The 71,104-nt window shown below is 44.7% G+C and overlaps 2 protein-coding genes and 2 non-coding genes across 5 annotated transcripts in view; 1 reads left to right on the top strand and 3 right to left on the bottom strand.

Moving 5' to 3' along the window:
• The window catches only part of B3GNT7 (UDP-GlcNAc:betaGal beta-1,3-N-acetylglucosaminyltransferase 7), a 21,471-nt gene extending 16,758 nt beyond the window's left edge, over positions 1-4,713 (top strand). The window contains exon 2 of the mRNA XM_070753802.1: positions 1-4,713. This exon is cut by the window's left edge and continues 144 nt beyond it. Coding sequence (XP_070609903.1) covers positions 1-1,045 — 1,045 coding nt within the window. The 3' untranslated portion in view covers positions 1,046-4,713.
• A 17,511-nt stretch (positions 4,714-22,224) lies between these two features.
• On the bottom strand, positions 22,225-43,035 carry NCL (nucleolin). Of its 2 annotated transcripts, none has more exons than XM_070753801.1 (15): positions 42,759-43,035; positions 39,078-39,191; positions 37,553-37,799; positions 36,807-36,944; positions 35,246-35,437; positions 34,933-35,010; positions 33,545-33,674; positions 31,615-31,751; positions 30,325-30,448; positions 29,102-29,253; positions 27,194-27,320; positions 26,947-27,098; positions 26,116-26,242; positions 24,460-24,680; positions 22,225-22,718 (listed from the first exon to the last, which is right to left on the bottom strand). In XM_070753801.1, the coding sequence occupies exons 1-15, from the start codon at positions 42,774-42,776 to the stop codon at positions 22,636-22,638; spliced, it is 2,040 nt and encodes a 679-aa protein (XP_070609902.1). In that variant the 5' UTR covers positions 42,777-43,035; the 3' UTR covers positions 22,225-22,635. The 2 variants fall into 2 exon arrangements, with proteins under 2 accessions (XP_070609902.1, XP_070609901.1); XM_070753800.1 differs by having other exon boundaries at positions 34,927-35,010; positions 42,759-42,993.
• Positions 35,099-35,182, bottom strand: LOC139168654 (small nucleolar RNA SNORD20). Its single transcript, XR_011559325.1, has one exon. It is a non-coding gene; the product is annotated as a small nucleolar RNA SNORD20 (small nucleolar RNA).
• LOC139168653 (small nucleolar RNA SNORD82) lies at positions 36,576-36,640 on the bottom strand. The gene has a single exon (XR_011559323.1). It is a non-coding gene; the product is annotated as a small nucleolar RNA SNORD82 (small nucleolar RNA).
• Positions 43,036-71,104: the final 28,069 nt, after the last annotated feature.

The following is a 71,104-nucleotide window of genomic DNA, read 5'->3' as shown; positions in this document are numbered from 1 at the left end:
GAAGAGGAATGAAGTCGCGAATCTCAACAACTTCTGGAAAAAAGAGAACGAGGTCGCGCCGCCCGTCAAACCAACCGAGAAAGAGGTGACGTCCTGGGACGTCGAGGCCTCCAACTGCACGGCCAACCTGAACTTCACCAAAGAGGACTGGTTCCGGAACCTGGAGCCCCACTTCCAACAGTTTCTCTTTTACCGACACTGCCGCTACTTCCCCATCCTCATCAACCACCCGGAGAAATGCAGCGGCGAAATCGACCTGCTGATCGTGGTGAAGTCGGTCATCACGCAGCACGATCGGCGGGAGGCCATCCGTCGGACGTGGGGTCGAGAGCGAGTGTTGGACGGGAAGAAAATCAAGACGCTCTTCCTCTTGGGCATCGCCTCCAAAGAAGAAGAGAGGCCCAACTACCAGAAGCTTCTGGAGTACGAGGACCGGATCTATGGTGACATCCTGCAGTGGGACTTCTTAGATACTTTTTTCAACCTCACCTTGAAGGAAGTCCATTTCCTCAAGTGGTTCAACATCTACTGTGACCACGTCCAGTACATCTTCAAGGGGGACGACGACGTCTTTGTGAGTCCCGAAAACATTTTGGAGTTTCTCAAGGATCAGAAAGGAGGGGACCTCTTCGTGGGTGACGTGATGGTCAAAGCGAAGCCCATTCGCAAGAAGGAAAATAAATACTACATCCCCAACTCGTTGTACATCCAGACCTATTATCCGGCCTATGCTGGCGGAGGGGGCTTCGTGATGGATGGGCCCTTGGCCAAGCGTCTCCACAAAGCGTCCGAAAACCGGGAGCTGTATCCCATCGATGACGTCTACTTGGGGATGTGTTTGGAGGACCTCAAGGTGACACCGGTGGCTCATATTGGCTTCAAAACGTTCGGCTTGGTGAAAAACAAGAAAAGCAAACTGAACCGCGAACCCTGTTTTTACAAAAGCATGTTGGTGGTCCATAAACTTCAGCCGGCCGACTTGATCAACATGTGGGATTTGGTCCATAAACATTTGTCCTGCTCCCAGAAAGCCAACATCCTTTAGCTCGCCCGATTTCGGCCAACAAAAAAGATTGCTGGGAGCCCCAAAGATCTCAAAAACCTCCCCTTGCTACCAAAGTTGAAAGAATGCAGGACGACAATGACCAATGGCATTGGGAGGGGAGGGGTGTGTTGACGTAATTTGAAAAGCGGGGGTGGGGAGGTCTTTTTATATATATATATATATATTATTTTAGTCCCCACATGGGACTTTTGAAGGATGTAGAAAAACACTTGAAGAGATGGGCAGTCGATAGCCAGGACGGGAATTGACTATTCTGGGAGAGATGAAGGATGACTACCCCATGTTAGGCAGTCGGGCAACACACCTTTATGGGTGCCCTTTTTTTGTGGTGTGCTTTACAGCTAGAGGCTGGTCCTAAAGCTAAGACATTTATTTCTAGCTCTCTGTGTGTTTGTGTGTGTGTGAGTGTGTGTGAGAGAGAGAAAACATGAATGTATGGGTGTGTTTTCCAAAGCTGAAATTAAAAAAAAAATCTGTTTAGGAAAGAAGGAAATAACCCAAATTGTAACGTTCATTTTTGAGGTCACCCATCAGATATGTGTGTTGTGTAGATTTGCTGGGTTAAGACAACATTTTCATCGGGGGATTAACCACCCTGCCAGCTACATCCCCCACCCCATTTGTGCAAATGGCGAGTGCCGTGCACACCTCTTGCACAAATGGAGTTGTGTGAGGAGAAACATACTGACCCACCACTTGCAGAGCCTGGTTCCATACAGGTTGCGGCCTAGTAGCGGGCTGCGGCTTAGGGGTTGGGGATCCCTACTCTCTAGGGTTTGCTATATTTATTTTGTTGGGGGGGGGAAATAAGGTACAGTAGCTAAATCTATTGGTAAAATTTCTCAATGCTCTTCTGCCATAGGCCCATATTTTCCCCTAACTCTAGTCTGGTAACAGTGAACCTTTTCGGCACCGAGTGCTCAAACCGGAACGCGTGTGACGGAGCACCAGGAACCAGAAGACCAGCTGGCTGATGCGTCCACGCCTGGTTTTGGGGCAGGTTTTTGGCTGGTTTTCAGGCAGAAAAAAGGCCCGAAACAGCTGATAGAAGGCCTGGAAACGGACAGAATAACAGCCCGGCTTTTGTCCATTTTCAGTCTGTTTCCAGCACTCCGGCACTTGTGAAGACCAGTTAACCGGTGCGCGCATGCCTGTTTCGGGGGACATTTTCCAGCTGTTTTCAGGCCCAAAAAATAGCCTGAAAACTGCCTTTAAAACAGCCCAAAAAACTGCCTGAAAACGGCTCACAAAGGCCTGAAAACAGTTGGATAACAGATCACCAGCTTTTACACATTCACCCGGCCCCAAAAACGTGCCTTAAATAGGACGAAATAGAGCCGGGCCAGGTGGGTGGTGTTGCTACCATTATGGTAGAGGACGGCGTACCAGTAGGGGCTGCCAAATTGTAGCAATTTGCGTGTGGCCGCTATGGCGAAAGTCCTATGGGTACCGCCATCTTTTTTCTTTTCTTTTTTTCGTATTTTTGCTTCGCACGCACATGCAGAAGCGAAATCTCACAAGGAGACGCGCGCACAAGAGGTTTTGGTGATTTTTTTGCTTGTGTGCATGCACGGAAGGGAAAAAATTGCCGGAATCTCTCACGCGCGTCCCCTCGTGAGATTTCAGTGCGTTTTTGCTCCCTACTCCCGGTTTCTGCTATCTTTTCCGACGAAGCGGCTGAATCCCACTTCTGATTTGAAACCCTGGGTTCTGCGACTGACTGCTTCTCGGAGGGCCCCCCCTTGTCCCTGTTTGCTGCAGAACGGCGCGGTTCAAACGAGCTTGGGCCACTTCAGGGTGAAAGCGTTTGGATCGTCCTGTCCCCTTCTCCACCACCACGGCTCCTGCAAATAAACCTTGGCTCCTGAAAGGCAGCCGCCTAGCGATAGGCAGGAGCTGATAAATGCTTCCTCTTCCCAAACGGAGCGGGGCCAGGCTGGCTGACGGAGAAAGTCCCTCGGGACACAAAGAAGGACTTTATTGACCGAGTTACAAAGCCGAGGTTCATGGCTGAGGTGTGTCCGAAAGGCTAGGCGTCTCCCGATCTTGCAACAGGGCGCTTCTGAACGGAGCAGATCAGACAGCTGCTGGCCAGGGGCTGGATGGACAGTGTGTGTTTGTGTGTGTGTTTCTCAGAGGAGTGACCTGGCAGGCATTGCCAAAACGGGTGGGGAACGGGCTTCACTTTTTGGAATTTCAACATTGGGTGGGAGGGCAGGGACAGATTCTTCTCTTCTCCATGTGCAGAAGCAAAAAATTCGCTGAACTTTTATGCATGCGCATCCCCTCGCGAGATTTAGTTCCCCGCGCTTGCGCAGAAGCCAAAACACGCTGGGATGAGCATGCATGCACAGTGCAAGGGAATAGAGGCAGCGTGCGCAGTGCAGCTTTCGCTACCGATGTTCCCTCTACTAGTAGCAACCCAATACTGGTGGAGGGGCGGCCTGCAAGGACCAAGTGACCGTCCTCCCTTCTTTCCAAAAAATTATTGGGAGTTATACTGCTGGGGAAAACTGGCTGCAAAGTGCCCGAGGTCCAGTTGTGGGATTTGGGGATGGGTGGGTTCAAGGCTGAAAATGAGGAAGGGGGTAACCCTTGGCAACCTCTGGTGCTCTTTATGGTCACCCACCCTGCGCCGGGCCATTAAGGAGTCCCCAAGAAGACCAGCCTTTCTGTTGATGTTGATTGTCGCGGGCTGAAGGTGTGTGGACTTTGACTCCCAGAATTCCGCAGCCGGCATTGAATTCTGGGAGTGAAAGTCCACCTACCCTCAGGGTGGAGAAATGCTGTTGTAAACCAAAAATTTGCCAAAGGCTGGATGAAAATTTAAGCAAAACCTTTCTTTTCTTCCTTTTTCTTTCTTTCTTTCCTTTTTCTTTCTCTCTTCCTCCCTCCTTTCTACTTTCTTTCCTTCCTCCCTCCCTCTCCTTTTTTTTCTTTCTCTTTCCTTTCTTTCTTCCTTCCTTTGTTTCCATCCTTCCTCCTTCCTCCTTTCTTCCCTCCCTCTCTCTGTTCCTTCCTTCCTTTCTTTCCTTCCCCCTTCTTTCCTTTTTTCTTTCCTTCCTCCCTCAATTGCTTTCCCCTCCCACCCTTTCCCTTCCTTCCTTCCTTCCTTCCTTTTTTCTGAAAAGTTGCGCATCTTTTATTTTTCCAAAATGTGTCTTAGGTGGGAATAGAAGCAGAAAGACTTTGCACATTCCCCCTCCCCAAAATTTTTTTGAAAGTATTTCTTGGTATAAATATCCCTCACCCTCTTAAGCCCTCCCCCCAAAAATGTAAATAAGACTGAGACTAATTGAGTTGGTCCAATGATTGATTTTCTCTCCTGACTCTATATGGCATGTGACACATACTTATTTCAGGCCCGTTTGTTGGTCTTTTGAAGTGCCCAATTTTGTTTGAGGGTCTAATTTAACTCGGCCAGAAATCTCTGTGAGAAAATCCACACCGTTGCTTTGTTCTTTCATCATCATCATCATTATTATTATTATTTTGAAATTGACAGGGACCTGCAATATACGAGAATGTTATTTATAGCAGGTGTGACACCTGTCCTGTTTTGATGGGGTGAAAATGCATATATGGTGAAAAAACCCAGATTTAATAATATTTTGATTTCTTAATAAAAAATTATGTTTTAAAAAAAAGGTCTTCATCTCATAATGTCAATGACTGACGAACCCAATTCGGTGAGAATTGATGAGACTGTTCTGTCCATCTGAATCAATTATTAGACAGCAAAACCACACATGCTGGAAACATTGATCAAGACGAGCGATACCTCGTCTTACGAACTTAATTGATTCCAGGACGAGGTTCGTAAGGTCAAATTCATAAGATGAAACAATGTTTCCCATAGGAATCAATGGAAAAGTGAATAATGCGTGCAAGCCCAAAACTCACCCCTTTTGCCTTACTCCGCTGGGAATCCCTGCCTCCGGACTTCCGTTGCCAGCGAAGCGCCCGCTTTTGCGCTGCTGGGATTCCCCTGAGGATCCCCTCCCTGGGAAACCCCACCTCTGGACTGCCGTGTTTTTGCGCTGCGATTTCCCTGAGGCTCCCCTCACTGGGATTCAAAGCAGCACCGGCAAAAATGAAGGGAATCGCAGCATCGCAAAAACACGGAAGTCCGGAGGTGGGGTTTCCCAGGGAGGGGACCCTTCGGCTGCCAACGGAAGTCCAGAGGCGGGGCATCCCAGCGGCGGCGGCTTGGATTCATAGAAACATAGAAACATAGAAGATTGACGGCAGAAAAAGACCTCATGGTCCATCTAGTCTGCCCTTATACTATTTCCTGTATTTCATCTTACAATGGATATATGTTTATCCCAGGCATGTTTAAATTCAGTTACTGTGGATTTACCAACCACGTCTGCTGGAAGTTTGTTCCAAGGATCTACCACTCTTTCAGTGAAATAATATTTTGCTTTTGATCTTTCCCCCAACTAACTTCAGATTGTGTCCCCTTGTTCTTGTGTTCACTTTCCTATTAAAAACACTTCCCTCCTGAACCTTATTTAACCCTTTAACATATTTAAATGTTTCGATCATGTCCCCCCTTTTCCTTCTGTCCTCCAGACATAAAGTGAAAATAGTTTGGAAGAAGAGGGGGGGAAATCTTAAACCCCAGGTTTGTATCTCAAAAAGTTCATATGAAGAAGGGTTCGTAAGACGAGGTATCACTGTATTATTATTTACACGATGTCCAGCAAGAAATAAGTGAATTCTAAGGCATTTCAGGCTGACAGTGTTCCCGTCTAAGGAGCATAGATAACAGTCCGGGATGCAGGTCAGCTAGAGTCATAAATCTTCCCTAATGTGGCATTTTTTTTACTTTTCTCACTGTTCAGGGCTTAACCAGCTTCTGTAAAAGCAGGAATTGAAACCCATGCAGTCAGGAGCAGCCTCTTGATTCAATGTTCATGATGAACATTGCTTGTCACACCTCTTCTCCCATCAGTCCTGGTGTGTGGATTTCAACCCCCAGAATTCCCCAGACAGCATTGAATTCTGGGAGTTGAAGTCCACCTGTCTCCAAGCCACCAAAGTTGAGAAAGGCTATTATAAACCAACATTTGCCAATGTAAATGTGACTTTGTATAAGAAATACCAGTTGGAGGAAAATTTAAGCAAAGCCTTCTTTTTCCTTTCTTTCTTTCTTTCTTTCTTTCTTTCTTTCTCTCTTTCTTTCTCTCTTTCTTTCCTCCCTTCCCTTCCTTTCTTCTTTCCTTCCTTCAGTCTTTCTTCCTCTCTCCTTTCTTCCTCTCCTTCCTTCCCCTCCTTTCTTCCTCTCCATCCCTCCTTCTTCACTCCCTGCTTCCTTTCTTCCTCCTTTTTCCTCCTTCCTTCCTTTCTTCCTTTTTTCCATCCTCCCTCCCTTCTTTCCCTCCTTCTTTCCTTCCTTCCATCCTCTAAATAGGAAAGAAATGTAGACTCATAAAACTGCTAGAGTTGAGAAAGGCCTCACCTTATCTGCAGAAAAGTCGAAATGCCTACAATTTGTTAACTCCACAAACAAAACAACAAACGACAAACCAATATGACGTCAATGCCAGGGAAGAGGGCAAAGTCGATCATAGAGAGCAGGACAAGGTGTGTGTAAAAGTTTTCAAAATGACATGAATGACCAGATGCTATTACGGATTTGTCAAGAACGAGTCTTTCGAGATTAACTTCCTCCAGTGTTCTGAACAATTCCCTTAGTAGATTGGGAGAATCGCAGAGAAGTGACACATCTTGATTTCAGCGAAGCATTTGACAACTCCAGATAGTTTGCATAGCAAGCTAACAGAAAAAGACATCCTGGTCCATCTAGTCTGCCCTTATACTATTTCCTGTATTTTATCCTAGGATGGATCTATGTTTATCCCAGGCATGTTTCAATTCAGTTACTGTAGATTTATCTACCACGTCTGCTGGGAGTTTGTTCCAAGCATCTACTACTCTTTCAGTCAAATAATATTTTCTCACGTTGCTTCTGGTCTTTCCCACACCTAACCTCAGATTGTGCCCCCTTGTTCTAGTGTTCACTTTCCTATTAAAAACATTTCCCTCCTGTTCTGCCGGGCTCTCTGATAGGAACCTCCCGAAAATTCAAGGATACAAATTTCAGACACGCACACATTTGAAAATTCAAAACAATGTCCTTTATCACAAAAGTCAAAATAAACTAAGCACTCTTTTTGTATTGCAAAGATCACTCTTCCCAAAACAACCAGGTAGTCTGTACAATTTTCCTTAAGCAGTCAGTAAGTACTTAGCCAGCAGCTGTGGAGAAACTTCACACCCCTTCTTCCAACGAAGGGAGACACACACACACACTGCTCTGCTTTGGTTTCAAAGGCATGAAAAAGCAACAAAGTCCAGCACGCAAGATTCCTGACGAAACTGCAACAGATATTCTTCCACAATGGCCAAACCCACATGCTGCTATTTATAGCAGCAGCCCTAATTACTAGAGCCCCACCCAAACACAGGTGGCCTCCCTTATTTCCTGTAATATGTTCTTACTTGGTCTCTTCTGCGCATAATTCTGCGCTTGTGTGGGTCCAAAATGTCATCATGTGAAGCTATAGAAGATAAGGGAGATTGACTGCCTTGGCTGTGTGCCAAGCCCTCCTCTGCCGAATCACTCCCACCTTCTTCTTCGTCAGAGGAAACTAAATTCTGATCTGATTCTGTCGGCAATAACACAGGCCTGTGACATGTTGAGGTTTCCCCTGCATCCACCTCCCCATTCCCTGGGGCAGGAACTGGGCTAGAGCCAACCACAACACCTCCTGAACCTTATTTAACTCTGTAACCTATTTAAATGTCTCGATCGTGTCCCTCCCCCCTTTTCCTTCTGTCCTCCAGACTAGACAGATGGAGTTCATTAAGTCTTTCTTGATAAGTTTTATGCTTAAGACCTCCCACCATTTTTGTAGCCCGTCTTTGGACCCGTTCAATTTGATCAATATCTTTTTGCAGGTGAGGTCTCCCGAACTGAACACAGTATTCCAAATGTGGTCTCACCAGTGCTCTATACAGCAGCTATTTTATTTTACTTTAAAGGAAAAAGAGGTGCTTTCAGCCCACCTTCCAAAGAGGAGGAGAATACTAAAATTATCATGGCTGGAGAATGTTCTGTCTAAGTGAGGAAACCCCAGAAAATAAATTCGCACACACGAACGGCTGGAAAGATATGAGATGGCAATAGATTGGTAAAACATGTTCATAGCATAAAATGGTTAAAAGTGTTCTGTCGAGCTCTCTGGTAGAATCCTCCCGAAAATTCACAGGTACAAATTCCAGACACACACACGTTTGAAAATTCAAAACAATGTTCTTTATAATGAAAATTCACTTAAACCAAGCCCTCTTTTGGCATAGCCAAGAGCACTGGTCTCCAAACAAACTGGTAATGTGTACAAGTCCCTTATCAGCTCTGTGATACTTAGCTTGCAGCTGTGAGGCAATTCACAGTCCTTCTTCTTTCACAAACTGAAACACACTTTGCTCTGGTTTAGTTTCAAAGCGGGGAAAAATCAGCACACAAAAGGTCAAAGTCAGCAAAGCAGTCACGAAACAACGATCAGATAATCCTCCACAATGGCCAAATCCACAGGCTGCTATTTATAGCAGCCTCACTAATGACCACAGCCCCACCCAACCACAGGTGGCCTCATTTTCTTTGATAATAATCTCTCAGTTGTTGCTGCCTATGCATCGGTCTCTGCATGCGTGGCTGTATCATTAACTCTTGTTCTGAATCCAAGGAAGAGCTAGATAATTGATTTCCTTCTGAGCTGTCTGCCACACTCTCCTCCTCCCTTTCACTCATGTCTTCTTGGTCAGAGGAGCCTTCATCATCAGATTCCACTGGGAGCAAAACAGGCCTGCAGCATGTGGATGTCTCCCCCACATCCACAGTCCTTGGGGCAGGAGCTGGGCCAGAGCTAACCACAACAAAAAGTAAAAGGAATGGTATCAGTAACTGGGCAGTGGTCCATAGCTAATGACTTTTTCAGGCCAGTCATTAAAAGTCTCTTTGATGGGTCTATTTGTTCTGTCTGGGTTCCCCCAGACGTCACCACCAACTAAAAAGAGTATCCAGACACGCTGGTAAAAAGCAAAGTCATTTTATATCTTTCAAAACAAACACAGATAACAAAAACTGTTCTTACAAACTGGAATGCTATGAAGCTTCACAGAAGAGTCACGACGGCCAGACAATACAACAGGCTTCTTGCTGGCACACACACCACTGTAGATAATAAAACCCACGCCTCCCCCAAGTTTTCAGCCTTCGAGGCCACAAGCCAGAATCAGAGATGCCAAGGATCGAAGCAAGGTCACAGGACTCCCAAAAAATAACTCTCCACAATACAGGAAGGGCGGGCCTGCCTTTTTAACCTTTCTGAGGAGAACCACACTCAAACCCAGCTGTTGCCTATTAGGGATGGAAATACCTGGCTAATTGTCCCCTTCGTTGTGCTGCCCTTCTCTGCCTCATATCTATGATGGCTTGTGCGTTCTCATCTAATGACTCCAGGCTACTCGCTGAGGAGAGCTCCCCCCCGGGGGTCTCAGGCTGTTCTCCCTCCTCCTCGTCCTGACATCCCTCTTCCCCGTCTGCCTGGTCCTCCTCCTCCTCCTGTTCCTCGTCCTCCCCCTCTGATCATGGAGCCGGCAGAGTTCCAGCCATTCCCTGAGGAGCCTCAGGCTGAATCACAACACCATTAGTCACTCAAACTCACAGCATTTTGACAGAAGTCACGTTTGAGCAGATTGTAGATATTTAAAGTTGTCTCAAAGCAAACATGATCTCTAAATCACGGAGTCCACACCCTGCCATTGCTGGTACGTTGTTGTTCGCACTGATTCCTTGTGAGACCTCCCCTTATATAGCCACAAGCCATGGCCAAGTGTTCTATAGAGCTATTCACACCCAAACCTCTTCCTCCTTAAATAATCCTGCCTGCTCACAGTTCTGCGCACCCTTGTGTCTATAAGTGGCTCTGAGTCAATCAATAACATCTCTGGTGGGGCCACAGTCGCCGGTTGGCTTTCAGACTCTAACTCCACATCCTCTTCACTCTCAGGCTCGGGTGCCATGGGTACCAAAATGCGCCCATCTCTCAATCCTCAAAATCCGTGATCAGCTGAGCAGGACGTGGATGGGCCACAACAGAGAATTCCTGCATAATGTACCATTTTCGGAGTATAAGACGCAGTGGAGTATAAGACACATTTTAATTTTGGGGGAGGAAAATAAGGAAAAGAAGCTGCTTACCAGATATTCATCTGGCCAGCGTCCTTAGTCTGGTCAGTTTCAGCACATTATTTTATCCCCTGGCTAGGGCTTTTAAAAAACCTTATTTGGAGAGAGGAACAATGAAAGAGCTTGCAAGCCAATAAGAGCTGGGAACATTGCTAGAACCTGGTTAGGGTTGGAAAGAAATATTTGGAGCAAGTTAGAGCAATGAAAAAAACTCTGCAACTTTTTTCAAAGATTTTTCCCCCCAGCCCTAACTAGGTGCTAACGATATTCCCGGCTCTTACTTTGCTGGTTCTTTCATTGTTACTCTCCGTGAAGAATGTTTTCCCAGCCCTAAATCTTTGCAGGTTCTTTCATTGTTACTCTCCGTGAAGAATGTTTTCCCAGCCCTAAATCTTTGCAGGTTCTTTCATTGTTACTCTCTGTGAAGAATGTTTTCCCAGCCCCAAATCTTTGCAGGTTCTTTCATTGTTACTCTCTGTGAAGAATGTTTTCCCAGCCCTAAATCTTTCCAGGTTCTTTCATTGTTACTCTCTGTGAAGAATGTTTTCCCAGCCCCAAATCTTTGCAGGTTCTTTCATTGTTACTCTCTGTGAAGAATGTTTTCCCAGCCCTAAATCTTTGCAGGTTCTTTCATTGTTACTCTCCATGAAGAATGTTTTCCCAGCCCTAAATCTTTGCAGGTTCTTTCATTGTTACTCTCCGTGAAGAATGTTTTCCCAGCCCTAAATCTTTGCAGGTTCTTTCATTGTTACTCTCCGTGAAGAATGTTTTCCCAGCCCCAAATCTTTGCAGGTTCTTTCATTGTTACTCTCTGTGAAGAATGTTTTCCCAGCCCTAAATCTTTGCAGGTTCTTTCATTGTTACTCTCCGTGAAGAATGTTTTCCCAGCCCTAAATCTTTGCAGAGAGTAACAATGAAAGAACCTGCAAAGTAAGAACTGGGAATATTGTTAGCACCTAGTTAGGGCTGGGGGGGGGGGAAGCTGCATTCAGAATATAAGACGCACCTGACTTTTCAGGCTCCTTTAGGGAGGGAAAAAGTGCGTCTTATACTCCAAGAAATATGATAGTTGTATTTCCACACATGCTTGAATATACTACTTTCCCAGCCAGTATTGGCATCTGCTGCCAAAAAGAAGAAGGGGGTCAAATTATTCTCCAAAGCACCAGAAGGCAGGACAAGAAACAATGGATGGAAACTAATTCAGGGGAGACACAACCGGGAATTGAGAAGAAACTTCCTAACAGGACAATTAACCAGTGGAACAGCTTGCCACAAGAAGTTGTGGGTGCTTTGTCACTGGAGGTTTTTAAGAAGAATCTAGACCAGGGGTCCCCAAACTTTTTACACAGGGGGCCAGTTCACTGTCCCTCAGACTGTTGGAGGGCCGGACTATACAAAAAACCTATGAACAAATCCCTATGCACACTACACATACCTTATTTAAAGTAAAAAACAAAATGGGAACAAATACAATATTTAAAATAAAGAAATAATAAGTAATTAAGTAATTAATAATTAAGTAATTTATACTTCTTTATTAACAAGTAAATTTAAACTTAAATCAACAAACTCCATTTCTCCTTCCTTCCTTCCTTCCCTCCCTCCTTCCTCTCCACTTCTCTCTTCCCTCTTCCTTTTCTCTCATTTGTTTCATTTTCCTCTCCCTCGTTCCTTCCCTCCATCATTTTCTCATTTTTCTCTTTTTCTCTCTCTCTCTCTTTCTATCTCTCCCTCTTCCTTTCTCTCTCCCTCTCTATCTCTCCCTCTTTCTCTTTCTTTCTCTCTCTCTTCTCTCTTTCTCTCACTCACTCTCTTTCTAACTCCCTCTTTGTATCTCTCACACTTTCTCTCTCTCCCCCCTCTCTATTTCTCCCTTTCTCTCTCTCCCTTTCTATCTCTCCTCTTCATTTCTCTCTCCCTCTCTATTTCTCCCTCTTATTATATCGATCGGTAAAATCTCGTGTGCTGCCGCGGGCTGGTTAAAAGACCTCCGCGGGCCGCATCCGGCCCGCCGGCCGTAGTTTGGGGACCACTGGTCTAGACAGTCACTTTTCTGCCTAGGCCCTGCCTAAGGAGGGGGTTGAACTAGAAGACCTCCAAGTTCTCTTCCAAATCTGTTTCCTATTCTATTCCATTCCACATTTTCTATTCTATTCGATATTCTACAGTATTCAATAGTCTATTCTATTCTATTCTATTCCATCGCATTCCATTCCATTAATCTGAAATTTAATTTAACTTAATTTATTTAACTTCTAAACCGCCCAATTCCTAGTAGACTCTGGGTGGCGTACAGTCATGGGCAACATAAAACAATAAAATATATAACATTAAATAACACTAAAAGTATAAACCAGTAAAAACCCCAAACAAACATTCATTCAGTAATATTCCTCTCTCTGGAGCCATGTTCTACAGCCCCCAAGCCTGCCCACAGAGCCATGTTTTCACAGCCTGCGGCCCCCAACCAATTACCCCCAGAGACTCTAGGGACAGTTGGTTCCATAGAACTGGAGCCACCACATAGAAGGCCTTCCCACATGGCCCCGCCAGTTGGCATTGTCTGGCCGACAGGCCCTGGAAAAGGCCAACTCTGTGAGTTCTGGTTGGTTGCTGGGAGTGTTGTGGCAGAAGACTGTCCCATAGATAGTCTGGTCCAATGCCATCTGGGGCAACATCTTAAATTGCGTCCGGAGACCAACAGCTAGCCAGTGCAGCTCACAGAGTGATGGAGTTAGGTAGGTGTACCTAGGTACATAAGAACATAAGAAGAACCATGCTGAATCAGGCCAAAGCCCATTGAGTCCAGCATTCTGTGTCACACAGTGGCCCACCAGTTGTCCATGGAGATCTTGAGCAGAAGGAGAAGGCAAGACCCTCCCTTTCCCTTAACCCCCAACAAATGGGACCCAAGGGACCCCTGCCTGCCTCAACCGACATAGAGGCGGCACTTGGACATCTGTTTCAATAACCACCATGGATACACTTGGCATCCATGAATCTGTCTAATCCTGCCTTGAAGCTGTTGTGGGCCAGATCCTGTAGCTGCTGATTTTGACGCAGAGGAGTGGGAACCGTCTGTTTACAGAAGATCAGTCTGGTGGGAGGAGGAATCAGACAGTGAACCAGAAGCAGAGACAGGGAGAGAAATGGAGCAGGAAGGGACTGGAGAGACAGAGAGGGGAACGGAGTCAGACAGATCTCCAGCCAGAGGTTCATCGGACTCAGAAGGGGAAAAGTTAATGAACAACCCTATTCGGAATGCTTGGGTGCGGAGAATGCTGGGAAGACAAGAGCAGATGCGCAGATGCAGAAACAAATTATAGGTCACAGGATATAAGAATTAACGACGCTGCTGCAACTGTGAAAAAGGGGATTTGTGTGGGAGTCTATCATTCAGTGTTGAAGAAAGTTTGATGAATTGTGGTTTGGTGTTTGCTGTGGATTTCAGGTCATTCTGACATTCCAATTGTGAGTTATTTCTGGATGACATAAGCCCGAAAGGCTCCTTCACTGACTGGAATAATTAACTCTGACCTATTGACTTCTTAAACTAACATTGCACTGAAATTCCGTGGTTTGCAGTTTTCTGAATATAAAAAACAACCCTTGTTTGATTTTTAAAAAATCTCTCTGTGTGTGTTTATTTTGTTCCTGGGTGGCTCAAGGCCAGGCAGAACAGAAGCTCTCCAGGCTGACAGGTGTCATGACCTCTTCTGGCAGGGAATTCCATCAACCAAGGAACCTCTGGGTGAAGAAATATCTCCCTTTATTTGTCCTCACTTTCTTACCTATGAGCTTTAGGGTGTGACCCCTTGTCCTAGTATTGTGTGATAGAGAAAAGAACTTTTCTCTATCCACCTTTTCTATCCCATGCATGATTTTATACACTTTGATCAAGTCATCCCTTAAATGCTGCCTTTCAAGGCTAAAGAGACCAACCTGGTTTCATAAGGGAGGGGCTCCATTTCCTTGATCATTCTTGTTGCCCTTTTTTGCACCTTTTCCAGTTCCATTCTATCCTTCTTGAGGTGAAGTGACCAGAACTGTACACAGGACTCCAAGTGTGGTCTCACCATCAATTTGTACAGAGGCAATACAACACTTACCGAACTATTTTCAATTCTCTTCCTAATCATGCCAAGGTACATCCACAATAGCTCGCACGGCTGTAGTTTGCACTTACAGTCTCCTGAACGATTTTTAAGGGGAGCCCCATGTAGAGCTAATTGCGGAAGGTCTTAAGCATAAAACGTATCAGGAAAGACTTCATGGACTCAATCTGTCTAGTCTGGAGGACAGAAGGGAAAGGGGGGGACATGATCGAAACATTTAAATATGTTAAAGGGTTAAATAAGGTTCAGGAAGGAAGTGTTTTTAATAGGAAAGTGAACACAAGAACAAGGGGGCACAATCTGAGGTTAGTTGGGGGAAAGATCAGAAGCTACGTGAGAAAATATTATTTGACTGAAAGAGTAGTAGATGCTTGGAACAAACGTCTAGCAGATGTGGTTGGTAAATCCACCGTAACTGAATTTAAACATGCCTGGGATAAACATAGATCCATCCTAAGATAAAATACAGGAAATAGTATAAGGGCAGACTAGATGGACCATGAGGTCTTTTTCTGCCGTCAGACTTCTATGTTTCTATAATTGTTGATAATAAATGGTATAGGTTCTCCTGCTTGAGCATGGGGCTGGACTAGAAGATCTCCAAGGTCCCTTCTAGCTCATTCATCCTTGAAAATGTTGGATTTTAGCAAAACCGATTATAAATCGCAGTCCGATGATGGGGAAGTGGGCCAGGGCTCCCCAGAGGAGCTGCCCTACGGGGACTGTGAAACCAGGTTTTGCAATCAGGTGGCTCTTGGCTGGGGTCCCTTGTAACTTTGAATGGCTGACAGGTGACCCGTCATTAGTTTGACTACCCGTAAAACCCATTTGTTGTGTTTGTCACCAGTGAAACAACATTGTTCCCTTCCAATCTTGTAAATCATACCAAGCAGTTTATTTCAAATCTGGCAGCCCAGAACGTTTGGCAAATAAAACTCACGGTTGCCATAAATTTTGAAATCCTATGGAACAGGAGGATGGACTGCCCTGAAAAGGAAGCGCTCATTGGAGTTTACTACAGTTTAAACTTCCATCTCTTTTCTTCTTCTTCTTCTTCTTCTTCTTCTTCTTCTTCTTCTTCTTCTTCTTCTTCTTCTTCTTCTTCTTCTTCTTCTTCCACCTCCTCCTCCTCTCCTCCTCCTCCTCCTCCTCCTCTTCTCCTCCTCCTCCTCCTCCTTCTCTCCTCCTCCTTCTCTCCTCTTCCTCCTCCTCCTCTTCTCTTTCTCCTCTTCTCCTTCTCCTCCTCCTTTTTTCCTCCTCCTCTTCTCCTTCTCCTCCTCCTCCTCCTCTTCTCCTACTCCTCTTATTTATTTATTGTTAGAGTTGAAAGGGACCATGCAGGTCATCAAGTCCAACCCCCTGCCTGAGCAGGAATCCTAAAGCACCCCAGCCAAAGGGCAGTCCAATCTCCTCTTGAAAGTGTCCAGAGTTGGGGAGTTCACAACCTCCGCAGGCAGGTTGTTCCACTGGTTGATCGCTCTGACCGTCAGGAAGTTCTTCCTTACTTCTAGGTTGAATCTCTCCTTGGTCAGCTTCCAGCCATTGTTCCTCATCCGGCCCTCTGGTGCTCTGGAGAATAGAGTGGCCCCCTCCTCTCTGTGGCAACCCCTCATATACCTGTAGACTGCTATCATGTCCGCTCTGGCCCTCCTTTTCTCTAGGCTATCCATGCCCAGTTCACGCAGTCTCTCTTCGTAAGTCTTGGTTTCAAGTCCCCTAATCATTTTGGTTGCTATTTTCTGCACCTTCTCCAGAGTTTTTTTGTCTCTTTTGAAGTGTGGTGACCAGAACTCTTCTTCTTCTCCTCCTCTTCTCCTTTTCCTCTTCCTCCTTTGCCTTCTCTCCTCCTTCTCCTCCTTTTCTCCTTCTCATCTTCCTCCTCCTCCTCCTTCTTTCCAATTTTTCTTATTTTTCTCCATCTTCTCACATACAAATTTAACATGCACATACCTTCCAATATTACATACACCATACGTAATTCATAATTATACATTTTTATCCTTTGTTCATAAGCCAATATCTTATCTCATATACCTTTCCCAGCGCGTCTTCCAACCTAGTAAATTAAAATAATACATGCTTACATTAACAGACTAGTGCTGTATAACTTTGAAAACAAAACCAATAATTCTTTAATCTCCAAGATTAAAGGTTTAGATCACCAAATTCCACTTCTGCCAGTAAGAAACAAAGCTAATTGTGTCATCCGGATTCTCCATCCAATTAATCCCAACTTTTAACAACTATCATCTTTACTTTTGTTCTGTCTGGGTTCCCCCAGACCTCAACACCAACTGGAAAAAACAGCCAGACACTCTGGTAAAAGCCAAAAGTATTTTATAACTGGAAAAAATAAGCACAGAGGAAAACCTGTTCTTCCCAACAGACAGGGTATAATACGTTACAGCAGGGTCCTGATGTCCAGACAATACAGCAAGCTTCTTGCTGGCACCCCCCCCCCCCCAAGGTTTCAATAGTCAAAGGCACAAACCAGGATTCCAAGACGCCAAAGTTCACAGCCAGGTCCCACGACTCTCAAAGATAAAACTCCACAAGCCAGGAAGGGTGGGTCTGCCTTTTAGCCTTTCCCAAGAGCACCACACCCAAACCCAGCTGTTGCCACTTTAATGCTGAAAGTACTTAGCCAATTGATTCCGTCTCTGGGTAGCTCTTCTTTGTCGCAGATCAATTATGGCTTGTGCATTTTCCTCTAAGGAATCCAGGCTGCTTGCTGGGGAGAGCTCCCCCTGGTGGGACTCTGGCTGTCCTCCCTCTTCTTCAGCCTGGGATTCCTCCTCCTCGTCTGTCTGCACCTCCTGTTCCTCAGCCTCTCCCTCTGAGCTGGAAACCGACAGAAGATCAGCCGTTCCCGGAGGGGCCTCAGACGGAACCACAACAACTTTCAAACATACTTATTGTTTCTTATTCCTTTTCATTTCTAGGCCTGTTGCTCCCTCCCCTTTCTTAATCTCTTTTCTCAATATTTGTTTCTTATATCATAAACTAAATGCCTCTATAGCAGTGTTTCCCAACCAGTGTGCCGCGGGACATGGTCAGGTGTGCCGCGAGCCCGGCCTGGCTGGAGCTTCCATGGCAGTGACGGCAAGTGAGCTTTTGGGGCCCGGTGGGAGGGCACCGGCCACTGTTGCTTCTAAGCTGCGTGGGCGTGCGCTTGCACAGTCATTAGGAACACACACCCCCCGCAGAATTTTTTGAAGTGGCGCAAAGCCACGCAGTCTTGAATCGCTCCCTTCTCCGGCCAGCAAGCCGGCTGCCCAGGAAAGTGCCGCGTTTGAAAAGCGCGTGTTTAAAAAGCGTGCCGCTTTCCCAGGCAGCGGCTTGCTGGCCGGAGAAGGGAGCAATCCAGGACTGCGTGGCTTTGCGCCGTGATGAAAATCACGGCGCCATGGTGGCCTTCAAGCGCTGCCCTTCGTAGCGCCCCACCACCCGTTCCTGCAAGTAGAAGTCGGGCGGGGTACCGGGAGGCAGAGGCGGCGTGTGGCCGGGCTCTGAGCGCCAGGGACACCTGGGAGGGCGAAGGGGTGAATGTGGCTGCTGCCTCTTAGGCGGAGGCGACGGCGGAGTCCACGCTGGGGCCATGCAGGGCCGCTGATCCAGGGGGCAGCTGACCGGCAAGCCGCCCTCCACTCTCTGTCCGCTCTCTCTCTCTTTCTCTCTCTGTTGCTGGCATAGTGCACGAGAGAGAAAGAGAGAGAGGAAAAAAGGAGATGAGAGAGAAAGCAAGAGAGAAAGAGAGAGAAGGAAAGCAAGAAAGAAATCAAGAGAGAGAGAGAAAACAAGGGAGAGAGAGAGAAAGAGTGTGTGTGAGAGAAAGCAAGAGAGAGAAAGCAAGAAAGAGAGAAAGGAAGAGAGAGAGAGAAAGAAAGAGAAAGAAAGAAAGAGAGAGAGAGAAAGCAGAGAGAAAGAGAGGAAGAGAGAGAGAAAGAAAGAGAAAGAAAGCAAGAAAGAGAGAAAAAGAAAGAAAGAAAGAAAGAGAGAAGGAAAGCAAGAGAGAGAGAAAGAGAGAGAAAGCAAGAGAGAGAGAGAGAGAAAGCAAGGGAGAGAGAGAAAGCAAAGAGAGGAAGAGAGAAAGCATGAGAGAGAAAGAAAGCAAGAAATAGAGAAAGAGAGAGAGAAAGAGAGAAGGAAAGAAAGAGAGAAGGAAAGAAAGAGAGGGAGAAAGCAAGGGAGAGAGAAAGAAAGAGAGAGAATAAAAGAGAGATAGCAAGAGACAGAGAAAGAGAGAGAGAGAAAGAATGCAAGAGAGAGAGAGAAAGCAAGAAAGAGAGAAAGAGGGAGGGAAGGAGAGAGAAAGAGCAAAAAAGAGAGGAAGGAAGGAAGGAAGGAAGAAATAAAGAGGGATGGAGAGAGAGGGAAAGAAAGAGGGAGGGAGAGAGAAATAGGGCAAAACGGAGGAAGAGAGGGGTTTTTTGTCCAAACTTTTTTAACTCCCCCCCACCCCCCCGCTCAATGTTCCCCAGGATTTTGTAAATGTGAATAATGTGCCGCGGCTCAAAAAAGGTTGGGAAACACTGCTCTATAGTACTTTTAATATACTGCTCAAAAAAAAAAAGGAATACTTTGTACAGAACAAAGTATTCAATGAGAATATTTCATTCATTCAGATCTAGGATGTGTTCTTTGAGATAGATAGATAGATGATAGATAGATAGATAGATAGATAGATAGATAGATAGATAGATAGATAGATAGATGATAGAGATAGATAGGTAGATAGGTAGGTAGATAGACAGACAGACAGGCAGACAGACAGAGACAGACAGACAGACAGATGAGAGATAGAGATACAGTAGATAGATAGATAGATAGATAGATAGATAGATAGATAGATAGATAGATAGATAAAATAGATAGATGGATGGATAGATAGATAGATGATAGATAGATAGATAGATAGATAGATAGATGATAGATAGATATAGATAAAATTATTCTGTTATCCTGAGCAGACACAGGTGGTGCTGCAGCTCAGGGCTGTTGGTTCCTCAGTGCTCTGCTGCCACCTTGTGAGGAAATAGGGCATTTTTCTCCAGCCTCCACACAAGGCTGCCTTTTTCTGCTTAAACCCTTTCTTTCACTCTCCAGAATTCAACTACAACCACCATGATTCCCAGCAAATTGCTGCGGGAATGGAGACACCAACTTCTGGAGACAAGAACTGAAGGAGAAAACACTACGTGCATTTCTCATCTTCTTTCACAGCCGGCTTTTTATATTGGTTGATTTCACCAGATAGAATCCAGAATTGGTCTGGATTAATTCCCCCAACTGCCCACCGTCCAGTTTAGTATGTTAAAATAATGTCTGCAAGGAAAAGACAAAGCTCAGAAAGCACCAAGGACCGTACAGTTCTCCTCCTTCTCTTCTCTTTCCTCCTCTCCACACACCCCACTCCCTTCTAACACTGATGATGTTATGTAGTTGGGCAATGAAACATTTGTAAGAAAACCACTAAGCTCAGAGGACGCCTAATTTCAACCTTGAGCTGCAGATTTTCTCCTCCAAACCATCGGAAAGCAGGACAAGAAGCAATGGAGGGAAACTAACTGTTCTGTCGAGCTCTCTGGCAGAATCCTCCTGAAAATTCAGATACAAATTTCAGACACACACACGTTTGAAAATTCCAAACAATGTTCTTTATAATGAAACTTCACTTAAACTAAGCCCTCTTTTGGTATAGCAAAGAGCCCTCGTCTCCAAACAAACTGGTAATTGGTACAAGTCCCTGTTCAGTTCTGAGATACTTAGATTGCAGCTGTGAGGCAATTCACAGTCCTTCTTCTTCCACAAAATGAAACACACTTTGCTCTGGTTTAGTTTCAAAGTGGGGGGAAATCAGCACACAAAAGGTCAAAGTCAGTAAAGCAGGCACGAAACACAATGATCAGATAATCCTCCACAATGGCCAAACCCACAGACTGCTCTTTATAGCAGCCTCACTAATGACCACAGCCCCACCCAATCACAGGTGGCCTCATTTTCTTTGATAATAATCTCTCAGTTGTTGTTGCCTATGCATCGCTCTCCGCATGCGTGGCTGTATCATTAACTCTTGTTCCGAATCCAAGGAGGAGATACTTGATCTCCTTCTGAACTGTCTGCCCCACTCTCCTCCTCCCTGTCACTCATGTCTTCTTGGTCAGAGGAGCCTTCATCAGCAGATTCCACCGGGGGCAAAACAGGCCTGCAGCATGTGGATGTCTCCCCCACATCCACAGTCCTTGGGGCAGGAGCTGGGCCAGAGCTAACCACAACACTAACCAAGGAGAGAAGCAAGCTGGGATTAAGGAGACTTTTCCTATCAGTGAGGACAATTAACCTATGGAACAGCTTACCACCAGAAGTTGTGAATTCTCCAACACTGGAAGTTTTTAAGAAGAGATTGGATAGCCATTTGGATGAAATGGTATAGGATTTCTTGCCTAAGCAGGGGGTTGGACTGGAAGACCTCCAAGGTCCTTCCCACTGTTATTGTTGTTATAAAACCATGAAGCACAGAGCACCAAGGACCCCACAGTTCTTTCTCTCCCTCGTGCAAATCCCCCTCCTTTGTAGCATGGATGTTACCTAGAAATGTCTGCAAAACACCTAAGCACAGGGAGCACACCAAGGACCTCCTTCTCAACTCTGGGCTGCAAATATTCTGTCAACCCGATGCAGAAGTTGGTGATAAATCAACGCTTTGCCACACTATCTGTAGAAGGCCTGATGTTGATGGGAACTTGGGAGGAGGGATTTTCATGAGGGAGCAGGTGCAGCCACAAAGCATAAGTCCTGCTGAATTAGGCCCAAAGTCCATTGAGTCCAGCATTCTGTGGCCCCCCCAATTGTCCATGGGGATCTTGAGAAGGCAAAACCCTCCCTTTCCCCTGATCCCCAACAAATGGGAACTCTGCCTGTCTCAAGCAACATAGAGGCGGCACTTGGACATTCATTTCAATAACCACCTATGATACACTTGGCATCCATGAATTTGTCTCATCCTGCCTTAAAGCTCTCCAGGCTGACAGCTGTCACGGCCTCTTCTGGGAGTGAATTCCATTAACCAACGACTCTGGGTGAATAAATATTTCTCTTTATTTGTCTTCACTTTCTCACCTATGAGCTTTAGTGAGGGGCCCCTTGTCCTAGTATTGTGATAGAGAAAATATTTTTTTTCTCTATCCACCTTTTCTATCCCATGTGTGATTTTATACCCTTCGATCAAGTCACCTCTTAAACACCACCTTTCAAGGCTGAAGAGACCAACCTGGTTTCATAAGGGAGGGTCACCATTTCCTTGATCATTCTTGTGGCCTTTTTCCAGTTCCATTATATCCTTGTTGAGGTGCGGTGACCAGAACTCTGCACACTACTCCAAGTGTGGTCTCACCATTGATTTACAGAGGCAATACAACACGTAAGCATTCTTTTGAGAAGTTCAAGGCCATCCTATGTAACGGAAGGACTGGCCACGCTGGCACAACCTGAGTGGGCAGCATGACAAGTTTATGGGTGGGGGGCAAGGGATGTGAACTTTCAACTGGGTGGGAAGCCCAGATTCAGGCTTCCCAGTGTGGGTACCAGGATGGCTCCGGAAATAAACTGGAGGTTTGAGGAATGCCTTGACTTAGATGTCACCTGGAACCTTGACATCTGCTTGAGTAAATCTGAGGTAGGCTTAGCGTGATTGTAGTGAACCAATTTGCTCAAAACCGCCCAAGATCGCACCGTTCGACAGCCAAACTCAACTGCTTCATAAGAAACATACAGCAGGCTCCATTTAGGCCCTTTAATCTGTCCTAGACAGTTTGCAGAGACACAAATGATAAAACATTTTGCATTTTTACAGCAAGGGTGGGAAAAAAAACAACCCCAAGTAAAAGCCTACAGAAATGTATCAGGAAGTTAAATTTTGTACATGGGTAAAACGTTATAAATTCAGGGGGGGGGAAATACATGGACACAGGGTCAACTCCCACATTTCTTGTTGCTTTTTAAAAAAGTTCTTATGCGCGGCCAGGCAGTCGGTTGGCTGCTTTCGTCTTGTGGAGGGGAGTCTGCGGAGAAGCTCCCCGGGGACTGTGGCGTGTCTTGGAATGTCCTTGGAAGGCTCTGTCATTTCAAGGTGACCCAATTCAAAATACCCCCAGAGTCCTTTCGGATGCAAAGGAACCCACGCCGCGCTTTCAGTCGTCAAATTTGATCTTCTTTCCTTGTGGTTTGTGGTCGCCGCCACCTCCTCGGCCTCCCCTGAAGCCGCCTCCTCTGCCTGCAAAGAGGAAGGGAGGGTTTAATTTCGCAAGACTTCCAAAGCTACAGGTGGTCCTCAAATCGGGACCAAAATTTCTGCCGTTAAGCAAAGCGATGGTTAAAGTGAATCGTGACACAGTAGAATGCAGACTAATTACCCAGAATAGAAGGAAAACAAACAGAAATGAAAGAATAGAACAGAAAACATGGAATAAAAATATACTGCTCAAAAAAAATTATGGAACACTCAATCATAGATCTGAATGAACGAAATATTCTCACTGAATATTTCATTTGTACAACTATTCCATTTGCACAACAGCAGGTGAAATTGATTGTCAATCAGTGTTGCTTCCTAAGTGGACAGTTTGAGTCCACAGAAGTTTGATTGACTTGGAGTTATATTAAGTGTTCCCTTTATTTTTTGAGCAGTGCAGAATAGAAATGAAACAGAACAGGAATGGAAATAAATAGAAATGAAACCACAAATAAAAGAACCCTAAAATAATAAAAAATATATAGAAATTAAGATGCTCCTGATATAGAAACTCTAACACAAGGTCACAAACTGCAGAAGTCAACAGTAAAGTTGACAGTTTGTCCATTATATTAAATGCCATTTCGATACTCAGAGAAGGGGGCATGTATATAATCAGATATCAATAGGAAATTATTATTATCATCGTCATCACATAAAGTATAGTATAAATTTTATTATATGATAAGGAATATATTACCCGCTCCTCACTCTCTGAAACTTACTGCAAGGTATTATATGTTTGTATGTTCAAATGTCTTTTTTTCTTTTTTCCAGTTTCTTTTGTCTACTGCTTGTATAGTGTTTTCTTTTTGGTTTTAATGTATATATGTTAATAAAGAATATTTTAAAAAATGAAAGTATGGAATAGAAGGAACAAATTAGAAAGAATAGAGCTAAACAGAAATGAAAGCCAAGAACACAAAGAACAGGAAATAGAAAGAACAGGAAATTGAAATAGTAGAATATAGAATATTTTTTATTGACCAAATGATGGCCTTGATTGGACACATAAGGAATTTGTCTCCAGCGCAGAAGCTCTCGGTGTAGATACAAACAACAAAGGTGAAGACGTTCAATAGAAAAGATGAGGAGAATAACACAGCCCTACTCCATGAGTAAATATCTTTAGGGAGAGGGTGATGTAGAGTGATGGCTCAAGGGGGAAAAATTGTCCCTGTGTCCAGTTGTTTTGCCATGCAGGCCCTCAATGGAAGCCAGGCTGGTTGCAATTGGTCCTTCCGCAGCCCTAATTATCCACTGAATCTTTTTGGGCCACGGCTGTTAAGTGGGTCACTGCAATTCTTAAAAACTGAACCATGAAGTCTATTTGAAGTGAATACGGCTTTCCCCCCATGGAATTTGCAAATGGTGGCCACTAACCCAGGATGCTGTAATGGTGGTAAATACAAACTGGCGGCAACAAACACCCCAATTTTGATCATGTGACCACGAGATGCTGTGACAGTTGGGAAGTGCAAGGACTAGTTGCAAGTCATATCTTTCCAGGACTGCTGTAACTTCAAATTTATTTATTTACATATTCATTCATTCAATTTCTATGCTGCCCTTTATGCATTTATGCACAACATGTTGGAAATCTACCAATAAAATCTACACAAAAATACTATCCCAAATGGTCGCTAAATGAACGGGATGCTCGTCGAGGGCAGCTACCTATCCTGGGAGGTCTGGTCGAATCCTATGAGCGAAGGATACTCACCTCCAAAGCCTCTGCCGCCTCCTCGGCCCCCAAATCCACCTCTGCCGCCGCGTCCACCTCTGCTGCCCCGGCCGAAACCTCCCCCGCCTCCCCCACGGGGAGTGCCCCCCTTGGGCTTGGCAAAATCAAGGGTGACTTTGTTCCCATCGATCTCTCCGTCCTCCATGGCTTCCTTGGCTGCTTTGGCGTCTTCTGTGGTGCTGAAGTCCACAAAGCCAAACCTGAGAGAGAGAGAAAATAAATGACCATTTAACAAATTTCTCACAGGATGATGTGCAGCTGATATGTCGGATGGGTCTATGGCAATTCGCCACGGCCAACTCGCTGCAGGGCCAAAGTTACACTAATGACAAAGAAAAAGTAGAACAGAGTCGCTGAAGAAAGGATACGAAAAGGAATGAAATGCAAATTGAAAAAATTAAAATGTTTATTTTAAATAGAGTGTTAAATTGTCCCACAGAGAGTTGGCGGTGGAGTTGTCCCATTTTGATGTCTGACCACCCAGAAGCAGTCTTATTACGTACTTTCATTGAGTTATTTCTCTTCCTAAATATAAGTATCTCTATATAGATATAGCTCCATTTTAGGTACAGTGATAGTTCCATTTTTCTTTTGATAATTTGAAAATATATACATCTCCTATTTATCACTATATTATAGATATTGAAGCACTCTTAAAGACATACTGCATTCTTTGTTTCATTGTTTTCACATTATTTGACCCCTTTGACCATTAAGTGTTGTACCTCAAGATTCTTGACAAATTTATCTTGTCTGAGAGCATCTGCACCAAAGACCTTGTGTGTCCAACCACACTTGGCCAATAAAGAATTCTATTCTGTTCTATTCTATTCCTTCACCTCTCATGGCAGTCTGGTCACTATAGAGCAGGGATCCCCAAACTTGGCAACTTTAAGGCTTGTGGACTTCAACTCCCAGAATTCTCCAGCCAGCTGGGAGTTGAAGTCCACAAGTCTTAAAGTTGCCAAGTTTGGGGATCCTTGCTCTATAGTAGCAAAGCCCAATTAAAGAATTAAGGTGGCAGCTGATACAAAACTGCCATCCCTCCCCTTCTGTATAGCCACCAAATTAACTGGTAACCTGAGCTGGAGTGGAATCCAGAAATGGATCCCTTTTCTTTGCACATTGGCTGCTCAGGAGCCCCACAGCTGGTTCTTGCAAGAGATCCACAGGAGAGCCTTGAAAATCAGGCTCAGGGATACCAAGAAACCAGACTGAGGTCCGCTAAGTTGCCCATCCTACAGAAGTCCTCAGAAAAACTGAGAGCAGCTCCTCTCCCCCCTGAAGCGCCTTCCGCTAAAGGCCGCAGCTGGGCCTTTGAAAGCTCCGCAGACAGGCGTCCAAAACGCATCCCTATCACAACATCATATGTGGAATTGCCCTGGCAAGCTACAAATTGTAACTGCAAAGTTGTCCCGCAGCCGTGACAGTCAATCCATCCACCAAAGGAGTTGGAGAGACTCGATGGGGTCACGGCTGTGGGTTTACTCTTCTTCTCGTGCGAATCCGTGGCCTGCCACTGTGTGCACAGCAGGAAGGAGCTCATTGAGAAGGGAAACGATTTCTGACTTTTCAGTCAGGTGGAAAATGCCGCCAAGCGTCCCCTGCTTGCCTCGCATGTCCCGCCGCACCTACCCTTTGGAAGAGCCGGTGTCCCTGTCAGTCACTATTCTCGCACCGATGCAGCTGTCGAAAGACTCTCTCAATGTCTCTTCAGTGGTTTCCTCTGACAGCCCTTTGACGAAGAGGGTTTTGCTTTGCTCTGAATGACAGGAGAAAATGTTGGGGATCAGTACTGGAAAAAGTTAAGATAAAAGGAGTCCTTTGTTATGGCCCTCTCGGAGCCCCCCTTAACTCTGACAGGCAGTGGGACTGCTGGAGAATCGACCTTCTGCTGTGTCTTTTAAGCCTATATTCATCTATGACAGGGATCCCCAAACATGGCAACTTTAAGACTTGTGGACTTCAACTCTCAGAATCCAGAGTTCAGGAGAATCCTGGGAGTTGGAAGTCCACAAGTCTTAAAGTTGCCATGTTTAGGGACCTCTAATCTAGGAGAGAAATGAAGGGCCCTCTTTAATCAGGGTGTCCAGGGGGAAAAGCATTTTGAAATTCCCTGATAGTTCCCTGTAACTTGAGATCTAGTCAAGGCAGTGGTCGTAGATGACATCATACCAAACGGCTAAGCCGTGGAGAAGTATCCGTAGCTGAGGAAGTTCTTGCCAGTTATGCTCATTTTTGCTTGACTCTGCCAGGCAGCGCAATCCGTTTTTAAAAAACACAAATTTTCCCGACTTTTAAACATTTTAATAGTTTGTGCCCCCCCCCCGATTTATTCAGTTTTTTAATTAATTCCTTGATAATTCCCTGATATATCACTAATCGCCTATTTCTCTAATAATTCCGATTTCCAGGTTTGCTGGACACTCTGTTAATGCTCCAGGCGGGTAGGCAACCTTTACTTACGACTAAAGCCTCCTTTAGTGTTGGCATTTCTGCTCTGTCCGCCTGAGTTGCTGAATTCTAGTCTGATGGCCCGGCCTTCGATCTCTGTATTGTTGCAGGAGTCCATGGCTTCCTTGGCGTCCTCAGCTGTGGCAAAGTCAACGAAGGCATACCTGTCCCAAGAGAAGCAGGGGGTCACCAGAGGAAGTGCGAGGCGCAGGCGTGCCAGCCTCTCCCCCCTCCGTCTGGGGTCTGGGCTCCTACTCACCCTTTGGGTCTTCCCTGGTTGTTCTGGGGGACCCTGATGGCCGACGCTTTCTCAAAGACCTCTTGGAGGCTTTCTTCGGTCGCATCGTAAGAGAGGTTGTTCACCACCAGCGTCTTGGATTCTCCCCCTGTATAAAAAAAACCCCACTTACAGTTTATTTATTTATTATTTCTTCTTTGAATTTGTATCCCGTCCCTCTCCGAGAATTGAAGGCGGCCCATTACTGAGGGATTGCATTTGAGAATGGACACAGGTAATCTAGGCCAGAGGTCCCCAACCTTTTTTGCACCAGGGACCGGCTTTAAGCTAGACCAGTTTTCCATGGCCCGGTGGTGGTGGGGGGAGCTAGCTGTCAGCGGCGCCGTAAAAGGGGCGATCAAGAGAGGAATGGGTGAATGAATGGACGGAGGGTGGGAAGGAAGGAAAGAGGGAAGGGACAGGAACAGAAGAAGGGTGCAAAGGAAGCAAGGAAAGGTGTGAAAGGGGAGAGTAAGAGAGGAAGGAGTGAAAGAAGGAAATGAGGGAGGAAAGAAGGGAGGAAGGAAAAGGAAAGCAAGAAATGGAGGGAGGAAAGGAAGGAAGGAAAGAAAGAAAGAAGGGGGGAAGGGACAGGAACAGAGGAAGGAAGCAAGGAAACTTATGAAAGGGGAGAGTAAGGGAAGAAGGTAGGAAGGAGAAAGAAAAGAAGAAATAGAGGAAGGGAAGGTAAAAGAGAGAAAGAAAAAGAGCAAGAAAGAAAGCAAGAAAGAGAAAGAAAGAAAGAAAGAAAGAAAGGCAACTTCAAAGAAAGGCTCACTGAGCATCTCTCCCTCTCTCTTTCTATCCCTCTTTCTTTCTTTCTCTTCCTTTCTCTCTCTCCTCTTCATCTCCTCTCTCTCTCCCTCTCTCTCTTTCTCTCCCCCCTCTCTCCCCTTTCCCTCTCTCTTTCTCTCTCTCCCTCTCTTGCTATCTCTCCCCCCTTTCCCTCTCTTTCTCTCTCTCCCTCTCTTGCTATCTCTCCCCCCTCTCCCTCTCTCTTTCTCCCTCTCCCTCTTTCTCTCTCTCTCCCCCTATTTCTCTCTCTTCTTCTCACTTTCTCTCTCTTGTTTTCTTTCTGTCTCTTTTGCTTTCTCTCTCTCTCACTCTTTCTTGTTTTCTTTCTCACGCTCTTTCTCTCTCTTGTTCTCTCTCTTGCTATCTCTTTCTCCCCCCCTTTCTCTCACTCTTTCTCACTTTCTCTCTATCTTGCTGTCTGTTGCTCTCACTCACTCTCGTTCTCCGTTCTTCTCAGCAGTGACGCGCGCACGCCCTGCCCGCCTCACCTTTGCGAGAGCACTTTCGCCCCGGGCTCTCAGCAAGGGGGTTTGCAGGAGAGGTGGGGCCGGCGAAGGTGATATTCAATGTCGGGGGCGCACAGGCGGTTGCACGCGCTCCCTATCTCCCTGCTAGCCCACTCGGAATATTCAAAATAAGAAAAGCCTTTGCCGGCAAAGGTTTTTCTTATTTTGAATACTCCGAGTGGGCTAGCAGGGAGATAGGGAGCGCGTGCAACCGCCCGTGCGCCCCCGACATTGAAGACCTCCGCTGAGAAAAGCCTTTGCCGGCATTTCCTCTCGGCGTCAAGGAGGCGCAGCGGCGGGCGGAGAGAGGGAAGGGGGGGGCAGCGGCGTCCCTCCTGGCCTTGGCGGGCCGCCCGACCCTCCCCACCTCCTGCAAACGCGGCGGGCGGCGGGGGGGAGAGCGAGGAGCTGGTTCCGGCGGGCGCGGGGCTTGGCTGGCTGGCGGGGGGGAGCGCCGCTGGTGGTGCGGAAAGGCCGAGGGGGCCCTGGCGCCGCGGACCGGCTGAAAACCCCCAACGGCCCGGTGCCGGTCCGCGGACCGGCGGTTGGGGACCTCTGATCTAGGCCATCCATTCAGTGGGCATCTTACCTGACGAGGGCCCCTTGCCGGGTTTCCTGCTGTCTTGCTGGCTCTTTTCACCCACGAAGTCAAGGACAATGGGACGGCCCTCAATCTCCATCCCCTGCTTCTCCAAAGCTTTCTCTGCATCGGCCTCGCTTTTAAATTCGATGTAGGCGATCCTGGAATGAAAGGGAGGCTTTTTATCCAAGGTTTCTTTGGGAAGCAATAGGCTGTTTAACTGCTCATACTGCTAGTCCTCAAGCTTATGACAATTGGGCCCAAAATTTATGTTGCTAAGTGAGACAATTGTGGGGGGAAAGCCTTGCCACTTTTTTCAGTGCTGCTGTAAAACTTTGAATGGTTATTAGATGAACTGTTATAAGTCAAGACTACATGCACTCACTCCTAGGTAGCTTCTTAAAGCAGCTGTTAATTCTGTTTGTTCCTTCAGCTTTGGCTTTCATTAACCTAATTCAACCCGTAGACTAATTTTTTTAGGTTTCCCCTCTTTTTTTGTTCATTTTGGCCCAGATATTAATATATAGAAAACTTATTCTATTCTAATGAATCGATGTGTAACCTATAACTAATGTACAATTTCTTGAATTCTCCAAATCTTACAACATTGGCTACATATTTCTATCATAAATGTACCATATTACGATGTGCTTGTTCCATAGAATTTTATTACTGCTATATATCTATCTAAACAGATAAATGTTCATTTCGGTAGAAATTCATGACTAGTTAACTTGCTGGGTGGTATGGTTTCTTGTCTAGCTTGTTTTTGCAGTTAATCCTTAGCAGAATGGGCATAGAAACTCCAAAATAAAAACACAGAAGATGGACAGCAGAAAAAGACCTCCTCGTCCATCTAGTCTGCCCTGATACTATTTCCTGTATTTTATCTTGGGATGGATCTATGTTTATCCCAGGCATGTTTACATTCAGATACGGTGGATTTACCAACCACGTCTGCTGGAAGTTTGTTCCAAGCATCTACTACTCTTTCAGTCAACTAATATTTTCTCATGTTGCTTCTGATCTTTCCTCCCAACTAACCTCAGAGTGTGTCTTTCCTGATAAGTTTTATGCTTAAGACATTCCACCATTTTTGTAGCCTGTCTAAATTATATCTACAAGGGAGATTTTAAAAACAAAAGACTTTCACCTTTACATGGATGTGATTACAAGGACCGAAAGCCTTCAAAGTATTTAAAAAGGAAAGCGGCACAAATAGAGCAACGTACCCTTTGCTATTCCCATCCTTGAACACCAGCCTGACCTCAACGGCATCCTCAAATGCGGCATGCAGTTCGTCCTGGGTGACACTGTAAGCAAGGTTCTTCACAAAAATAGTCCTGGCTTCTCTCTCTAAGAGGGGAAAAAAACCATCACATATCACAACGTTAAGCCATTTCATTTGCACACTTATTAAAAGAAAAAATTGTCCACAAAATGTCACCACCATAGAGAACTTCAGCTGGACACCCATGTAGTTCTTCAAGGCTTAGCAGCTAATGGAATAGGCATAACTGGGCTAGAGAGACAATTTTTCCGGCCTGATGAATAAATTTCCCTCTGTTGTTTTTAGAATTGAACTACAGTTCTAGTCGGGCACCCAAGGGAAGGGAAGGACCCCTCTCATAAAAAGCTTTGGCGGAATGTTTAATAGTTAACTAGCCTTACAGGCACCTTTTGAATTGGTGTTTGCCTCCCAGCAACTGCCCTGACAGCCTCTGCAGATACCTTGCGGCTTAATTACTGCAATGCGCTTTACATGGGGCTACCCTTAAAGAACGTTTGGAGACTTCAACTAATCCAGAATGCAGCCACGCGAGCTGTTGTGGGTGTACCTAGGTACACTCATATAGGTCCAACATTCCATGAGCTGCACTAGCTTCCAATTGGTCTCTGAATGCAATTTAAGGTGTTAGTTATCACCTATAAAGCCCTACATAGCTTGGGACCAGATTATTTATGGGACCCTCTTCTGCCTCACACTTCCCAGTGACCAATCAGATCCCACAAGTTGGCCTCCTCTGGGTCCTGTCGGCCAAACAGTCGGCTGGCTGGATCCCCGGGGGGGGGGGGGGGGGGGGGGGGAAACGAAAGAGCCTTCTCTATGTGGGCTCCAGCCGTCTGGAATCGCCCCTATCCTCCTGGTCTTTTGAAAGGCCCTAAAAACATGGCTTTGCCGCTAGGCCTGGGGCCGTTGAGCAACAACATACAGCTCCAGCCCGAAGGGATGAATGACTTATAGATAAATGTGTCTAATTTGGGGGTTTCATTGATTGTACATTGTTTTTATTGTTGCACGCTGCCCTGAGTTCATTTTGGAGAAGGACGGCTTATAAATGTAATAAATTAATTCAATTGATTGCCCTTGCCTCCTCCTTCCTAGAATGTGGTCGGCCAGGTGGGTTCCTACCTGGAACTCGCCTTCTTCCAGTTCCTTGCCAGATGCCTTAATTGCTGCCTCAAGGACACACTATATAAAGTGCTGCCGAACAAAATATGTGAAGTGTAATGTTACTCACCTTTTTTATTCTCCCAAAGGCTCTCTTTACTCTTTGCCTTTTCTAGTTTCGTTTCCAGGCCCATCAGTTTTTTCCCATTTAGTTTGAGTGCTTTATCCAGTTCAGCTTCAGAGGAGAAATCTACATAGCCAAACCTCCTGCATGACAAAGGGGAAAAAAAATGTCATTTTTTTTTTAAAAAAGCATTAAATACACACGCAAGATTGCTTTCTCAAGTGCAACTACCATCCAATTCCAAGTAAACTAAGATAGCTGGACCTCTACTAAGAGGGCTCCGTTATTTGGTTGCAACCCCCCCCCCCTCAGTGGGCCACAATATGCACCTACACTTCACAAGAGTACACACATACAGATGGAATTTTAGCAGACTTTATGTTTCTTAAACGCACTCTACAATCAGAATGCAAGCATGAACACCCCCCAAATTTAAAGCAAACCGGCCCAACTGGAATTGTTATTGCCATCTGAAAAGCAGCAAGAGTATTCCTGAAGAGCCGTACAAACAAAAGCCAAGCCCAGAAATTTTCTGTAAGTGTTGATGCTTGTCAAGCCAAAATAGGTACATACAATATGTATCCATATGGCTAATGAGGAAGCCCTCAGAGTGCTATTATTAATAGAAGCTCACAGCATTTAAAACATTATTCCTAAATCTGAACGTTGGCAGGACTCAAGGGAATGTTAAGGTACACGTGTAAATTCATAAACTCAGTAGAGCAATTGAATCAAGATTATTTTAGCAGCTTTGCAATAACATACACTGGCATTTATTGCCTCTTGTACACAAGTGGTGGTGGTTAGGGCTAGTCCTAAGGGATGGCTCTTTCACTGTCACACTCATTTGTTCAATGCCTGCTGCTTTTACTCAAAGCTCCATTCCCAGACTACCCCATCAAGTAAGCACTTTCAAAAGGGAGATATCTATATAAACAGAGAAATATTCAGAACATCCCAATTATAAAAGACAATTTGCAATGTGGCCCCAGAACTGTACCATAAAGATAAATAAAATAAATAAATTAAATTAAATTTTTTAAAAATGCTGAAGCCCTAGAAATAGTTCAGAGAAGTTAAACAAACAGCCTTAGGATTCTATGATCCTGTCACTGTGGAGAAGATAATGAAATGATTTTTGTCTCATTTATTTGGAAGACGCATTTTATGAATACAGCCTAAACTGTGTTAGCCTTTTAAAGCAGCTCTACTGTACTGTTCACTTGTGTTCAGTTTGCAAATCAACTATAACCCCAAGCCCATTTTCACCCCTATCCTCATCCCAACATGTTTCCCGTTTCTATTAGTTCATTCTGCACAGTTGTCAGGGTGTCCGGGAGGAAAGCATTTTGAAATTCCCTGATATTTCCCTGTAACTTGCGATCTAGTTAAGGCTCAGTCGTAGATGACATCATACCAAATGGCTAAGCCGTGGAGAAATACCGGTAGCCGAGGAAGCAAGTTGTCACCGCAGTTATGCTCATTTTTGCTTGACTGCAAGGCAGCGTCATCTGCTTTTTAAAAAACATGATTTTCCCCTGACTTTTAAATATTTTAATAGTTTGCCCCACCCCCGAATCATGAATCCCCTGATAATTCTCTGATATTTCCCTATTCGCTGATTTCCCTGTTTTCCAGGTTTGCTGGACACCCTGAGTTGTGTACCCTTTTGGCAAGCTCCAAACGTATTTTCGGCTTAAATTAGCCACCTCCCAAAAGTTTGTGCCTAAAGTTTACAAATGCATAAATCATTTTTCATTCAGAAATTGAATGTCCACCAAACCCAAGGCACCCTAAGATATATGAGGTTGGGAAAGGTAGCTTTAAAGTTAAATCCTTACTTTTTTTTAAAAAAAGAAAGAAAAATCAGTTTCCTTCGCCTGCCCCCACTCCCACCCATCTCCTCCCAATATTTCCAACTTGGTGAAATTCTTACCTTGAATTGCCAATTCTGACTTCCTGGACTTGAAGATCCTTTTTGGCAAAGAAATCTCGGATGGCAGCCTTGAGTTCGTCGAAGTCCTTGTTTGCATTGAGGTTACTCATGAAGAGAGAGAAGGCGGCCTCTGCAAAGGAAAAGGGGAGATTAAGACCCTTGGGAAGTCATCCCCAGGATTAGCAGGAAGTGCTGGTAGAAAGATGCACAGACCCCAGGTGGTTCTGGACTGGTAACCCTAGCGGAGGCCAGAATTGTGTCACTGAGAAATTTGTTAAGTGAGTTTCATGATATTTTTACACTTGTCAAGCGAATTCGTTGCAGTTGTTAAGTTAGTAACATGTTATCTGCTTTTCTACTGATTTTTCTTGTCAGAAGATCACGAAAGGGGATCACATGACCTCGGGACAATGCAACCGTCATAAATGTGAGTCAGCTGCCAAGCACCTGAATGTAAAATCAGGTAGTATAACTTTTGGGAGACCTGCAAAGTGCTTCTGGGGGCTGGGGGTAGGCAAAAATGCCCCCTTTTTTGTAGAAATTTGGGTATTTTTGCCTTTCCTCAGCCCCCAGGAGTAATGTAGGCCTGCCAAACCTTCTGCAAACCCTATTTTTATGTTTTGCAAAAATGGGATGTGGGAGCGGGGCTTTGGGAGGCCAAAATGGCTGTATTCGATGTATAAGACCACCAGGCATTTCCACCCTATTTTACAGTGGGAAAAGTTGCGTCTTATCCTTCCAAAAATACAGTATTTGACATTTTCAGTGTCGAGATATTTCTCATCAATGACCCTTGATGAGAAATATCTTGACCCTATTTCTCATTGAGAAATATCTTGACAAGTGAAATTAGATTAGATTTATTGGATTTATATGCTGCCCCGAGTTTGCGGAGAGGGGCGGCATATAAATCCAATAAATCTAATCTAATCAGGGTGTCCAGGGGGAAAGCATTTTGAAACTCCCTGATATTTCCCTGACACTTGCGATCTAGTTAAGGCACAGGCGTAGATGACGTCATACCAAACGGCTAAGCCATGGAGAAATACTGGTAGCTGTGGAAGCAAGTTGCTGCCAGAGTTATGCTCATTTTTGCTTGACTCTGCCAGGCAGCGCAATCCAAATTTGTAAACATGATTTTCCCCTGACTTTTAAACATTTAAAGAGTTTCCCCCCTCCCCCCGATTTCCCCCCCACAAATTCCCTGATAATTCCCAAACTGCCGATTTCCCTGATAATTCCGATTTTCTGTTTTCCAGGTTTCCGGGACTCCCTGAAATATTTTCATTTGTCAAGAATTGAATGACTAAAATATCTGAAGCCAACTTAAGGGACGCTGAGAAAGAGAAGTAATTATTAGCAATTCTGTTGGGAGGTCTTGCCTTCACCTTCTGTTTTCTTCTTCTTGGCATCTGGGGCCCCTTTTTGCTTGGCCAATTCCTTCTTGCGCTTTCCAGGAAGAGCGTCTGGGGAGTAAAAGGGTAAACAGACGTTTGAAAAAAAAATAACAATTCACGTATACAGGAGAAAAAAAGCTGTGAGACAAAACCAGCGCTGGGTCAGGACTTGACTATCTTGAGGATTTTGCTCATATGTGATTCTGGATCACATCAGTTCAGCGAGAATTCATCATTTCCAGCTTTGGTGAAAAGCAGACCCACCTTGGGCCCAGTGCAAAAGCAGCGGGATAGGTTAACTCACCTTCGTCATCATCGTCATCCTCTTCTTCATCCTCTTCTTCATCCCCTTCCTCCTCCTCCTCCTCCTCTTCGGAGTCTTCGTCTTCTTCCTCCGAATCCTCCTCTGCTGCGGCTGCCTTGGCTGGGGTTGCTTTCACCGGCAGGGCTTTCTTTCCCTTGGCTGGAGTGGTTTCCATGAGCTCGTCTTCCGACTCTAAATCCATATAAAGGGCGACCCTGAGCCACTCCTGCCATGCACAGGTGCTAGGCCAAGACAAATCCTCAAGAGCGACCTCCTCTCCCTGGCATCTTTGGCCTAAACCCTCCCCTCTCAAAAATGCTCTGCCAGTCCTAATCAGCCCCCAAAGTGCTTCCCCCCCCCCAAGACAAAACTGGATTTTCTGGTTTTTCACTGAAGATGTTTCGCTTCCTATCTTCGGCTGACTGGATGGTGGGGAATGGAAGGATTTAGCAATCGCAATAGGATTCAGACTTGTATACTGCTTCCTGGTGCTTTTACCGCCCTCTCTAAGCGGTTTATAGCCAGCCTCTTGCCCCCAACAATCTGGATCCTCATTTGACACACCTGGGAAGGATGGAAGGCTGAGCCAACCTGGAGCCAGTGTTGAGATTTGAACCGCTGAACTACAGCTGGCTGAAGTAGCCTGTAGTGCTGCACTCTAACCACTGCGCCACCCCCGGCTCTTTGTACTCCTTTATATTTATAGGGAGTATAAATCCTTTCATTCTCCACCATCCAGAGCTGAAGAAGCTTCTTGGATGACAAATGAAACGTCTCCAAAAGAAAAACCAAAAAGTCCAGTTGCGTCTTGGAAAACAAGCACTTTTGGTACAACCGTGACCTTGATGAGGGGTCTCCAACCTTGGCAACTTTAAGATTTGCTGCTGGCTGAGGAATCTTGGCAGTTGAAGTTCACAAGTTTTAAAAGCTGCCAAGTTTGGAGACTCCTGACCTAGATGATGGATGATAATCTCCATAGACGTAAAAAGATAAGCAGAACAACGTACAGGTAGCCTTCAAGTTACGACCACAGTTGAGTTTTGCCCCATTGTATGACCTTTCTTGCCACAGTGGTTAAGCAGAAATGGCAGTGGTCAAGGTAGCAACATAACTGTTAAGTCAATCTGGATTCACCATGGCTTGTTACAAAAGGGGATGTGTGAAAAATGGCTAAGTCACTGTTTCCAGTGCTGTTGTAACTTTGAATGGTCACTAAATAAACTGAGGATTACTTGTAGGGTCATCTGCTGCCATTCTAAACTCAGGCCATTTTAATAAATGCTGTTTAAGAGCTATCTCTCTTCTGTATTTTGGCTTAGGAGCAGGATCAACACATCAGATCTTACGTAAGACATCACCAATCAGTATTAAGTCCCAAAACTCATCATTTGTGCTGATATTTTTCCACCACCCCTTTTCACAATAACCCCCCCTGCTTTCTAATTTCTTAACCCCCCCCCCCCCCCGCTTTATCCTTGCAAAAGTCACTGTGTGTTTGCTAGCTGGCCCTTCTTTGTGACTTTGACTCTCAGGAAGCTGCGTTTCTCTCAAGGAGATGTACCTTCATCTTCGCTATCCTCCTCATCCTCTTCCTCTTCCTCCAGTTGCTTCAGATTGGCAGGAGCTACAGCGGGCTTCTTTAGAGGTACCTGGGCACCCCTTTTCTTCACTGGCACAGCAGGTTCCTCCTCAGATTCATCTGTAGCAGTTTACGTAAGATTAGTTCTTAGTCAATAGATAAGTTGACATTTAACAAAATGGGCTCTCCTTTTGAAAAACAATGAAGGGGAGGGGGGGGAGAAAGCAAGGGATTCCCTACTGTCCATCACTCGCGTTCCCATAAGATGTAGCTTGGGAGTGCCAAATGTAAGGAATATTAATATAGCTAGTCCTCAAAGTTAAAACAGGTCAATATATTTTTGTAGGTGAGGTCTCCAGAACTGAACACAGTATTATTCCAAATCTGGTCTCACCAGTGATCTCCCTCTTCCTGCTTGTGATACCTCTAGCTATGCAGCCAGGCATTCTACTTGCTTTTCCTACCGTCTGACCGCACTGTTCACCCATTTTGAGACTTTCAAAAATCACTACCCCTCAATCCTTCTCTTCTGAAGTTTTTGCTAACACAGAACTGCCTATACGATACTCAGATTCCTTTTCCCCAATAAATATGTTAAATAAATAACATTAATTTATTTATTTTATGCTTGCATGCATAAATCTATTTACTGCTCAATTCCAGGGGTCTCTGGATACAGCAGAATACCAACATTTACAAGACCCTTCTGTTTACCCCGTCCAATTTACCTTCCTCACTATCATCTTCCTCCTCCTCCTCGTCTTCATCATCATCATCTTCTTCCTCCTCACTTTCTTCCTTCTTTGCATTCTTCCCATTTTTGGCTCCTTTGGCAGGAACTGGTGTCTTCTTTGCAGGAGGAGCAGCTGCTTTCTTGGCCAGAGTAGCTACTGCCTTCTTTGCAGGAGTTACCGCTTTTTTGTTGGGGGTAGCTGCCTTGGCTGGGGTGGCGGCTTTCTTAGGAGCAGCCAACATCTGCAGGGAAAATGCATTACAATGGGCAGAGCTATAAATGCAGCCCCCGGTAATAAGGGAAATAGGGATTGAAGGAAGCAATTTCAATAAACTGTTTAAAAAAAGTGTAGCCCAGCAGGAAAAGGCTACTGGGCAAACATAATTCCATTTGGAGAACAGTCATTTTCATTTACAGGCTGCCCTTGACTGATAACATCCCGTTTTACAACTGTGTGAAGTTACAATGGTCACAGAATGGGGATTTACGGTTAGCAAAGCCCCCTATCACCATAAAGGGTCATACTGACACACACACCTGCCATAATGTGACAAAACTGGGCAGGTAGCTTTCATTGTCCATTGTGGCAGCATGCAATCACATGCTTTACAATAGGGAGGGCAGGTTTTGGGGGAGGAAATTATGGCACTTTTGTGGATTTCCAGTAAATGAAATGGGCTGGCGGAAAGACCACCATTAAAAAAAAGGTCAGAAAATTACTTCAGGCTTATTTGGATGCCTCGACTTCCAATCCCACTTATGGCCGTTAAGAACTACCTATGTGCTTTTATTAGATTCAACATGTTCAAGCCATGTTTTGCAGGGGGGGGGCACAATGGAACAGGGGTAGCTTTCAATTCCAGTTGTGTTTCTAGTAGAATGTGAAATGATTTAAGGCAAAGCTCAAAAGTTGTGTTCAGAGCACTGTCTTATTATTCTTCTCTGTGGCGGCCCCGGCCCTCTGGAACCAACTCCCCCCAGAGATTAGAATTGCCCCCACCCTCCTTGCCTTTTGTAAGGTGCTTAAAACCCACCTCTGCCGCCAGGCATGGGGGAATTGAGATACTCTTTCCCCTAGGCCTCTACAATTGTATGCATGGTATATGTGTATGTATGTTTGGTTTCTTTAATAATGGGTTTTTAACTGTTTTTAGTATTGGATTATTATTATATGCTGTTTTATTACTGTCGTTAGCCGCCCCGAGTCTACGGAGAGGGGCGGCATACAAATCCAATAAAATGAAATGAAATAAATCCAATAAATAAATAAATAAATATTCTGTCATAGCAATCCCTCGTCTTCAAAGTTTTATTTATTTATTTATTTATTTATTATTTGGATTTGTATGCCACCCCTCTCCGAAGACTTTATTAAAGAATTTATTAAATTTGCATGCCGCCCCTCTCCGTAGATTGAATTGGGAGACACAGCAAATCACCCAGCTGACTTCCATAGCTGAGGCGGCATCAGAACTCGGATCAAAAGTACAGCACCTTCACCATTACACAAGGATTCTCACCTCTTCCTCACTGCTCTCTTCTTCTTCTGAGGAATCTTCTTCTTCTTCACTGTCATCAATTTCCTTTGGGGGAAGGGTAGTCATTTTCTTTTGTTTAGGCTGATTTTTAACATTCTGAGAAAGAAAACAAAAAAATGTGTGGTCTTAATTCTTCTCACCATCTAGAATAGGCGGGTCCAGCCCACGACCCACATGAAACCCGGGGCAGCTGCAACCCCCTCAAAATGTAAATTATATATTTTATATATATAACACAAGGTAAATCTTGACTCAATGCAGCCCAGTACCCAATAAGTTGGATACCCATGATCCAAGTTATATACAGCTAGACAGATGTTACTGAGTTACTGGGGCTACAAACTCCATCACTAAGCAATGTGAGTTAAGTGAAACCTAAGTGACTGGGCCCAGTAACTCTGTCAATTCCAGCAGCAGTCATGAAATGACTCACCCATGGCTCTCAAGTGTAACATGCGACCATGATCTGTAATTTCCAGCCAGCATCACTGATTCTCACAAATGAAGGCAAACATGTGTGTCCCAGGATGAGGCTACCTGCATATGTATTGTACTATACTATCATATAAATATTTGGAATTGCAAATGAGCTTTGTTGATAAATGAGTCTTCCATCCACATTTCAAGGATAAAGCAGTTTTATTGTCATAGTATCTTGAAGGATATTTTCATGATTTGAATTTGCTGGGCTGCCTGGTCCTTAAAATCTAAAGTACTCAAATTATTTTCTTTTTCAGTCACATGAAGTGCTTCATAGTATTAGTGACAAATGGCTGGTGTCTATTTTGCAGAACTTGCTACAATAGGAAGATTAGAAATCACTAGATTGTTGCGAACAAAATTGATGTACTGCAGATGTGTGAAAGTTTAATCTCAAAAGCTCCAAAATGAAATTTCCTGAGACACTCATTTTCAAAGTCTAAATCCTACAATGTTCAAAACATTCAATTTCATACTAGAAATTTATTAATTGGACTTTGGAAATGGGATTTTTGTAGGCTTCACCACCTGGTGGTTCTGCCTTTCTTACTACAGTTCATTTCTATCTAAATAAATCAGCTTTTTAAAACCAATTTTGAATAGCATCAAGGTGAATACAAAAAAAAAATTGATCAAATGAGTTGAACTCTAATGCTAAAGATAATCTTCCATTGAGCAAATTGTATTTTGTGATAAGGAATAACCGCTTGGGGAGCAGTCTTGTGGGTGCTCCAACACTGGAGGTCTCAAGACATTGGACAATTGTCTGAAATAGTACAGGATTTCCATGTTTGAGCAGGAAATTGGACTAGAAGACCTAGAAGAGCAACAAAGATAATTAGGGCACTGAAGGCAAATGGCTGAAGGAATTGGATATGTCTAGTTTAATGAAGAGAGGGATTAGGGGTGACATGATAGCAAGTCTTCCAATATTTGAGGGGTTGTCCCAAAGGGGTAACCTATTCTCCAAAGCATCTGAAGGCAGAACAAGAAGCAACACATGAAAATCAATTTAGATGCGAGAAATTTACTGACAGAACAAATAACCAGTGAAACTAGCTTCAAAAGTGCTCCACCATCACTGGAGGCTTGTAAGGAGCGATTGGACAATCAGAAAATGGTATATAGCATCATCTGCCTGAACAGGGTGTTGGACTAGAAGACGTCCAAGGTCCCCTTCCAACTGTTATTCGATCCCCCTGACATGTGGCAGAGCACATGCTTTAGACCAGGTATACTTTACATTCTTCAACCTTGGCAATTTTAAAGACTTGTGGCCTTCAACTCCCCAGAATTCTCCCGAGAATTCTGGGAGTTGAAGTCCACAGGTCCTTAAAGTTGCTAAGTTTCATGATCCCTGCCCTAGACCTGGGGTAGGCAAAGTTGGCTCTTCTATGACTTATGGACTTCAACTCCCAGAATTCCTGAGCCAATCATGCTAGCCCAGGAATTCTGGGATTTGAAGTCCACATATCATAGAAAAGCCAACTTTGCCTACCCCTGCCCTAGATGATTTCAGACAAGTGGTTGTCCAAATCTCTTTTTAAAAACCTCCAGGCGTTGGGAGCACCCACATTTTCCCAGTGGCAAGCTGTTCCACTGGTTAAATGTCCCTCGCTGTCAGGCAGTCTTTGCTTATTTCTGGCTGAGGAATTCTGGGAGCTGGAAGTCCACAAGTCTTAAAATTGCTAAGACTGGGGGACCCCTGCTTTATACCCCTGGATGTAGGGGGCAGAAGAAAAGAGCCTAAGTGGTGCAGTGGTTAGAGTGCATCACTGCAGACTACTTCAGCTAGCTGTAATTCACCAGTTCAAATCTCACAAGGTTGACTCAGCCTTCCATCCTTCTGAGATTTGGGGGGGGGGGGGGGGGAGAGGAAGAGGCTGATTCTATAAACCTCTCAGAGGGGTGTAAAAGCACCATGAAGCGGTATATAAGTCTAAACGCTATTGCTATTTTCCTTCCTTTCCTCTGTCAGGAGTTCAATTCTTGACTCAGCCCCCTGTCCTTCCAAGGTGGGTAAAATGAGGACCCAGATTTTGGGGGGCAAAAGGCTGATTCTGTAAACCTTAGAGCAGGGATAGGCAAAGTTGGCTCTTCTATGACTTGCAGACTTCAACTCCCAGAATTCCTGAGCCAATCATGCTGGCTCAGGAATTCTGGGAGTCGAAGTCCACATGTCATAGAAGAGGCCACTTTGCCCACCCGGTCTTAGAGGGCTGTAAAAGCACTAAGAAGCGGTATATAAGTCCAAATGCTATTGCTAAAAAAGCCTCCATGCTCCGATCCAGCCTCCCTCGAAGGCATCGATACCCTTTGACTTGACTTTAAGGGGAAGGGAAGCATAGGCCCCCACTGGGCAGCCCAATTATGACAACCAAAAGGGAGCCAGGCCCGGCCCGAAGAATCTCCCTCTCTCGGCCGCGTGGGCAGCCAAGCCCGCCCGAGCTACTTTTTTTTTTTTTTAAAAGGCGGAGGCGGGGGGTTAAAATCTCCTAAAGCCAGGCGGGTAGCGATCTGTAGCCCGACTATAAAAACAGCACGGTCGGGCCCGAGAAGCCACCACGTGGATCTGCCCTCCCATCCCTCCGCGCTTTCACGTGCTCTCGGAAGGCGTCCCGTCGTCACGTGGTCGGGCGGCGCGCGAGCGAGCGGAAAACCCGCGCGGCCGGGAACGGGAAGGTCCCTTTCTTTTTTATTCGCCCTCCCCCGTCTCTTCGGGTTTTTTGTTTTTTTGCGCACGCGCAAGAGCGACGTCGGGGCGGCGCGAGGCAAGCTGGGCGCCTAGAAACCGTTCGCAGCAGGCGCGCGCGCGCGCTCTCCCCCTCGCTCAATGCCGGTCCGATTTCTCGGGGTGGCTAGAAACCGCCGAACGTTCCGCCGTCGAGCGCGTGCGGGCGGCTGAGCAACGCTTCGGGGAAAAAAAACAGCGAGCGGTAGGAGGGGGCGGGGGCTCTAAACCGTTTCTAATTCTCCTCATCGCCGCTTGCTTTCTTCTCCCCCTGAATTGAGCGCGGGAGGCCTAGAAACCGCCCCGCGCGCGTGCGCGCAAGGCCGCTCGAGTTGCCCGCCCTCATCAAATAGCCCCCCCGCAAACCCCCCCACCCGCCGCCCCTCAATAGCCTGGCTATTTTTTAAGGCCGCCGCCGCCATCATCCTCTCAGACTAGGCCGCGGGTCTCACCTTAGCGAGCTTCACCATAATGGCGGCGGAGTTGTCCGGATGTTCAGCTGCAGCGCGGTAAAAAAAAACCACCTCACGCTCCCAGCGCCTGGCTCGAGTCTCCGCCTGAGCTGAAAAGAGGGAGGCTGAGGGAGCTCTTCGCTGTTTTCCCCGCCCCGCTGGGTCGCTCTGGCCAATCGGGATCCCTGGCGGCCGTACGGACCGCCCACACGGTAGGATGGACGGGCCGCCGTTAGAGTCCTCGAGGACAGCGCGCGCCGAGCCAATGGCCGCCGTCCCCGCCTCGTCCTATCAGAAAGCCGCGCCTCTTTGGCGGGCGGGGCGAAGGAAAGGTAGCCAATTGAGAGGCCGAGCTGGCGAGGCGAGGCTTTCCGATTGGCGCGTTCTCCTGGGCCGGAAGCGGCGGGGTGGAGGAAGTGAGGCTGCACGTGGCGCTGGGTTCTTGTGCAGTCCTGTGCGCTGATCATCATCACCATAACGTGGTTGGCTAGATTTTTTTTTGGGGGGGGGGGTCGTGTGAACGCAGCCGGTGTCCAAAGACAATTCGGATGGCGAATCCTCAAGTTCTTGGTGCAAATTTCTCGATTCAGGTTCTTTGTGTCCCGAAATAATCAGACAATCAAGTTTCTTCTGTTGCTGGTGGATCTGGCTCTGACTGCCCTTACGAGTGAATGACAGAATAACATAGAAACATGGAAGATTGGCGGCAGAAAAGGACCTCATGGTCCATCTAGTCTGCCCTTATACTATTTCCTGTGTTTTATCTTAGGGTGGATATATGTTTATCCCAGGCAGGTTTCAATTCAATTCCTGTGGATTGACCAACCACGTCTGCCATAATAATAATAATAATAATAATAATAATAATAATAATAATAATAGTATATTAGATTTGTATGCCGCCCCTCTCCGGGCGGCTCACAACAGTAATAAAACAATATACAATGTGACAAATCTAATGTTTAAAAATCAACATATTAAAACCCAACATTTAAAAACCATGCAACACAAGCATACCATACACAAAACTATATAAGCCTAGAGGAGATGTCTCAATTCCCCCATGCCTGGAGATATAGGTGGGTCTTAAGCAATTTACGAAAGACGAGGGTGGGGGCAGTTCTAATCTCTGGGGGGAGTTGATTCTAGAGGGCTGGGGCCGCTCTTCCCCTAGGGCCCACCAGATGACATTGTTTAGTCAACGGAACCTGGAGAAGACCAACTCTCTGGGACCTTATCGGCCGCTGGGATTCGTGCAGCAGAAGACGGTCCTGAAGGTATTCTGGTCCGATGCCATGTAGGGCTTTATAGGTCATTCCCAACAGTTTGAATTGCCACGGAGTTTTGGAGAGACGTGGCCGAACCTAGGTAACCCTTGGAAGTTTGTTCCAAGCATCTACTCTTTCAGTAAAACAATATTTTCTCACGTTGCTTCTGATCTTTCCCCCAACTCACCTCAGAGTCTGCCCCCTTGTTCTTGTGTTCCCTTTCCTATTAAAAACACTTCCCTCCTGAATCTTATTTAACTCTTTAATATATTTAAATGTTTCGATCATATCCCCCCTTTCCCTTCTGTCCTCCAGAGTCCAGACTATACAGATGGAGTTCATGAAGTCTTTCCTGGTAAATTTTATGCTTAAGACCTTCCACCATTTTTGTAGCCCGTCTTTGGACCTGTTCAATTTTGCCAATATCTTTGTGGGTGATGTCTCCAGAACTGGACACAGTATTCCAAATGGGGTCTCACCAGCACTCTATATAGCAGGATCACAATCTCCCTCTTCCTGCTTGCTATACCTCTAGCTATGCAGCCAAGCATCCTACTTGCTTTCCCTACTGCCTGACTGCACTGCTCACCCATTTTGAGACAGTCGGAAATCACTAACCCTAAATCCTTTTCTTTTGAAGTATTTGCTAACACAGAACTGCCAATACAATACTCAGATTGAGGATTCCTTTTCCCCAAGTGCATTATTTTACATTTGGAAACATTAAACTGCAGTTTCCATAACTGAGTTGGAAGGGACTTTTTAGGTAATCTTGTCTGATCCCCCCCACCCCAGTACCATTTCTGACAGATGGCAGTCCAATCTCTTTTTGAAAGCTTCCATTGCTGAAGCTCCCGCAACTTCTGTGCCATATGGGTTGATTGTGTGGCGAGATTAGAAAAGAATTATTAGGAATTGAGGGGCTGTTTGCCGCAAAGAAAAGGTGTTCGACATATTCTCCAGAGCGCATGGAGGCTTGTATGGAAGGAAGACCCAACCTGGAAATAATCAAATACATTCCTGGCAGAATAATCCAGTGGAACGATTTTTCTTCCAGAAGTTGTGGACACTCCATCATTGCAAGAAATTGGAACAGCCGTTTGTCTGAAATTATATAGGCCAGGGTCTTCTGAGAGCATCTGCATCAAAGACAACAACAACAACAACAATAATAACAATTTATTAGATTTGTATGCTCTCCGAAGACTCGGGGCGGCTCACAACAACATAAACAGTGTACAAATCCAATTTTTAAAAATCCAATTTAAAACCCTTATAATAAAATAATCACACAACCCAATCAAACCATACATAAATCAAAATAGTGGATTGATTGATTGATAGAGTTGAAAGGGACCATGAAGGCCATCGAGTTCAACCCCCTGTCCAAGCAGGAACCCTATAGTACACCAGTCAAGTGACAGTTCAATCTTCTCTTAAAAATGTCCAGAGTGTTGGAGTTCACAATGTCCGCTGGTAGGTTGTTCCATTGGTTGATCGCTCTGACCGTCAGGAAGTTCCTACTTATTTCCATGTTGAATCTCTCCTTGGTCAGCTTCCAGCCGTTGTTCCTCGTCCGGCCCTCTGGTGCCCTGAAGAATAAAGTGATCCCCTCCTCTCTGTGACATCCCCTTGTATACTTGTAGACTGCTATCATGTCCGCTCTGGCCCTCCTTTTCTCTAGGCTATCCATGCCCTGTTCCCTCAGTCTCTCTTCGTGAGTCTTGGTTTCCAATTCCTTAATCATCTTGGTTGCTCTTTTTTGCACCTTCCCCAGAGTTTCAATGTATCTTTTGAACTGTGGTGACCAGAACTGAATACAGTACTCCAGGTGTGGTCGGACCAGGGCGTAGTAGAGTGGTATTAAGACTTCCCTGGTCTTGGAGTGTATTCCCCTGTTGATGCAGCTTAGGATTGTGTTGGCTTTTTTAGTTGCTGCTGCTGCACATTGTTGGCTCATGTTTAGTTGATTGTCCACCAAGACTCCGAGGTCTCTTTCACAGTCACTACTGCTAAGAGGGGTTTCTCCCAGGTTGTATGTGTGTCCAGGGTTTTTTCTGCCTAGGTTAAGAACTTTGCTCTTGTCGATGTTAAACATCATTTTGTTGGTGTGGGCCCACTGTGTTAGTCTGTCTAGGTCTTTCTGTAATTTGAGCCTGTCTTCTAGGGTATTGGCTACCCCCGCCAGCTTGGTGTTGTCTGCGAATTTGATCAGTTGCCCTTCTATTCCCTCGTCCAAGTCGTTGATGAAAATGTTGAAGAGCACAGGGCCCAGGACTGAACCCTATGGTACCCCACTGCCTACGTTCTTCCATGTGAATTTGGAACCGCTGAGGACAACTCGTTGGGTGCGGTTGGTCAGCCAGCTATTGATCCATCTGCATGTGTTGTAGTCTACTCCTCTTTTTTCTAATTTGTTGATTAGGAGATGGTGGTCGACTTTGTCGAAAACTTTGCTGAAGTCTAATTATATGAGGTCCACCGTATTGCGCTGGTCTACTGATTTGGTTATGGTGTTGAAAAAGATATGAGATTGGTTTGGCATGATTTGTTTCTGACAAACCCGTGTTGACTGTTGGATATTATCTTGTTTGTTTCCAGGTAGTGGCAAAGCTGGTTTTTTTTATTATTTTCTCCAGTATTTTTCCAGGTATTGAAGTCAGGCTAATAGGTCTGTAGTTGCTTGGATCCGTCTTTTTCCCTTTTTAGTCGATGGGAACTACGTCCGCTCGTTTCCAGTCTTCTGGTAGGTCTCCAGTGGCCCAAGATTTTTGGTAGATGAAGATGAGGAGAGTTAGAGGAGATGTCAATTTCCCCATGCCTGGGTTTTCCACTCGCGCGCGGCCCGACCATGTGACGACGGGACACCTTCCGAGAACACATGGAAGCCCGGATGGATGGGAGGGCAGATCCACGTGGTGGCTTCTCGGGCCTGACCGTGCTGCTTTTTTAGTCCGGGTACAGATTGCTACCCGCCTGGCCTTGGGGGATTCTAACCCCACCGCCTCCGATCTGCTTTGTGAGCTGCCAATATGCTTCTGGGTGCAATTCAAGGTTAAGTCAGGATAATAGTAAATTGTTAATACAGTGGAACCCCGACATAAGAGCTGCTCTACTTAAGAGCAACTCGAGATAAGAGCTGGGAGGGGAGAGATATTTTTGTTCTACTTACAAGCCCAAATTCGAGATACAAGCGCCAAGGAGCTGTCTCCTGAAGCCAAACGCTAACTTCCGCGTTCGGCTTCAGGAGACAGCTGCGAAGCGGCGCGCGTGTTTTAAAAGGTTGCAGCCGGCCTGGGGGGCTCGGGGGGGGGGGCTTGCAGCTTTCTTTCTTGCTCTTTTTCTTTCTCTCTTTTACCTTCCCTTCCTCTATTTCTTCTTTTCTTTCTCCTTCCCACCTTCTTCCCTCCCTCCCTCCCTTCACTCATTCCTCTCTTACTCTCCCCTTTCATAAGTTTCCTTGCTTCCTTCCTCTGTTCCTGTCCCTTCCCTCTTTCCTTCCTTCCTTCCCACCCTCCGTCCATTCATTCACCCATTCCTCTCTTGATCGCTTAAAGCCGGTCCCTGGTGCAAAAAGGGTTGGGGACCTCTGTCCTACAGGATTGGGTGGCAGAGAAGTTGACCATGTAAATTTAAAAGTTTAAGAAAGTTTACAAGTTAAGTGAAAGAAACTTCATTATTCATTTATATGTACATGTACATTTCTTCATTAAAAACATGTCTTTCTGCATAATTTAGACTAACTTTGTGAGTTTTTTGAGGGCTGGAACCAATTAAAATTATTTACATTAATTCCTATGGGGAAAAGTCGTTCGAGATAAGAGCTGCTCGACTTAAGAGCCCAGGTCCGGAACGAATTAAACTCGTATCTCGAGGTACCACTGTACTTGGAAGGGACCTCACAGGTCTTCTACTCCAGCTCCCTGCTCAATCAGGAGACACTATACCATTTCAGACAAGTGACTGTCCAGTCTCTTCTTAAAAACCTCCAGTGATGGACCACTGGCCACAACATCTGGTGGCAATCTGTTCCACTGGTTAACTCCTCACTGTTAGCAAGTTTCTCCTTAAATTCCAGGTTGCTTTCCTCCTTGATGAGTTTCCATCCATTGTTGTTTCTTATTCTGCCTTCAGATGCTTTGGAAAAAAACAGTTTGACTCTTCTCTCTCAAACCCTGGAAGAAGTTGTCACATCATCCTTAGTGACATAATGACACGATTCTAAATTGGTGGCTTTTGAACTTCTCTGCAAGGATGGAGAATGGGTAAATTCCCGGCCTATGAAGGACCTTGGATGGTTTCCTGAATGGACTTGAAGAATTTCCTGCATTTGTTGGCTTATTGTGAATTGGCTTGTTGGCTTATTGTGAATTGTGCCCACCGCCAGACAAACATTCACACCACACCATCAAATCGGGGGTGTTTCTTGTATAAACCATTTTAACTCAAGAGCAAAGTATATATTTACATATTATAAAGTGATTCCAATTTGTTTCTTATAGCTTGGTATCGGATTCTACTCGCCATATATCATCTTCCCTTGTCCCATTGTCCCATCAGTTGTCACAAGTCATTTTCATTAACCAAAATCATCCTTTTATCCATAATCTCAAATTGAATGTGGTCCACCATGTACTGGTATCAATTTTGCATTTTCCATTTTGTCGCATCCTTCCAACCCAAGACTATGACCGCCTGAGCGCTTTCTATTGCTGCTTGTTTTATTTCTCTAAATTCTCCCATCGCATTACTTTTAACTAATACTGCCATTTCCTTAGTAATTATCCATCTAAGTATTGTGTAGAACTGAGTTTATTATAATATAGTATATTATATTATACTTTATTGTATTATTATATTATATTAGAATCCCAGCGACCGGTTAGGTCCCACAGAGTTGGCCTTCTCTGGGTCCTGTCGACGAAACAATGTTGTCTGGTAAGACCCAGGGGAAGAGCCTTCTCTGTGGAAGCCCCGACCCTCTGGAATCAACTCCCCCTGAAGATCATGACTACTCCCACCCTCCTTGCCTTTCGCAAACTCCTTAAAACTCACCTTTGCCGTCAGGAAATTGATTCCCCTTGGCCATTTCTGCTTTACGTATGGTTTGTCTGAGATGTATGACTGTTTTTTATATTAAGGGTTTTAAATTGTTTTTAATCATTGGATTTGTACTGTTTTGTTGTGAGCCGCTCCAAATCTTCGGAGAGGGGCGGCATACAAATCTAATAAATAAATAAATAAATAATAATAATAATAATAATAATAATAATAATAATAATAATAAATAATATATAACATCACTATATCATTATAGTGCTATTGCTAACATGTTGGAAGCCGCCCTGAATCTAAGGAGAAGAGAGGCATAAAAATTTAATAAAATAAATATATTATATTATATTATATTATACTATACTATACTATAATTATATTATATTATATTATATGTGTGACCAACCTCCGCGGGCCGGTCACAGACAGCGGGCAGGCCAGATGCGGTCCGTGGGCCGCCCCTTGCCCAGGTCTGGTGTAGTGGGAAGCCAGCGGAAGAGAAAGAGCAGAGCCAGGGGTCACTAGATCATCGACTGGCGTTGTGGGGAAGGTTAGAGATGAGCCTCCTCATTCCGTTGCCCTCCAAGGGCGAAGTGCACACTAATGCGCTACCTGAATGCGAAGGGCAGGAACACTGCTGCGACGATTGCCCAAGATGCTGACTGAAGCACACAAAATCAACAGAGTCGGTGCCGCCCAAGAATTTCTTGGCAGCTTCGAGATTGAAGACAAGGCTTTGCTCAACTGTAGAGTGACCGGAGATGGAACTTGGGCTTATCCCCCTACTCCAGAGAGCAAATGTCAATCAATGGAGTGGTGCCATGCCCATTCTCCTTCAGCCAAAAAATCAGCAAGAAAAACCTTGGGCCCCCATCGCGCAAAAATCTTGGGCCCCCGTCGCAGCAGCGTTCATGCCCTTCGCATTCAGGTAGCGTATTACAGCGCGCACTTCGCACTCGGAGGGAAAAAGAATGAGGACTAGAACTCACCTAGTGATTGGCCCAAAAGCATCCAGCTGGCTGTCATGCCTAAGGAGGGACTAGAACTCACTGTCTCCTAGTGATTGGCCCAAAGTCACCCAGCTCACTGTCATGTTTAAGGCGGGACTAGAACTCACCCAGTGATTGGCCCAAAAGCATCCAGCTGGCTGTCATGCCTAAGGCGGGACTAGAACTCACTGTCTCCTAGTGATTGGCTCAAAGTCACCCAGCTGATTGTATCATTAATAATGGCATATTAAACCTATACATTACATAAATATAAATGTATTTATTTATTTATTTTATTTTATTCTATGCTGCCCAATCCCGAAGGCCTCAGGGCAGTTAAATGAACGTAATACAATATTAATGAATTAATAATTGTATTACAGTCCAATTAATAATTAGTTCAATATATATTTGCTACTAAGGCAAGCGGAGGAATTTTATAGCTGAGTTTATAGAAAATGAAGCAAGGTGTGAAATGAAGGGGTGTTAGGTGTTAGGTTTAAAAGAGAATGGTTTGTTAAACATAGAAACATAGAAGATTGACGACAGAAAAAGACCTCATGGTCCATCTAGTCTGCCCTTATACTTTCTTTCTATCTATCTATCTATCTATCTATCTATCTATCTATCTATCTATATCTATCTATCTATCTATCTATCTATCTATCTATCTATCTATCTATCTATCTATCTGACTTATATTAATAGAATATTTCCTGTATTTTATCTTAGAATGGATATATGTTTATCCCAGGCATGTTTAAATTCAGTTCCTGTGGATTTACCAACCACGTCTGCTGGAAGTTTGTTCCAAGCATCTACTACTCTTTCATAATATTTTCTCACGTTGCTTCTGATCTTTCCCCCAACTAACCTCAGATTGTGCCCCCTTGTTCTTATGTTCACTTTCCTATTAAAAACACTTCTCTTCTGGACCTTATTTAACCCTTTAACGTATTTAGGAGAAGAGCCTTCTCTGTGGTGGCCCCGACCCTCTGCAACCAGCTCCCCCCAATATCAGAGTTGCCCCCACCCTCCTTGCCTTTTGCAAGCTCCTTAAAACCAACCTCTGTCGTCAGGCATGGGGGAATTGAAATTTCCCTTCCCCCTAGGCTTATAGAATTTATACATGGTATGCTTGTATGTATGAGTGGTTCTTTTAATTGGGTTTTTTTAGATTTGTTTACATTGTCTTTTTATATTGTTGTTAGCCAACCCGAGTCTTCGGAGAGGGGCGGCATACAAATAAATACAATACAATACAATTTAAATGTTTTGATCGTGTCCCGCCTTTTCCTTCTGTCCTCCAGACTAGACAGATGGAGTTCATGAAGTCTTTCCTGATAGGTTTTATGCTTAAGACCTTCCTCCATTCTTGTAGCCCGTCTTTGTCAATATCTTTTTGTAGGTGAGGTCTCCAGAACCTCACCTTAATGTTGAATATACTTGCCGGGAATGAAGGGGTAGGTTTCCTTTGATAGATTGTCTCTCTTTTTATTTTATTTCCTTTCTGCATTGTTGAAACATGTTTCTCATTTTTCTCCATATTTTTTGTAGCGTTTTGTTTTATTTCTTTCAGATAACCCTTCATCAAAACGATTGCAAAAGGAGGCACAGAGCGGTCTTTCTTTGTAGTTTAGCACCTGCAATCCGACACTGATAATCATAAAGTCCTTGAAAATCTAGCTCTTTCCACCGCCGAAGAGATAGGACAGAGGTGGTGTTTTGGTTGATGTCTTTCCAGATGCAGGGAAACTTCTTGGTTGTTTTAATATTGTAAGCTGTCTTGGAACCGGGTGGCCCCTGAAGGAATGAGTCGATAATGAAAAATAAAATGAAATAGTTGAATTTTCTATCAGCTGAGACCTTGCAATTGTTGCTCCCAAATTCCAAACACTGGGTGGCAGCTTTTAAACACATCCCAAGTTTTATTTTAAGATTGGTTGTATGTGGTGATTTAGGCCTTCCTTCCTTCCTTCTTTTCCTTCCTTCCTTCTTCCCTTGCTCCCTGCTTCCTTCCTTCCTTCCTTCCTTCCTTCTTCCCTTGCTCCCTGCTTCCTCCCTCCCTCCCTTCCTTCTTACCTTCCTTCCTTCCTTCCTTCTTCCCTTGCTCCCTGCTTCCTTCCTCCCTCCCTCCCTTCCTTCTTACCTTGCTCCCTGCTTATTTGCTTCTCTTCTTCCTTCCTTCCTCCCTTCCCTCCTAGTTTTTCATGTTCTTTGTAAAACCTTTAATAAACAAAATTATAGACATACACAGAGACATAACCTGGCAACTTCAAATATCAACCAACAAATGCTCTACCCTCCACATCGGCAAAAAGAATCCAAACCACACATACGAACTGAATAAACAATCTCTCATTGCTAACCCACACTCAGTAAAAGACCTTGGAATACTAATATCGAATGACCTAAGTACTAAAGCCCACTGCAACAATATCGCCAAAAAAGCTACTAGAGTTGTTAACCTGATCCTATGTAGCTTCTGCTCAGGCAATCTCACACTACTCACAAGAGCCTTCAAAACGTTTGCCAGACCCACCCTAGACTACTGCTCATCTGTCTGGAACCCATATCACATCTCGGATATCAACACCCTCGAAAATGTCCAAAGATATTTCACCAGAAGAGCCCTTCACTCCTCCACTCGAAACAGAATATCCTACGAAAATAGACTAACAATCCTGGGCCTAGAAAGCCTAGAACTACGGCACCTAAAACACGATTTGAATATTGCCCACAAGATCATATGCTGCAATGTCCTACCGGTCAATGACTACTTCAGCTTCAACCGCAACAACACACGAGCACACAACAGGTACAAACTCAAAGTGAACCGCTCCAAACTTGACTGTAAAAAATATGATTTCAACAATCGAGTTATCAAAGCGTGGAACTCATTGCCGGGCTCAATTGTGTCAACCCCTAACCCCCAACATATCTCCCTTAGACTCTCCACGATTAACCTCTCCAGGTTCCTAAGAGGCCAGTAAGGGGCGTACATAAGTGCACTGGTGTGCCTTTCGTCCCCTGTCCAATTGCCTTTCCTTTCTTTCATCTATCTTATATATTCTCTTCCTTTCATATATCCTCTCCTCTAAGTTCACTTTCACCCTTATATATATTACCACATGTCTATTTTTCTTCCTATGTATTTGTGTATTGGACAAATGAATAAATAAATAAATAAAATAAACATGGAAAGACTTGCACCATTTAACTCCTAGATCAGTCAGTCTCTCTATCTCTCTCTCTCTCCTCCTCCTTTGGTCTATCTGTATACCAGTAGTCCTCGACTTACAACCATTTTCAGTGTGTGTTCAAAGTCACAACAGCAGTTAAAAAGTGACATGACTGGTCCTCACACTTATGACTGTCACTGCATCCCGATGATCACGTGACCAAAATTACATATATAAACAGACCGCAAAGCACATTCTCTTCCAGCACTGATGATGTTACCAAGTTGGCTCATGAAACGTCTGCAAGAAAACAGCCAAGCTCAGAGAGCACCAAGGAGCCCTGAAAGTACGGTTTCATTCTGATTTTTATATTTCTTCACTGAACAAATTTGATTGAGCCCTTTTATTTATTTATTTATTTATTTATTATTAATTTATTAATTAATTTATTATTTTTTGTTATTTATTTATTTATTCATTCATTCATTTATTTATTCGACTTCTATGCCATCCAACCCCATAGGACTCAGGGCAGATTACAATAATACAAACATAATACAATATATAAAAAATAAAAAAAGTTAATAGTTTATTAATAATAAACTATAAAAACCAAATTATAAAACCCATATACAGTACTAAAACATTTGTATGTGGCTTCCACTAGGGGGCAGCACAAAGCTACTTTTATCTTCTACTGTACAGTATTTCTTTTTTTAAAAAAACTTAGATTTGGAGGAACCTAAGAATGAAAACCAAGCAAAATATTTTTAAAACCGTAGTTTTTATAGATAGAGAGCGAGTGCCGTGTTTTTAAACCGGGCAGCAAACATTAATCGAGTCAGCATAAAAGCTTTTGTTTCATGGCCCAAAAGACGGGTTGAAACCTGCAGTGAAGAAAAATGGAACGAATATTCTCACCCTTGCCGGTAGGTATATGAATGCAATCAATGCAAGAGGCGGGGATATGCAATTCCTTGCAGAAGATAAAATCCTAACTATAGGTAGTCCTTCCTTACAATGGTTCATTTAGTGGCCGTTGGAAGTTACAACGGCAGGGAAAAAATGGACTTACGGCCAGGCAGGCGCTCCAACTTACTGCCACTACCGGTGATAATGTATGTGCGTTGGAGTGAGATTTGGCTTCCAAATAAGTTTCTTTCCAGCCCTAACTAGGCACTACCGATGTTCCCAACGCTTACCCACTTGCAAGCTCTTTCCCTGTTACTCTCTCTGAAGGATGTTTTCCAAGCCCCCAAGTCCTTGTAGGGTTTTTTAATGTTCTACTTGCTCCGAATGTTTCTTTCCAGCCCTAACCAGGTGCGAGCAATGTTCCCAGCTCCTACTGGTTTGCAAGCTCTTTCATTGTTACTCTCTGCAAAAAATGTTTTCCAAGCACTGAGTCTTTGCAATTTTTTTCATTGCTCAGAAGAGAAGGATTTAGGGGTCGTGATTTCTGACAGTCTCAAAATGGGTGAGCAGTGTGGTCGGGCAGTAGGAAAAGCAAGTAGGATGTTTGGCTGCATAGCTAGAGGTATAACAAGCAGGAAAAGGAAGATTGTGATCCCCTTATATAGAGCGCTGGTGAGACCACATTTGGAGTACTGTGTTCAGTTCTGGAGACCTCACCTACAAAAAGATATTGACAAAATTGAACGGGTCCAAAGACGGGCTACAAGAATGGTGGAAGGTCTTAAGCATAAAACGTATCAGGAAAGACTTCATGGACTCAATCTGCAGAGTATGGAGGACAGAAGGAAAAGGGGGGACATGATCGAAACATTTAACTATGTTAAAGGGTTAAATAAGGTTCAGGAGGGAAGTGTTTTTAATAGGAAAGTGAACACAAGAACAAGGGGACACAATCTGAAGTTAGTTGAGGGAAAGATCAAAAGCAACGTGAGAAAATATTATTTTACTGAAAGAGTAGTAGATCCTTGGAACAAACTTCCAGCAGACGTTGTAGATAAATCCACAGTAACTGAATTTAAACATGCCTGGGATAAACATAGATCCATCCTAAGATAAAATACAGGAAATAGTATAAGGGCAGACTAGATGGACCATGAGGTCTTTTTCTGCCGCCAGTCTTCTATGTTTCTATGTTTCTATGCTCTATTTGCTCAGATTTTTTCTTTCCAGTCCTAACCAAGTTCTAACAATGTTCCCAGCTCCTACTGGCTTGCAAGCTCTTTCATTGTTACTCTTTGCAAAGAATGTTTTTTTAAAAGCCCTATCAAGGGGATCAAATAATCTGCTGAAACTGACCAGACTAAGGACGCTAGCCAGATGAATACCTGGTAAGCAGATTCTTTTCCCCTTAGAACTAAGACGCCTTAACCATGATCTAAGTATTGCCCACAAGATTATATGCTGCAACGTCCTGCCTGTCGGCAACTACTTCAGCTTCAACCACAACAACACACAACAGATTTAAGCTTAATATTAACTGCTCCAAACTTGACTGTAAAAAGTACGAATTCAGTAACCGAGTTGTCGAAGCATGGAACTCATTACCGGACTCCATAGTGTCATCCCCAAACCCCCAACACTTTACCCTTAGATTATCCACGGTTGACCTATCCAGATTCCTAAGAGGTCAGTAAGGGGCGAGTACAAGTGCACTAGAGTGCCTTCCGTCCCCTGTCCTATTGCTCTCCTATTTCTCCTATACCTTTCTTCTATTCCTATATCTTCTGTTCTATTCTTTCATTGATATATTTTATTCCTATATCTTCCCTTCTATTCTTTCTTAGATATATTTTTCTATGAGTATATCCTATCTAACCTTCATTATGTATTTACTATATGTATACAGTGATCCCTCGATCTTCGCGATCTCGATCTTCGCGAAACGCTATATCGCGATTTTTCAAAAAATATTAATTAAAAAATACTCCACTTTCTCTATCTTGCTTCTTCCTCTCTCACACTCTCTTCCTCCCTCTCTCATCTCTTTCTTTCCTTCTCTCTCTTTCTCTATCTCTCCCCCTCTTGCTCTCGAGCGGCGGGCGAGCGGCGGGCGGGCGAGCGGCGGGAGGGCGAGCGGCGGGCGGGCAGCAGCGAGGAGCCGAAGATCGGGGTTTCCCCTTTGCGTGGGTGGCAGGGAAGACCCAGGGAAGGTTTCTTCGGCCGCCCAGCAGCTGATCTGCTCGGCAGCGGGGCAGCAGCGAGGAGCCGAAGATCGGGGTTTTCCCTTTGCGTGGGCGGCGGGGAAGACCCAGGGAAGGTTTCTTCGGCCGCCCAGCAGCTGATCTGCTCGGCAGCGCGGCAGCAGCGAGGAGCCGAAGATCGGGGTTTCCCCTTTGCGTGGACGGCGGGGAAACCCTGATCTTCGGCTCCTCGCTGCTGCCGCGCTGCCGAGCAGATCAGGTGCTGGGCGGCCGAAGAAACCTTCCCTGGGTCTTCCCCGCCGCCCACGCAAACTCCACCATCTGCGCATGCGCGGCCATGGAAAAAGAGCGCGCATGCGCAGATGGTGTTTTTACTTCTGCACCACTATATCGTGAAAAATCGAGTATCGCGAGGGGTCTTGGAACGTAACCCTCGCGATACTCGAGGGATCACTGTACTCACTATAACCCTCATTGTGTAATGGACAAAATCAATCAATCAATAAAAAAAATTTCCTCCCCAAAAAACAAGGTCTTATACTCCGAAAAATATAGCATGTCATCTGCTTTTAAAACAGAATAGAATAACAGAGTTGGAAGGGACCATGGAGGTCTTCTAATCCAACTCTTCTGACAAGCAAAGTCAACTAGGACAGCCATTTCTGTTGCTAAGTTGAAACAATCGCAAATTTAATTTTGCCCCATTTTCTTGCCTCCTTTGTTAAGAGAATCACTGCCGTTATTTTTATTGTTGTTGTTGTTGTTGTTGTTGTTGTTGTTATTATTATTATTATTATTATTATTATTATTATTATTATTATTATTATGTCAGTACAACACAGCAAATGAGATCACTATGCTGGATTTCGTATTTCATCACCAGTTGGGCGCTTCCCAAGCACCTAGCATTGCGTGATGTAGCGGCGAATTATGTTTGCCGATCCCAGTAAAGCGGCCTTTTGGAATTAACAGATGGAGATTTTGTTAATTCCGATGGTTTTCAAATGTCCGCTGAGATCCTTTGGCCCACTGGGACCACTTTCACTGGCTTATGCCAGAGTCGTTGCAGCTCGATTTTTAGATCTTCGTATTTCACTAATTTCTCTAGCTGCTTCTCCTCAATTCTGCTGTCTCCTGGGATTGCAATATCGATGATCCCTACTTTCTTTTTCTCCACAATCAGGATGTCTGGTGTGTTATGCTTCAGAATTCGGTCAGTCGGAAGTCGGAAGTCCCACAGTAGTTTTGCTTGCTCATTTTCGACCACTTTTTCGGGCTTATGATCCCACCAGTTCTTTGCCACTGGTAAATGGTAGTTCCGGCACAAGTTCCAGTGGATCATCTGTGCCACAGCATCCTGTCTATGCTTGTAGTCAGTCTGTGCGATCTTTTTGCAGCAGCTGAGTATGTGATCGATTGTTTCATCTGTTTCTTTACAGAGTCTGCACTTTGGATAGTCTGTTGATTTTTCTGGCTTTGACAGCATTTGTTCTAATGGCCTGTTCTTGTGCCGCCAGTATTAGTCCTTCTGTCTCCTTTTTGAGTGATGATGATGATGATGATGATTATTATTATTATTATTTAGATTTGTATGCCGCCCTTCTCCAAAGACTCGCGGCGGCTCACAGAATACCAAAAACAACACAACAACAAATCTAATTAATTAAAAAGTTATTGCATTAATAACATGGCCGTTAAGTGACTCTGGCTTCCCCATGGACATTGCCTGTCAGAACGTCGCAAAAAGGGATTGCGTGACGCCGAGACGCTTCGACCGTCATAAATGTGACTCAGTTCATAAGGATCTGAATCAGGAGTGGGTTTCAAATCCCATCACTACCGGTTCACTATTGGGCCGAGAGGAGTGAAGGGCTGTAAAAAATTTTACTACCACACTGTGGGTATAGCTTATTTTGTGGGTGTGGCTTGCTGGCCATGTGACCAGGTGGGAGTGGCTTGATGATCATGTGACCGGAGTTGGCTTATCTTTTTAATTTATTAATTGGATTTGTATGCCGCTCCTCTCCGTGGACACGGGGCGGCTCACAACAAACAAGGAATAGACAATAAAACAATTTGATCCAATTAATAATAATTTAAAAACTTAAAAAAACATCCTAAAAATTAAAAGATTCAGTTAACATTCACTCAATCAACAATTTATTCTAAATACATTCGTTGGTCAGGGGGGAAAGATCTAATGACCCCAGGCCTGGCGGCAAAGATGAGTCTTCAAACCTTTTCGGAAAGCAAGGAGGGTGGGGGCGGTGCGAATCTCTGGGCGGAGCTGGTTCCAGAGGGCCGGGCCCCCCACAGAGAAGGCTCTTCCCCTAGGCCCCACCAGCTGACATTGTTTGGTTGATGGGACCCTGAGAAGGCCAACTCTGTGGGACTTCACCAGGCGCTGGGATTTGTGTGGCAGAAGGCAGTCTCGGAGATAATCTGATCCTATGTCATGTCGGGCTTAATAGGTCATAACCAACACTTTGAATTGTGTCCGGAAACTGATTGGCAGCCAATGCAGTCCGCGGAGTGATGACGAAATATGGGCATGCCTTGGAAGGCCCAACACCGCTTGTGCGGCTGCATTTTGGACGATTTGAAGTTTCCGAATACTTTTCAAAGGCAGCCCCATGTAGAGAGGGGCTTAGAGCTCATGTGGCTTAAGAGGCTTAAAGGTCATGTGACTGACTTAAAGGTGGCCAACTTGGCTGTCACTCACGTCAAGGGTTTGGGATAGGGTGCCTGGCCTCTCCTTGCCTCAAAGAGATACAATTTCCGTATCTATTGACTATGACTGAACATCCAAAATATACTCTATGTATAAATGCCGTATGTGTACATATATATTACACACAGACACACAAAAATATTTATTTATTTATTTATTGTTAGAGTTGAAAGGGACCATGAAGGCCATCGAGTTCAACCCCCTGCCCAAGCAAGAACCCTATAGCACACCAGTCAAGTGGCAGTTCAATCTTCTCTTAAAAATGTCCAGAGTGTTGGAGTTCACAACGTCCGCTGGTAGGTTGTTCCATTGGTTGATCGCTCTGACCATCAGGAAGTTCCTCCTTATCTCCATGTTGAATCTATCCTTGGTCAGCTTCCAGCCGTTGTTCCTCGTCCGGCCCTCTGGTGCCCTGAAGAATAAAGTGACCCCCTCCTCTCTGTGACATCCCCTCGTATACTTGTAGACTGCTATCATGTCCGCTCTGGCCCTCCTTTTCTCTAGGCTATCCATGCCCAGTTCCCTCAGTCTCCCTTCGTAAGTCTTGGTTTCCAGTCCCTTAAATCATCTTGGTTGCTCTTTTTTGCACCTTCTCCAGAGTTTCAATGTCTCTTTTGAAGTGTGGTGACCAGAACTGAATACAGACCATACAGATAATTATACATTATCTACTATATAAACCATATGTGTATGTACACACACACACGCACAGCTCTTCTCAAATTAAACATATTCGACCTCATTTACTGGGATAGGAAAAACATGCCCAGAGCCCAGAAGGGAAAAAAAGTTTTAAAAAATCAATTTTTTTCTACCGGTTCTGCCTACCTGACTGTCTCCATAGTACGCCATCACTGGCGCAGAGACATCTGGGCGGGTGGGTGGAGCCTCCTGCTGAGGCCACTACCAATTCGCCCGAACCGGGACAAACTGGTAGTATGCTCATTTGAATGTAAATCAGGTGATCCTTAAGATGCTACAATGGTCGTAAGTGTGAAAAATGGTCATAAATCAATTTTCTTCCAGGATGTTATGCATGGTATGTTTGTGTGTATGTTTGGTTTTTTATAATAAGGGCTTTTAAGTTGTTTTTATTAATTGGATTGTTCATGTTGTTTTACCACTGTTGTTAGCCGCCCCGAGTCTGCGGAGAGGGGCGGCATACAAATCCAATTAATAATAATAATAATAATAATAATAATAATAATAATAATAATGTTGTGGCTTTGAATAGGCACGGAATCGATGTTGTAAGTTGAGGAACTCCTTGTGACCAGATTTTCTATGGAGCACTCAAACGATGTGGTTTTGTTTAGGATTCGAATTCTCTAAAATATCCAGGATAATTTTTTTCCGGTGGCGTGCAGTATCTTTATTAATAGATAAAAAAGTGTTTCAAATGATCTGGCATTGCTAGATAGCTGAAAATATCCAGCAGTCTACAGAGAGGAAATAAATGTTGTAAAAATGTAAAAATCCATGATTGCTGTATATATATTTTTAAGAGGCAGATTTGCATTAATTCCTTTAGCGATTTTAAACTAATTGGCAAGACAACGATAACATTTTGACGGTTGTCGTTTTCGCTTCGTCGGTGGTGAGTGTGGGGAATTAGATGTTTTTTTCCTGCTTTTCAATTATACCTCTCTGGATAGATTTTAATTTCTGTTTTCCGTTGGATTTAAAATTTAAAATGATATTGAAGATATAATACAGTGTTTCCCAACCTTTTTTGAGCCGCGGCACATTATTCGTATTTTCAAAATCCTGGGGAACACTGAAAGGGGGGGGGCGGGCTAAAGAAAAGTTTGGACAAAAAACCCCTCTCTCTTCCTCCCTTTCGCTCTATTTCTCCCTCTTTCTCTCTTTTCCTTCCTTCCCTTCATTCTCTCTCTCCATCCCTCTTTCTTTCTTTCTTCCTCTCTTTTTTGCTCTCTTTCTCTCTCCCTCCTTCCCTTCCTCTATGTCTTTCTCTCTCCCTTGCTCTCTCTCTCTGTCTCTCTTGCTATCTCTTTCTTGCTTTTTTCTCTCTCTCTTGCTCTCTCTCTCTCTTTCACTGTCTTGCTATATGTCTCTTTCTTTCTCTTTGCCTCTCTTGCTATCTCTCTTTCTCTCTCTGTCTCCCTTGCTATGTCTCTCTTTCTTTCTCTTTCTCTCTCTCTCTGTGCCTCTCTTGCTAAGTCTCTCTTTTTCTCTTGCTATGTCTCTCTTTCTTTTTCTCTCTCTCTGCCTCTCTTGCTATGTCTCTCTCTCTCTCTTTCTCTATCTCTCTTTCTCTGCCTCTCTTGCTGTCTCTCTTTCTTGCTCTGTCTCTCTTTCTCTGCCTCTCTTGCTATGTCTCTCTTTCTCTCTCTCTCTGCCTCTTATATGTCTCTCTTTCTCTCTCTCTCTCAGCTGACTGCAAGCGGGAGCCCTGACGGCGGCAGCTGGACGTGGTGCTGGACACCGTATATGCCAGGCACGCAGCGCCAGCATGTATGACGTCCAGCAGAACGTCCAACCGCCACCGTCAGGGCTCCCACTTGCAGTCAGCTGAGAGAGAGAGAGCGAGCGATCCCTCTCGTCGCCGCCATCTCCCCCGACTGCCTGCGGCCGCTGCGGCCACCCCCACCCCCCCGCTCCCATCGGACACTTGCCGTCGACGAAAGAGGAGCTCCAGCTGGGCGGGGCGCTGCCGGTACTTCCGTCCTGGGGCTCCCGCTCGCAGCTGTCCCCCGCCTCCTGCTCGATGCCGCGGTTTTCGGCGCTCTCCTGCTGGGCCCCAAAGAAAGAAGGCGGGAAAAAGGTGCGAAGAATGGAGCTCTCCTTCTTCCTGCCTTCCTTCTTTGGGGCCCAGCAGGAGAGCGCCGAAAACCGCGGCATCGAGCAGGAGACAGCTGCGAGCGGGAGCCCCAGGACGGAAGTACCGGCAGCGCCCCGCCCAGCTGAAGCTTGGCGGCACACCTGGCCATGTCTCGCGGCACACCGGTTGGGAAACGCTGATATAATATAATATATAATATAATATAATATTGCGCAAAATGTATCCAAATTGTTCAGCACAATGTTGGAGCTGTGGGAATAAGCAGGGCACCTATAAATGTTGTTGTTGTTGTTGTTGTTGTTGTTGCTGTTGTTGTTGTTGTTGTTATTATTATTATTATTATTATTATTATTATTTATTGGATTTGTATGCTGCCCCTCTCCGCAGACTCAGGGCGGCTAACAACAATGATAAAAAAACCAGCATGTAACAATCCAATTAATAAAACAACTAAAAACCCTTATAGTAAAACCAAACATACACACAAACATACCATGCATAACTTGTAATGGCCTAGGGCAGGGGTCCCCAAACCTTTTACACAGGGGGCCAGATCACTGTCCCTCAGACTGTTGGAGGGCCGGACTATTAAAAAAACCTATGAACAAATCCCTATGCACACTGCACATACCTTGTTTTAAAGTAAAAATCAAAATGGGATCGTACTATTTAGAGGGGGGAGAAGATCTGAAATTCATATATGTTTATGTTTTGTTTTTAATTTTCTTTTGTTAACATCTTATTGGCTATACAAGGTTTTCTTGGCTTATGAAAAATGTATAAAGAAAGAAGGAAGCACTTTGGCATAATGGTTAATAAGTTAGAAATATAATTGGCGTTGCACTTTTTGAAGGAACATTAAGGAGGGAATTTAATTAAAAGAAAATGAATGTAACTGGATGACAAAATTAGAAAAAAAACCTTTTGCAACTTTTTGAATGATTGATATTAGTTACTAACAAAATACCGCATTTTATTCATGGAAAATTAGATGGTACACTGTGTTGTTTGAATGTATGTTGAGAGAAAAAATTTAAAAAATTAATCCCTCCCAAAACAGTCCTTCCTTCCTCTGTCCCTCCATTCATTTCATTCTTCCTTCCTTCCTTCCTTTCTTCCTTGTTCCTCCATTTCTCCTTCCTTCCTTCCTTCCTTCTTTCCTTCCTTCCCTCCTTCATTCCTCTCCACTTCTCCTTCCCTCCCTCTCTTTTCCCTGTGCTCTTGTCACTCACTGGCGGGCCGGATAAATTGCCTCAGTGGGCCGCATGTGGCCCACGGGCCGTAGTTTGGGGACCGCTGGCCTAGGGGGAAAGAATATCTTAACTCCCCCATGCTTGGCGATAAAGGTGGGTCTTGAGTAATTTGCGAAAGGCAAGGAGGGTGGGGGCTGTTCTAATCTCTGGGGGGAGTTGATTCCAGAGGGCCGGGGCCGCCACAGAGAAGGCTCTTCCCCTGGGGCCCACCAAACGACATAGAAACATAGAAACATAGAAGACTGACGGCAGAAAAAGACCCCATGGTCCATCTAGTCTGCCCTTTTACTATTTCCTGTATTTTATCTTACAATGGATATATGTTTATCCCAGGCATGTTTCAATTCGGTTACTGTGGATTTACCAACCACGTCTGCTGGAAGTTTGTTCCAAGGATCTACTACTCTTTCAGTAAAATAATACTTTCTCATGTTGCCTTTGATCTTTCCCCCAACTAACTTCAGATTCTGTCCCCTTGTTCTTGTGTTCACTTTCCTGTTAAAAACACTTCCCTCCTGAACCCTATTTAACCCTTTAACATATTTAAATGTTTCGATCATGTCCCCCCTTTTCCTTCTGTCTTCCAGACTATACAGATTGAGTTCATTAAGTCTTTCCTGATACGTTTTATACTTCAGACCTTCCACCATTCTTGTAGCCCTTTGTTTGGTCGACGGGACCCGGAGAAGGCCAACTCTGTGGGACCTTATCGGCCGCTGGGATTATCATCTATGGTGGACCCAGGGCAGCGAAGGGCGGCTGTCTTCGGCGCTACTGGTGCGCCCTCTGAGGCCTTGCGGTTGGGCGCACATCCGGTGGGTGTGGAGTGAGATTTCACTTCTGCGCATGCGCAACAAGTGAGATCTCGTGTGAGGGTGCATGCACGGGCAAGATGTTGGCGATTTTCACTGATATTTTTGCTTGTGTCAGGGATGCCCATGCACATCCCTAAAATTACTACCGGAACATAGGTAGATTTAAGTACTTAAAGGAAAAACGTATTCATTTAACAATATTAATTACCATCATCAACAACTATTTCCAAATAAACATTAATCATTCAAAGTTCCAAATGTCCTAAAATTAACTCATTTCAGCTATTGCTAATTATAAATCTTTCTCTCTAGAAATACCAATACAGTGATCCCTCGATTTTCGCGATCTCAATCTTCGCGAAACGTTATATCGCGATTTTTCCACCCGATGACGTCACTCCTTTCCTTTCTCATCTTTCTTTCTCTCTCTCTTTCTCTATCTTGCTTCTTCCTCTCTCACACTCTCTTCCTCCCTCTCTCATCTCTTTCTTTCCTTCTCTCTCTTTCTCTATCTCTCCCCCTCTTGCTCTCGAGCGGCAAGCAAGCAGCCGGGCGGGCGGGTGACGGGCAAGCGGCAAGCGAACAGCCGGGCGGGCAGGTGAACGGGCAAGCGGCAAGTGAGCAGCCGGGCGGGCGGGTGAATGGGCAAGCGGCAAGCGGCAAGCGAGCAGCCGGGCGGGCGGGTGAACGGGCAAGCGGCAAACGGCAAGCGAGCGGCCGGGCGGGCGGGTGACGGGCAAGTGGCAAGCGGCAAGCGATCTTGGGGTTTCCCCTTTGCCTGGGCGGCGGGAAGACCCAGGGAAGGTTCCTTCGGCCGCCCAACAGCTGATCTGCTCCGCAGCACGGCAGCAGCGAGGAGCCGAAGATGGGGTTTCCCCTTTGCCTGGGCAACGGGGAAGCCCCATCTTCGGCTCCTCGCTGCTGCCGCGCTGCGGAGCAGATCAGCTGCTGGGCGGCCGAAGGAACCTTCCCTGGGTGCCGCCCGCCGCCCACGCAAACTCCACCATCTGCGCATGTGCGGCCATGAAAAAAAAGGGCGCGCATGCGCAGATGGTGTTTTTACTTCCGCAACCCTACATCGCGAAAAATCGATTATCGCGAGGGGTCTTGGAACGGAACCCTCGCGATACTCGAGGGATCACTGTATGTATTTGAGAATTTTAAGTTTAGCCCATCAGATCAAAAATATTAATTATTAAGATTCAATATATTCAAACTTTTGCCAGACCCATCCTTGAATACTGTTCATCTGTCTGGAACCCATACCACATCTCGGACGTCAACACCCTTGAAAATGTCCAAAGATATTTCACCAGAAGAGCCCTTCACTCCTCCACTCGAAACAGAATACCCTATGAAAGCAGACTATCAATCCTAGGTCTAGAAAGCGTAGAACTACGACGCCTAAAACACGATCTAAGTATTGCCCACAAAATCATATGCTGCAACGTCCTGCCTGTCAATGACTACTTCAGCTTCAACCGCAACAACACAAGAGCATGCAACAAATTCAAACTTAATATTAATCGCTCCAAGCTTGACTGTAAAAAATATGACTTTAGCAATCGAGCTGTCGAAGCATGGAACTCATTACCGGACTCAGTAGTGTCAACCCCTAACCCCCAACATTTCTCCCTTAGACTATCCATGATTGACCTCTCCAGTTTCCTAAGAGGTCAGTAAGGGGCATACATAAGTGCACAAGTGTGCCTTTCGTCCCCTGTCCAATTGTCTTTCCTTTATTTCATATATCATATATATTTTCTTCCTTCATATATCTTCTCCTCTATTTTTATATCTTCTCTTTATATATAATACTGCATGTCTATTCTCTTCAATATGTATTGTGTATTGGACAAAATAAATAAAATTAAAATAAAATAAAATATGTATTTAATAATAAATAAAGAAAAAAATAATTAGATAGGTGTTCTGTCTGGGTTTTCCCAGACCTCAACACCAACTGAAAAAACAGCCAGACACTCTGGTAAAAGCCAAAAGTATTTTATAGCTGGAAAAAATAAGCACAAAGGAAAACCTGTCTTCACAACAAACAGGCTATAATACGTTACAGCAGGGTCCTGATGTCCAGTCAATACCACAAGCTTCTTGCTGGCACCCCCCCCCAAGGTTTCAATAGTCCAAGGCACAAACCAGGATTGTAAGCCACCAAAGTTCACAGACAGGTCTCACGAATCTCCAAGATAAAACTCCACAAGCCAGGAAGGGTGGGTCCGCCTTTTATCCTTTCCCAAGAGCACCACACCCAAACCCAGCTGTGACCTCTAATGCTGGAAATACTTAGCCAATTGAGTCCGTCTCTGATTAGCTCTCCTTTGTCGCATATCTATGATGTCTTGAGCATTTTCCCCTAAGGAATCCAGGCTGCTTGCTGGGGAGAGCTCCCCCTGGTGGGACTCTGGCTGTCCTTCTTCTTCAGCCTGGGATTCCTCTTCCTCGTCAGTCTGCACCTCCTGTTCCTCAGCCTCTCCCTCTGAGCTGGAAACCGACAGAAGGTCAGCCATTCCCGGAGGGGTCCCAGACTGAACCACAACAGATAGGGATCAAATAATAGTCAAATAATCAAATGCCAATCAACCATTTTCTTTAAGATTCCATCTTCTTAATCTTAACTTCCCCTTCTTTTTTTTCTTATAACCTTGTACCCCCAGCTTCTCCCCCTATCTCTTTTTTCTTTTTTCTTTATTTACTTTGATTTATTATTTATTTACTTTGATTTATTATTTATTTACTTTGATTTATTGGCCGCCTATCACCAGACGTACTCAGGGTAGCGAACAACAATAAAACAAAATGCAAAAATTTTAAACCCCATTTTTAAAAAATCATCCATCATTCATTGCTAATGGCCGGCAAAGCCATGTTTTTAAAGCCTTTCAGATTTAAATTTTATTTATTTAAGCATAATTATTTATTTATTTATTTATTTATTTATTTATTTATTTATGCATAATAATCACCTAAATTCCCATTCAAATCTCCTTAATCCCTTCCTCCTCTTTCTTTGTCTATCCCAATACACGTATCCTCACATTATTCTTTTTCCCCCAGTTTAAATCCCAGTGTAATAATCATAATATTCAGTAAAATCATATTGCTCAGAGTAATCATCTTCAAAGTCTTTTTCCCTTGTATCTTTATCATTTCCCAACTCCTCTTCCACCTGCTCCTCTTTTTGCCCTCTCTATTTTCTTGTATTATTTGCTGCACTCAAAAGCTTTCTCAACATCTTTTCCCATTTTTTTCTTCATTTGTAAGTCTGCAAAGTAGTCCTTAATAAACACCGTAATATCCTCAGCTACTAATGCCATATTGCCAAAGCTACCCTTCACCAGTATGTAGTCTTTATATTATTCGTTTCCTTTCAGCTTTTTTTCTTCCAATTTTCAAGTAAATAGAAGTTCACTCCGAGTTCACAACAGATAGGAGGACAATTTTGTTTTGCTTTTTCAAGATCCAAGGCCAACAGCTGCTCAAATCTCCACAAAGATCCTCTACAGCAGTGTTTCCCAACCTTTTTTGAGCCGCGGCACATTATTCATATTTTCAAAATCCTGGGGAACACAGAACCGGGGGGGGGGGGGGGGAAGTTTGGACAAAAAAAATTATCTCTTCCTCCATTTCGTTCTCTTTCTCCCTCTTTCTCTCTCCTCCTTCCTTCCCTTCTTTCTCTCTCTCCATCCCTCTTTCTTTCTTCCTCTCTTTTTTGCTCTTTCGCTCTCCCTCCTTCCCTCCCTCTGTTTTTCTCTCTCCCTTGCTCTCTCTGCCTCTCTTGCTATCTCTCTTTCATTCTTTCTCTTTCTCTGCCTCTCTTGCTATCTCTCTTTCATTCTCTCTCTTTCTCTGTCTCTCTTGCTATCTTTCTTTCTCTCTCTCTGCCTCTTGCTATGTCTCTCTTTCTTTCTCTCTCTCTGCCTCTTGCTATGTCTCTCTTTCTCCCTCCCTCTTTCTCTCTCCTCCTTCCCTCCCTTCTTTCTCTATATCCCTCTTTCTTTCTTCCTCTCTTTCGCTCTCCCCTCCCTCTGTCTTTCTCTCTCCCTTGCTCTCTCTGCCTCTCTTGCTATCTCTCTTTCATTCTCTCTCTTTCTCTGTCTCTCTTGCTATCTCTCTTTCTTTCTTTCTCTCTCTCTCTCGCTATGTCTCTTTTTTCCTCTCTCTCTCTGTCTCTCTCTCTCTTTCTACCACGCCGACAACAGCGGCATCAGGCAGTAGCCAAGGGTGGCGGCAGAGCAGCTGACTGCGAGCGGGGAGCCCTGACGGCGGCAGCTGGACGTGCTGCTGGACGCCGTATATGCTGGCGCTCCGCTGGGCATGGGCGTGGGGCTGGCACCTCTGGCCCAGTCAGCGAGCCAGTGCCAGCCCCGCAGCGCCAGCATGTACGTCTCCAGCAGCACGTCCAACCGCCACCGTCGGTGCCTCCACCCTGGAGCTCCCTCTCGCCGCCGCCATCTCCCCGCGACTGCCTGGGGCTGCTGCAGCCGGTACCCTCCCGCTCCCACCGCCAGTGCCCTCCCGCCGGGCCCCAAAGGACACTTGCCGCCGACGCTTCATTCTTCACACCTCCTTTTTCCCGCCTTCCTTCTTTGGGGCCCAGCAGGAGAGCGCCGGAAACAGCGGCATCGGGCAGTAGCCGGGGGACAGCTGCGAGTGGGAGCTCCAGGTCGGAGGCACCGACACCGGCAGCGCCCCGCCCAGCTGGAGCTTCCCTAGGAGCTTTGCGGCACAACCTGACCGGTTGGGAAACACTGCTCTACAGCAATGGGGAACAATTTGCAACACAATTTCTGTTGAGTTTGATTTCTGAGCTTTTTTTATAGTTAATTAGGCAGACGTTTCGACGAGGTCCCACTAGTCATCTTCAGGCTGGTGCTTCTGTTCTTGTTCTAGGGCGAACAAGGACAGAAGCACCAGCCTGAAGATGATGAGTGGGACCTCGTCGAAACGTCGCCAGAAATCTCTAAATCCTACATGGGAAGAAACCCAAATATGCCAAGACCTTCATACCTGTATCCATGAAAATCTACAAAAACACACACACACACATACAGTATATGTATGTGTATATATATATGTTAATTAGGCAAATAAATGTTGATTGATGAGGCCAAAATAAATCTATCCTAGTCTCCCTTAATTTTCAAATTCAGCAAAAAAAAACATGTGACACATACAGATAGAATTGTCGGCTATCAATAAAATTAACTGCCTTGGAAATGGCCCGGGGTTGGGCTGGGAGGCAAAAAAGGAGCTGTGATGTTCCTTCAATACACCAGGGTGATTCGACACAAAAATATGTAACCCTTCCCTGGTGCAGAGCTGAAGGGATTGGATACTGTAGCCTAAAGGTTAATTCTCTGCCTTACAAGGCAAAGGTTGCAGGTTCAAGTCCCAGTGGGGGTATGGCTAACTGATGAGGCCAAAATAAGGCTAAAATAGATCTATCCTAGTCTCCCTTTTCAAATTCAGCAAAAAAAACATGGACATACATATATGTATGTATGTATGTTTGTTTGTTTGTTTTGTCAAGTACATAATGTAGGAATGTGAAGAAATAGTCATATTAATATACATGAATAAAAGATTAGAAGAACATTAGATAGTAATGTTCATGATGATAGTAAGACATAAAGAGACAATAGGACAGGAGACAGGAGGCATGTTGGTGCCCTTATGCACGCCCCTTACTGACCTCTTAGGAATCTGGAGAGGTCATCAGTGGACAGTCTAAGGGTAAAATTTTGGGGGTTCGCCGATGACACTACAGAGTTTGGTAGTGAGTTCCAAGCTTCAACCACTCAATTACTAAAGTCGTACTTTTTGCAGTCCAGTTTGGAGCAGTTTACATTCAGTTTGAAGCTGTTGTGTGCTCGTGTTTTGTTGAGGTTGAAGGTGAAGTGGTCATTGACCAGAAGGACGTTGTAGCATATAATTTTATGGGCTATGCTTAGGACATGAGCATCAAATGGCACAAAAATAAGACCAAAGCTACACAACTGACTCATACACAATGCAAAAACACACACAATGGGCCCTGCAAAAACAAGTAGGAATATTCACAGTGAATAGGTGGTCAAAAAAATAATGTTTTAAGGCCAGACAAGGAATAATAAATGGAAACTGATCAAGGAGAGATTCATCAGAGAAATTTCCTGACAATGAAAATAATCAACCAATAGAAGAGTTTAGAAACATAGAAACATAGAAGACTGACAGCAGAAAAAGACCTCATGGTCCATCTAGTTTGCCCTTATACTATTTTCTGTATTTTATCTTAGGATGGATATATGTTTATCCCAGGCATGTTTAAATTCAGTTACTGTGGATTTACCAACCATGTCTGCTGGAAGTTTGTTCCAAGGATCTACTACTATTTCAGTGAAATAATATTTTCTCATGTTGCTTTTGATCTTTCCCCCAACTAACTTCAGATTGTGCCCCCTTGTTCTTGTGTTCACTTTCCTATTAAAAACACTTCCGTCTTGAACCTTATTTAACCCTTTAACATATTTAAATGTTTTGATCGTGTCCCCCCTTTTCCTTCTGTCCTCCAGACTATACAGATTGAGTTCATTAAGTCTTTCCTGATACGTTTGATGCTTAAGACCTTCCACCATTCTTGTAGCCCGTCTTTGGACCCGTTCAATTTTGTCAATATCTTTTTGTAGGTGAGGTCCCCAGAACTGAACACAGTATTCCAAATGTGGTCTCACCAGCGCTCTATATAAGGGGATCACAATCTCCCTCTTCCTGCTTGTTATACCTCTAGCTATGCAGCCAAGCATCCTACTTGCTTTTCCTACTGCCCGACCACACTGCTCACCCATTTTGAGACTGTCAGAAATCACTACCCCTAAATCCTTCTCTTCTGAAGTTTTTGCTAACACAGAACTGCCAATGCAATACTCAGATTGAGGATTCCTTTTCTCCAAGTGCATTATTTTACATTTGGAAACATTAAACTGCAGTTTCCATTGCTTTGACCATTTATCTAGAAGTTGTGGGACCTTCATCACTGGAAGCTTGTAAGAAGAGACTGGACTGCCATTGGTCAGAAATGATGTAGGGTCTCCTGCTTAGGCCGGGGGTTGGACTAGATGACCTTTAAGGTCCCTTCCA

The sequence above is a fragment of the Erythrolamprus reginae genome, chromosome 5 (assembly GCF_031021105.1).
Source record: "Erythrolamprus reginae isolate rEryReg1 chromosome 5, rEryReg1.hap1, whole genome shotgun sequence".
Taxonomy (NCBI): Eukaryota; Metazoa; Chordata; class Lepidosauria; order Squamata; family Dipsadidae; genus Erythrolamprus; species Erythrolamprus reginae.
This window is presented reverse-complemented; position numbering and strand designations above follow the sequence as displayed.

What these genes read in the sequence shown, in the direction of transcription:
- NCL (XM_070753800.1), bottom strand. An exon ending in GGAAGATGATAGTGAGGAAG is followed by an intron (nt 36,945 to 37,552) that starts GTAAATTGGACG and finishes AAACTGCTACAG; the next exon opens with ATGAATCTGAGGAGGAACCT. An exon ending in GGATGACGATGATGACGAAG is followed by an intron (nt 35,011 to 35,245) that starts GTGAGTTAACCT and finishes TTTACTCCCCAG; the next exon opens with ACGCTCTTCCTGGAAAGCGC.